The 71,230-nt window shown below is 40.3% G+C and overlaps 4 protein-coding genes across 10 annotated transcripts; 1 reads left to right on the forward strand and 3 right to left on the reverse strand.

Moving 5' to 3' along the window:
* Window positions 1–548: 548 nt before the first annotated feature.
* fem1c (fem-1 homolog c) lies at window positions 549–14,550 on the reverse strand. Its single transcript, XM_047381898.1, has 6 exons — window positions 13,205–14,550; window positions 6,466–6,635; window positions 6,178–6,366; window positions 5,428–5,939; window positions 5,161–5,337; window positions 549–2,483 (listed from the first exon to the last, which is right to left on the reverse strand). The coding sequence occupies exons 1-6, from the start codon at window positions 13,746–13,748 to the stop codon at window positions 2,219–2,221; spliced, it is 1,857 nt and encodes a 618-aa protein (XP_047237854.1). The 5' UTR covers window positions 13,749–14,550; the 3' UTR covers window positions 549–2,218.
* Window positions 14,551–15,449: 899 nt separating this feature from the next.
* On the reverse strand, window positions 15,450–20,943 carry tmed7 (transmembrane p24 trafficking protein 7). The gene is made up of 4 exons (XM_047381899.1): window positions 20,840–20,943; window positions 20,338–20,533; window positions 18,252–18,497; window positions 15,450–17,283 (listed from the first exon to the last, which is right to left on the reverse strand). The coding sequence occupies exons 2-4, from the start codon at window positions 20,494–20,496 to the stop codon at window positions 17,047–17,049; spliced, it is 642 nt and encodes a 213-aa protein (XP_047237855.1). The 5' UTR covers window positions 20,497–20,533; window positions 20,840–20,943; the 3' UTR covers window positions 15,450–17,046.
* A 3,014-nt stretch (window positions 20,944–23,957) lies between these two features.
* On the forward strand, window positions 23,958–35,101 carry LOC124878101 (RNA-binding protein MEX3B-like). Of its 3 annotated transcripts, none has more exons than XM_047381896.1 (6): window positions 23,958–25,079; window positions 26,809–27,047; window positions 27,157–27,202; window positions 29,605–30,335; window positions 30,428–30,697; window positions 32,080–35,101. In XM_047381896.1, the coding sequence occupies exons 1-6, from the start codon at window positions 24,476–24,478 to the stop codon at window positions 32,164–32,166; spliced, it is 1,977 nt and encodes a 658-aa protein (XP_047237852.1). In that variant the 5' UTR covers window positions 23,958–24,475; the 3' UTR covers window positions 32,167–35,101. The 3 variants fall into 3 exon arrangements, with proteins under 3 accessions (XP_047237852.1, XP_047237851.1, XP_047237853.1); XM_047381897.1 differs by having other exon boundaries at window positions 23,964–25,079; window positions 34,555–35,101; XM_047381895.1 differs by having other exon boundaries at window positions 23,959–25,079; window positions 30,428–35,101.
* A 4,598-nt stretch (window positions 35,102–39,699) lies between these two features.
* Window positions 39,700–50,746, reverse strand: LOC124878113 (mothers against decapentaplegic homolog 4). Of its 5 annotated transcripts, none has more exons than XM_047381922.1 (11): window positions 50,494–50,746; window positions 49,046–49,079; window positions 48,069–48,496; window positions 47,734–47,908; window positions 46,513–46,767; window positions 46,315–46,422; window positions 46,171–46,221; window positions 45,797–45,980; window positions 45,037–45,205; window positions 44,801–44,939; window positions 39,700–43,387 (listed from the first exon to the last, which is right to left on the reverse strand). In XM_047381922.1, exons 3-11 carry the CDS (start codon window positions 48,306–48,308, stop codon window positions 43,176–43,178), a joined length of 1,533 nt encoding a protein of 510 aa, XP_047237878.1. In that variant the 5' UTR covers window positions 48,309–48,496; window positions 49,046–49,079; window positions 50,494–50,746; the 3' UTR covers window positions 39,700–43,175. The 5 variants fall into 5 exon arrangements, with proteins under 5 accessions (XP_047237878.1, XP_047237877.1, XP_047237874.1 ...); XM_047381921.1 differs by having other exon boundaries at window positions 46,144–46,221; XM_047381918.1 differs by having other exon boundaries at window positions 46,315–46,767.
* Between the last annotated feature and the right edge of the window lie 20,484 nt (window positions 50,747–71,230).

Raw genomic sequence — 71,230 nt, forward strand, 5'->3', positions numbered from 1 at the left:
CTTGTCATCTGCTTTTGGTGAAAGCAGTTTTAGAGGTTTTATTTTAGGTGACAAGTACACACTTAAATGTAATTTTTTAGACCAATTTTCAGATATTTACCACCTTTTTCTGGGTTTCATTGTCTTCACAACAGCAAAAGAAGCTTGGTGCAGAGCGCATCATCCTTACTGCCTTAAAGAACGAATTGTTTAACATTTTTCCTTGGGGCAGTACTTAGAAATGCATTTTTTGATAAGGAACTCATTGGCCTTCGACTCTGAAGCAAAAGCAGCAGAAATGTGAACTAAACAAACCAAAGACATCCCATAGAAGCATGTGCAAAACGTTCTGCCAATCGATAATCTTTCAAATATTTGAATTTATGTGAAGTGACACTGCTGAAGTTGTTTGATTAATGCAAGCAAATTCTGCAGATGAAGATAAAAGCAGAACATTTAAAACAAGAAAAAGGAAAAATAAACTCCTGTAATCATGCCTCACCATTTTCTAAAACTCCCCAGGGACAACAACAACAAACACTGGGAAATGAAGAGATTCGATCAAGAAGACAAGTGCAACATGGTTTTATTGTCAAACTGGTAATTAAGACATGAACTTGATTAATGCCATATCACATCTTAATCTCCGCTGTAGTAAAGTGCAGATCAAATCAAGTTGCCCTGGTACATCTTCTGTCTGGTTTTGAACTGCAATATGAAATCCTACAAATTATGAAAAGCCCTTTTTTTCCTTCCTCTCAACCCACACGTCTACAGCTAAATGTGCAAACATGATGATCACAAAGCTTTACTACTGTGTGTATCGAGGCATCTTCTTTACTCCCTTGGTTTTCAGTTCTACCGCTTGTAAAAGATGAACTTGTTGCAGTTTGAAGTCTGGTGGGAGTCATCATGATAGGTCACCTGCAGTGATGAGCTGATAATGCTGCTGAACATGCACAGCGGGCCAAACATTACCTGGCTACCCTGGACTTTTCTGCTTTTCGGTTTTAATTTTAAAAAAATAAAATTAACCTAAAAATAACGCTCCTGTCGAAAAGGTCAGCCACACATAAACGTCGAGAGGTCACTTTTGTGTACGAGCCAGCACTCTGTAGAGAAATTGGCCTCTGCGGTTTCTCAGTGGCAGGCGTGTGTGCAATATGGACTCTTTATGAGCTCCACTAAATTAAAACTCCTGTTCTCAGTTTGTGTGAGCTCACTGAAACACTGCATACAAGAAACAACGCATGGAAAACACAAAGCTGCGCATCAGTCGCTCAGAAATCATTCACTCTTCTCACAGAGTCAGCATTATGGTTTCACCTCCACCAGAGCAAGGTGGATGACGAATGGAAGCAACGAAGTAAACAAACAAACCCAAAAAAAAAACCTCATGAGATATTGCACAGACAAGTGCCGACACAGAATACAACAGTCTCTTCCCAACAGCCCAGCCTGTGCATAGGAAAAAATAAAGCACTTACGGTGTTTGCACACTCTAACCCCCCCCCCCCCCCCCTCCTTCTTTTAAAGCTTTGTTACACATCAAACTGGGAAAGACAAATGACTGTAAAATCTACTCCGTTCAGCAGATATCCAGATTTCTACGAGAAGCAGAAAAAGAGCAAAAACCCTAAGTGTGTCGTTATTCTAGTACAAAAAACAGAAACCTGATGATGGCCGAGGAAGAGTCCAAGTCTGTTGGCAACAGTGAGGGGATAAGCAAAAACCTAAAACAAGATAGTAATAACAACCTGAAGTCCCAGCGTTTGCAGAAAAGCCTTGAGACGAGAGAGAAGAGAAGAATGTGATGTTGAGACTGGGTTGGAGCCAGCATGGAGAAAAATCTCTCAAGTTTCATTCAATAAATAGTAGCGTGGAATATGAAAAAAACAAAAAAAACCTCCAGCAAAAATATGTGAATCCCTCTGTTCAGTTCATTAACAGAAACAAAAGTTTATAATCCATGTTGCAACGTGTTTTTAATACATCCCGCAAACCAATTAACGGTCAGAGTTGCGGCTCTATCGGCGAATTCAGTCCATCCTGGTTAAATTGGGTATTTAGTGCGAGTTTCTTCTTGCAAACCAAACCCAGATAACAGTCTTGGTTTTTTTTTTTTCAACACCCAGTGGGTAAAGAGTCCTTAAAGCTCCTCAGCATGTTCGGTCGAGTCGATGGTGGTCACAATCCCGGCTCCTCTTTTCGTCTGTAGGACCCCATTTCTGTACAATCATTATCTGTGGAGCAAGACGAAGGCCTCCAGCTTCTCGGGAATGTTTCCCTGGTAGTCGAGGCCGTGCTTGATGATGGCCCTGGCAGCGAGGCACTGCAGCGTGGTGTGGTTGATGGGTTGGATGACGTTCCTGGCCAGCTCCTTCTCGTCCAGGAGGTCGCAGGCAGTTTGTTGGAAGGCGTTAGTGCTGTCGAAGTGAGTCCCGCAGGAAATCAAAAGGTTCATGATGTCGGGGTGACCGTTGGATGCGGCTATGTGGAGGGGGCTGGAGGAAACAAATAAATAGGATGGTTAGATTGTACCACAAATGTATCACTGTTGAATCAGGGTCTACAAGTCCCTTGCAAATGTATTGGCACCCAAAACCTCAAATTTCAGTGCATTTTATGGTGATTGTACAGGTCCTTCTAAAAAAATTAGCATATTGTGATAAAGTTCATTATTTTCCATAATGTAATGATGAAAATTTAACATTCATATATTTTAGATTCATTGCACACTAACTGAAATATTTCAGGTCTTTTATTGTCTTAATACGGATGATTTTGGCATACAGCTCATGAAAACCCAAAATTCCTATCTCACAAAATTAGCATATCATTAAAAGGGTCTCTAAACGAGCTATGAACCTAATCATCTGAATCAACGAGTTAACTCTAAACACCTGCAAAAGATTCCTGAGGCCTTTAAAACTCCCAGCCTGGTTCATCACTCAAAACCCCAATAATGGGTAAGACTGCCGACCTGACTGCTGTCCAGAAGGCCACTATTGACACCCTCAAGCAAGAGGGTAAGACACAGAAAGAAATTTCTGAACGAATAGGCTGTTCCCAGAGTGCTGTATCAAGGCACCTCAGTGGGAAGTCTGTGGGAAGGAAAAAGTGTGGCAGAAAACGCTGCACAACGAGAAGAGGTGACCGGACCCTGAGGAAGATTGTGGAGAAGAGCCGATTCCAGACCTTGGGGGACCTGAGGAAGCAGTGGACTGAGTCTGGAGTAGAAACATCCAGAGCCACCGTGCACAGGCGTGTGCAGGAAATGGGCTACAGGTGCCGCATTCCCCAGGTCAAGCCACTTTTGAACCAGAAACAGCGGCAGAAGCGCCTGACCTGGGCTACAGAGAAGCAGCACTGGGCTGTTGCTCAGTGGTCCAAAGTACGTTTTTCGGATGAAAGCAAATTCTGCATGTCATTCGGAAATCAAGGTGCCAGAGTCTGGAGGAAGACTGGGGAGAAGGAAATGCCAAAATGCCAGAAGTCCAGTGTCAAGTACCCACAGTCAGTGATGGTCTGGGGTGCCGTGTCAGCTGCTGGTGTTGGTCCACTGTGTTTTATCAAGGGCAGGGTCAATGCAGCTAGCTATCAGGAGATTTTGGAGCACTTCATGCTTCCATCTGCTGAAAAGCTTTATGGAGATGAAGATTTCATTTTTCAGCACGACCTGGCACCTGCTCACAGTGCCAAAACCACTGGTAAATGGTTTACTGACCATGGTATCACTGTGCTCAATTGGCCTGCCAACTCTCCTGACCTGAACCCCATAGAGAATCTGTGGGATATTGTGAAGAGAACGTTGAGAGACTCAAGACCCAACACTCTGGATGAGCTAAAGGCCGCTATCGAAGCATCCTGGGCCTCCATAAGACCTCAGCAGTGCCACAGGCTGATTGCCTCCATGCCACGCCGCATTGAAGCAGTCATTTCTGCCAAAGGATTCCCGACCAAGTATTGAGTGCATAACTGTACATGATTATTTGAAGGTTGACGTTTTTATTATTAAAAACACTTTTCTTTTATTGGTCGGATGAAATATGCTAATTTTGTGAGATAGGAATTTTGGGTTTTCATGAGCTGTATGCCAAAATCATCCGTATTAAGACAATAAAAGACCTGAAATATTTCAGTTAGTGTGCAATGAATCTAAAATATATGAATTTTAAATTTTCATCATGACATTATGGAAAATAATGAACTTTATCACAATATGCTAATATTTTGAGATGGACCTGTATATGATGACCACACAAAGTAGTGCACATCTGTTAAGTTAAGGGTAAAAGATATATTGTTCTCAACACTTGGTTTTTTTTTACAAATAAAATGGATAGAGAACAGACTGGATAGAGGACATCTGAACATGTACTTTCAAGCCTTGCCAAAACGTCTTAGGATCAGGATTTAGGTCTTGTCCCCGACTGGGACATCTTGACACATGAATATGTTTTGACCTGCTGTACGTTTAGGGTCGTTGTCCTGGTGGAAGGTGGACCTCCTCCCTGTAGCTAAATACGGGGATTTTAAAGACAACTCTGTTCTTGTTGCAGAAGAGAATCCCCACAGCATGATGCTGCCACCACTATGTTTCACAGAGGGGATGGTGGGTTTAGGACGATATGCATTGTTAACCTTCTACTGCACACAACTTAAACTTTGGTCTCATCTGACCCGAGCACCTTCTTCCTGTGTTACATAGCTTGTGGCAAACTTTAAAAAGGGCTTTTTTTTTTTTTGCTTTCAGTCAACAAAGGATTTCTTTAGGCCCCTCTTCTATAGAGACCTCTTATACCGGGGAGCAGCAGCTTCTGCAACCATTTGAGCTGTGCAGCTCCTCCAGAGATACAATACGTTTATTGCTGCTTCTCCGATTAATACTAAATACAGTTTAAAAAAATAAAAGAGAGCTAGAAATAAAGGAATGTATGCCACCTAAGAGGCTTTAAAGCCATGCATCAGTGCCCTTCCACTTCACAATATGCACTCCCTAATGTTGGTCTACCTCATAACACTCAAGCAGTATACATTAATACTGTGGTTATATCGTAACAAAATGAAAATCATCAAGAGGCGTGGATACTTTTACAAGGCACAGCATCAGACATTTTTAATTGTAAGTCCTGAAACGTTAGAGGATCCGATTAGGAGTGTTTTGTGTGAAAAGTAGACCTGTTGTCGTCTTCATCCCGGCTGTTAACATCTGCCCCACACTCGAGGAGGATTGACGCCACTGTGAGGGAGGGAAACTTGCACACGGGATAGCGGCCGACACAGGTGGTGTTTCGGTCGACTGCCAGGTGTAAGGGGGTGAAGCCCTTCTTCCCGCACGGCTGGAGTTTCAGGAACCTAGAAGGGCAAAAAATGCGAAACACTCAATTAATATCGTTTAAAAATGAATTTTCTTTTGACCTCATATCTTCCGTTTTTGCCACATACCTATAGATGGTTTCCTTCTTGGAATGATCCTGCTCAGCAGTACACGGTACCTTCTCCAGGAGACAAATGAGGTGCAAGATAATAGATAGTGCTTTGCTGAGCTGAGCCGGGTCGGGTGGCATTGGGCCGATCTGTTTGACCGCTCGCTCAATCTCCAACACGCTCTTGGACAATATCCCCATCAAGTCTTCGAAGGACACCGACGTCCCCAAAAGCCCTTTGGCCCTGTCCTGCAGCATGAAGGAGAAGAGCTCGGCGAACGACAGCAGGCTTGAGGTCGTCATGGGGCTCAGGGGGTCCAGGTTGTTCTGCTGCATTTCCAGTGCGTATTTCCACAGGTTGATGCAGCGCTCAAAGTTTCCGGAGTCGGCGTAGACGGCGCCACGGTAACGGATGTAGTAGGAGGTGTCTGGATGCTGGGGCCCGAGGATTCTCTCGCGGATGAGCAGCGCCTGCATCCGCATCTCATCCGGGTCGGATATCAACCCATCCAGCTCCTCCCCATTTGTGACCTGAAGGGAAGATTTAAAACATTCGAATAAGTGCGGGAATATCGTCAATATGGCAATGCTCCAAGATCAGTTTTCCGTTTCTGGAAGAGCCAAAGAACATTTCTCATATAAAATGTAAAAGGTTATCTCCATCCAAGAAAATTTAAAGCATTCTCTTTCGTTCAGCATGTACTTCCTCTTTAAAAACTGACCATCAGCAACAGTGAACAAAAACCTGCTTTGAAAGAAATTAACTCACCTCCTTGGCATAGTCGTAAGCCATGATCAGCTGCTTGGGTTCTGGTTTGTGGACAATGTTGTTACTGTCCGTGTATCTGAGGTCCATGGCTCTCTTCCAATACTTTAAAGCTCCAAGAAGATCTCTCTTCTTGTCAACAAACGTCGCTCCCAAAAGCTCCAAGGCATCAATGCGCTCCGTGTGACTCGTCTGCAGAGAAAACAACGTGGCTTTTCCAGTAAGTGATTCAAAAGACAAACATTTTCATGCCTACAAGCCCTGGCACGGTTGTTGATGTGGAAGACTCACCTGCTGGTGCGTTGTCAGGTAGTCTACAATGTTAGTGTGACCAGTAACGCTGGCAGAGAGAAGAGGGGTCATGCCGTAGCCGTCCCGCTCCATGGTTGCTCCATACTGCAGCAACATTCGCATAATCTCCAGGCTGCCTGACTCTGCACAGTCATGGAGAGCCGTGTTGCCTGAGAGCAGAAACAGCACATGCCTTACGAGTCAGATTGCAGACTGTTATTTATATCCGATCAGAATGTAACCAAAAAAAAAAACAATCTTGCATCACTACAGCCTGGAAGGAATGCAGGGTTTTGTTATCAGGCACATGCACATCCATTTATAATGTAAAAAGCCCTTAGTCTGTTAACTATGTTTCACTTACAAATTTGTCACCTTGTACTCTGCCATGTGAAAGTATTCATCTTGAACTTTTCCACAGTTTCACAAGCTTCAATGTATTTTATGGGGATTTTACACGATTCACCAACACAAAATAAATATTGTGAAGACATTGTGCAGCTTGGATAAAATCCAGTAGAAACCATTACCTTGATAAGTCACCCAATAAGTAAACAGAGGCCAACTATGCGTAATTTAATCTGGGTATAAACCCAGCTAATCTGTTAAGGCCATAGAGGGTTGTTAGAGAACAATGGTGAACAAACAGCATCATGAGGACCAAGAAACACGGCAGACAGGTCAGGGAGAATGTTTTGGAGAGGTGTCAAGAAGGTTTAGGTTTTAAAACATTATCCCTAGCTTTGAACAGTTATCCATGAGATGTTCAATCTTTATTCGAAAATAGAAACAGTATGGCACAACCTACCAAAGGTAGGTACCAAGGAGAGCATTAATCAGAAGCAGCGAAGAGGTTCGTGGTAACTCTGGAGGAGGTGCAGAGAATCACAGCACCGGTTTACAGGACAAGCCCTAGCTGTATACGCCACAAATCAGGCCTTAATGGAAAAGTGGCTAGAATAAAGCCAAAATGTCCTGTTTGGAGTTCCCTGCAAGCTACTGTAGAGGAAGTAGGCAGTCAAATTCAAAGGAGACCAAAATTGAACTAAACAAATTATCCATTGTTGGAAACTAATGTTGCATATCACCCTAAAAACAGGAAACAAAACAGCATTCCTATTGTGAATGTTGGAAGCATCATGCTGTGAATATCTTTTCCTCACTTTTGCATTAGTCGATCACATAAAATCCCCATAAAACAAATTTTAATTAAAAAGAAATGCAAAAAACAAAAACAAAAACAGGGGGAATGAATGCTTCTGCAAGACATTTTAGCTTTCAAATCATCTTAAGAATATGTTTTAGAACACTTATTTGTAGTCTGGTCCTTTCTTTTGAACATTATCGGAGCATAATGTGGATGTAATGTAGAGTTTTCGTTTACTAACCCACTGAGCTACAAATGATTTAAACACAATAAAAAGGCCCAAAAACCTAAAGGAATAAACAATTGTCGTGTCCACACACACACCAGACAAAAGTACCTATTTTAATTGAATCTCTGTTGTCGGAAAAGCAAAGAAATATCTGATATAAATTTACACAAAAATAAATACAAACAAAAGAAACGACTGACAAAGATCTGATTGGCTCCTACTGTCCCTATGGTGTATAATATAATTCCTGCCAAACTGGGATAGGGAAGCTTATTAAACCCGTTAAAGATAAAGAAATTAAACAAATTCTGTCTTAGTGAAGGGCTGAGTGTCCCAAAGATCCTAAAGCTCCAATATGAACCTCGGTCAACCCTTGGATTGAGTGCTTTTTCTTGATTTATTGGTCTAAAGGTCAGTGTCCAGCAGCTTAAAGAAACCCACTTTCCACAGAAAATTGTCATGTATCAAAATGAAAAGCAGACACTTCATAGAAAATGGCTTTAAACTGTTGGAGGCTTTAAGAGTGCCAGAAAAAAACACAAGAAGGTCGGACTCCTTTAACACAAAATATTAAGAACTAAGAAGTTGACACAGCATTTGCACCATAGAGCAGTGTTGCATTATTTTTAAACATTCAAGTCCTCAAAATGACTCCCAGTTCTACTAAGATCTACCATGTTTGCAGAGTAACTTCTAAACAGCAGATTAGACCTCAGGTTGCACCATCTCATTAGAAAAGGACAGATCTTTGAGAAGAAAGAGGATCTTTTGACCGGCACAAAATAAAACTTCAGCTCCATTTCCAGAAAATAAAACCGCTCCAATTCCTGCCTTTGATGCATGCATGTTTTACAGTTATTACAGGTCCTTCTCAAAATATTAGCATATTGTGATAAAGTTCATTATTTTCCATAATGTAATGATGAAAATTTTACATTCATATATTTTAGATTCATTGCACACTAACTGAAATATTTCAGGTCTTTTATTGTCTTAATACGGATGATTTTGGCATACAGCTCATGAAAACCCACAATTCCTATCTCACAAAATTAGCATATCATTAAAAGGGTCTCTAAACGATCTATGAACCTAATCATCTGAATCAACGAGTTAACTCTAAACACCTGCAAAAGATTCCTGAGGCCTTTAAAACTCCCAGCCTGGTTCATCACTCAAAACCCCAATCATGGGTAAGACTGCCGACCTGACTGCTGTCCAGAAGGCCACTATTGACACCCTCAAGCAAGAGGGTAAGACACAGAAAGAAATTTCTGAACGAATAGGCTGTTCCCAGAGTGCTGTATCAAGGCACCTCAGTGGGAAGTCTGTGGGAAGGAAAAAGTGTGTCAGAAAACGCTGCACAACGAGAAGAGGTGACCGGACCCTGAGGAAGATTGTGGAGAAGGGCCGATTCCAGATCTTGGGGGACCTGCGGAAGCAGTGGACTGAGTCTGGAGTAGAAACATCCAGAGCCACAGTGCACAGGCGTGTGCAGGAAATGGGCTACAGGTGCCGCATTCCCCAGGTCAAGCCACTTTTGAACCAGAAACAGCGGCAGAAGCGCCTGACCTGGGCTACAGAGAAGCAGCACTGGACTGTTGCTCAGTGGTCCAAAGTACTTTTTTCGGATGAAAGCAAATTCTGCATGTCATTCGGAAATCAAGGTGCCAGAGTCTGGAGGAAGACTGGGGAGAAGGAAATGCCAAAATGCCAGAAGTCCAGTGTCAAGTACCCACAGTCAGTGATGGTCTGGGGTGCCGTGTCAGTTGCTGGTGTTGGTCCACTGTGTTTTATCAAGGGCAGGGTCAATGCAGCTAGCTATCAGGAGATTTTGGAGCACTTCATGCTTCCATCTGCTGAAAAGCTTTATGGAGATGAAGATTTCATTTTTCAGCACGACCTGGCACCTGCTCACAGTGACAAAACCACTGGTAAATGGTTTACTGACCATGGTATCACTGTGCTCAATTGGCCTGCCAACTCTCCTGACCTGAACCCCATAGAGAATCTGTGGGATATTGTGAAGAGAACGTTGAGAGACTCAAGACCCAACACTCTGGATGAGCTAAAGGCCGTTATCGAAGCATCCTGGGCCTCCATAAGACCTCAGCAGTGCCACAGGCTGATTGCCTCCATGCCACGCCGCATTGAAGCAGTCATTTCTGCAAAAGGATTCCCGACCAAGTATTGAGTGCATAACTGTACATGATTATTTGAAGGTTGACGTTTTTTGTATTAAAAACACTTTTCTTTTGTTGGTCGGATGAAATATGCTAATTTTGTGAGATAGGAATTTTGGGTTTTCATGAGCTGTATGCCACAATCATCCGTATTAAGACAATAAAAGACCTGAAATATTTCAGTTAGTGTGCAATGAATCTAAAATATATGAATGTTAAATTTTCATCATGACATTATGGAAAATAATGAACTTTATCACAATATGCTAATATTTTGAGAAGGACCTGTATATACCATGTCACAAACTGCATAGTTGAGAGGTTGTGTTGAGCCTCACTTCCCTCTATTTGAAATATACTTAATAGCCAAGCTGTATTTGTTTACTAGGGCTGCAACTAACGATTCTTTTGCCAAACGATTAATCTGCTGACTATTTTTTGGATGATAATAATCAGATTGCAAAGGTGCTTAATATGAGATTTTGAACCAGGTGAAACTATGCTACTTGAGTTCTGGATGGACCATATTTACAAAAAGAAGGTTTTTCATCTTAAATGATACATATGTATATATTTTTTGTACAGTTTTGGCCTAATTACTGCTCTCAGTGGATTGTTCTTTCAGAAATGGCATATTTTAGAGTCCGTCTACTCCAGTTAACGATTATTCGATTACTAAATGAGTTGACATTTATTTCAACAAGCGATCAATCACGATTAATTGTTTCTGCCTTACCGTTAGTCCTTTTTCAAGCATACAAAAACAAATATGCTTGCTTTAGAAGTTTAAACATACATTTGTACAATTAAGCTGTGGCTAAAGAACACTTTAAAGATTTTAATATTTAACACACTTTTCACAAAAACTTTGAAAGTGGTTTAAAACTGGCCAGGCTACAGTAGGTTAAGATGCTTAGGTTTCGAGTTTCATAATTTGATTCCAAAACTAATGTTTTAACATGTTTCATGTATTAAGGATCACACATTCCAAAGGAATACCGTCACATTTTTTTGCCTCTTTTGGGCCTTTCTCAAAGCATGCAGCCACCAAACTGTACGCAGCATAAACAGTGAAAACTAGGATGAGATTTCCTTCTCCGAGTTTCACAAACAAAATCTTGGAAAATCTTTTAAAAAACAGCTGGATTGTTACAAAACGTTTCATATAAGACAGAAAATGTTCATTATGAATGTGATTGTCTGACGGATGGGTTGAAAAAATAAACACCATAATACACATGTACTGGTGCACTATACAGAAATGAACTGTTCAAAGTCCACACGCTTTGAGTTAATCGGTCGAGCTAAACGCAAGACGTATGGGAAGTGGTTTTTTTTTTTTTTTTTTAAATCAATGAAGTGTAGGAGGTGGGAACTAATTTATGCCAACCAAATACATATGCCTGCTTGCAGGTTTGTCAGTGTTGCGCAGAAGGATTTACATGAAGATTACACGATAAAGAAATATTCTGGGAAGGCAGCTGCCCCGTCAACTCTTCACTGATCCACGCCAGCCGGACGTTGGGTGCACAAACTTATTGAAAGCTGCAGACCACTTAAAAGGCTTTCTTTTATTGCAAGGCTGTAGGTTGTAGTCTCTATAAACAAAGGGATACCAGTCTTCCTGAAACTCCATCTGAAAAGGAAAATAAGTTAGATCTTTTTGACACACCCAGGCTGACATGGGAGCTGACGTTACCAGCATGCAGCTTTCCACTGTGAAACCAGATGTTCGTGTAGGTATGCTGACTCATTTCAGTCAGAAATATGCAAATGAGTCACCCATTGTGTGTCATATGACATTGTTTTTGGCAATGTATTATAGTCACCAGTAACTTTGTGTTAATGATCTGGCTTTTTGTAGCCGACACTAATTTCTGGTGTTTTTTAGAGGTCTGACCTGCCGAGTCACAACACATGAAAGGGGATGGATGTGCAGCTGGTTTTTTGATAAAGGTAGCAGTTTGATGTAGTGTTTATAGGCCGAAAATTTGGTGAGTACTTGGTTTTGATTAATTTAGTGAATAGAAAAATAAAAGTTAGAATTTCGGTATTTGACCTGCTGATAAATGCTCGGAGCTGGTCATGGTATTTATGGATTATTTCTGCATTTTTATCTTTTAGCCCATGTTGGAACCTGCATACCAAAAAAAAAAAAAAAAAAAATCAATCAATCAACTGATTTAATGCACACATGCTTCTTTAGCCCTCGCAAAATTTTAAGCTTAATGATTTTAAAGATACTGCAGTTCTCTTCATTTCCATCCAAAATAAATGAGCTGTGTATCATTTTGAAAGTTTTATCTGAAAATATTTAAAATTAAATGATGTATCTTCACCTAAATGATCCGTTAAATATGATGAATGCTGACTCGAGCCTGCTGGGGGTTACTTCATGTTTCAAGGGAGAAGGTCCTTTCTACTATTGCCACATGCTCGCTGAGGAGGAGGGATTGCTGCAGATTAAATTTGATGCAACTGGCTGGGCCTCCTTTAGCTGAGAGCACACTACAAGATTTTTTGCCTGATTTTACTCATGATATCAAAGTCAGTACTCGTTGGGAAGAGCCAGAATAGCTAGTTAGCCCAAAAATGTTTTGGTGTATTTGAGGTAAAGACATGAACCTGTGAGACTGTGATGGGAAAGGACCGAATTTGGACAAAATCAGATCAGCTAAAGACTAAAAGAAGAAGAGGGGAAACAGTAAGCTATACAGACAACAGCAGCAGCTAGTCGACTGGCGATGTTGGTTTACTACTTCTTCTTCTGGTTTTATGAGCTGACAAATTGGCACATCGCTGCCACCAGCTGTGTGCTACTGGACCTTACAAATTCTGTAGTCTGTAGTGTCACCAGCCTGGCATAACTGTTTACTAATCGCTTTCATAAGCTGGGTTGACTGTGTTGTTAGAACTGAAGGATCGAGATAGATGTATACAACTAAATATAAATATGTCAAAAGATTGTATTGGATCGATTTTATTGTATGTCTCTACCTATATGAACTGAAACGCTTTGTCTTGTAAAGTGAGTTGATGTGGCATTGGTTGGAAATGGTGCTACATAAACAAACGGAAATGAAAATGAACACATTATGTCACACTTAACTAAAGAAAGAGAGTCATTTCAAAGCTAACAAAAGAGGTTTAGCAGTGTCATCCAAGTGCTTTTGAACTTACCTTTAACACTTTTCCTGTTGACATCCGCACCTTTCTCCAGGAGGTACTGCGCTATCTCTTTGTGGCCCTTGTAACAAGAAATCATTAGACACGTGTGGCCGTGTCTGTTGGCCACCTCCAGGTCAGCTTTGTGCTCCACCAGGTATCTGACTATGTCCAGGTGCCCGTCAAAGCAGGCTGCCCTAAGGGGCGTAGAGTTGGTCAGAGTCGTACTGTTGACAGAAGCCCCGTGCCCCAGCAGGGACTGGACCACCTTCAGGTGACCCGCCGCCGAGGCAGCCCAGAGAGGGGGTGCCCCCTCTATTGTCTCCCCATCAAAGTTCACCGAGCCCCCAACCTCGACTGGAGCGCAGCAGCACTCCAGCAGGTACTCCACCAGGTCCAGATGGCCGTACCGGGCGGCCATCAACAACGGGGTGGCCCCGTTCGTCTTCTCGCCCATCAGCTTCGTAACTTCATGTCCATCTTTGTTCTCCAACAGTTTCTGAAGCAAGCGGAGCTTTCCGTCCCTGGCCGCGTTGTACACCGCAGTCTTTAAATCCATGTCTGACGGCGAGCTTCGCGATTAGATTCAAAGGGCAATGATGTCAGAAACACAAAGGGACAACGGTCACTTGAAGCTGGGGTCCCTTTGTTTACAACCGTCCACTTTGTAGCTAACGCTAAGCTAGTCGGTTTGCTTCCGTTCTGTTTTACAGCACGGAGAAGTACGAGGCTTCAACAGATCGGCTTTAACACTTTGGCATCGGTATGGTCGGTTATGTGAAACTTTACGTCTATTAATAACCGAGTCGTTTCAAACGACCCTTGATGATCAGGCGATACATTTGAACCCGAGCTAGCGAGTTAGCTAATCAACTTCCTTGATCGATGAAGCTCGAAAACTGCTCTACTTTCCCCCTCTTTACTGACCGTCTGAGCGACACTCTCCCGCTGGCGTATCTTCCTCTCCTTCATCAGCTCTGTTCCCTTCGCTCGTCATATTCCCACGGCATTTCACGGGGTTTATATTCTGCTTCTGAGGGCCGAAGAGAAGAAATTCACCCCGCCCGTGACGCCGACCTACTGCTGCGGCTGTTAGCCTAGCCTGGAAAAACGACGTTGGACCGAACGGGCAGGGGATATCCCCCAGTGTCAGAGCGGAGAGTTTCCTGTCACACAGGTCGGAAAAAAAAAACTAAAATCTAGAGAAAATGGTTTCTACCCCGAAAAACGGGGGATAATAATCGTCCGGTGAAGCCACTCAGCGAACTGACACGGCGGAATATTTCCCAGAGAGGTAAAGGGTAAATTAGGGAGTCTTAGCCGCCCACGAACAGACCGGGTGATCACGACTCAGTTTCTATCAAATCACAAACTCGACGCAGTATTTTCTCGCCTTACAGGTGAATGATTGACGGGTCACTGTCCAATCACAGATCGGATAGCCTGTTACGTAGACGATCAGAGGAAACTAAAGTTGGGAGGAATCCTGAGGCAGGTTAAAAATGTATTTATCAAACTCGTTTGGGAAATCAGAGGCTCACTAAATGATATGAGTTTGAGGTAGTGGAAATTTGTCATGAAATTACACACCATAAAGAAAATCTAGTAGACCTCCAGTGCCCTGCAAAAGTATTCATACTCACCGCATTTCACAATGTTTCGACAAGAATGCTGTTGGTGGTGGATTATTATAATAATAATAATACTAATAATACATTTAGTTGTACAAATATATGAATTGTGGGACTCTGTGTACTTTACTATTTACATATTGTGGGAACTATGTTACAATAGAGGGTCACATAATTCAAATGTTATGGTTTGTTATGTATGGGTAATCCCTGCAGGTTCCATTTGACGAATATAGTCTGTTTTTTAAGGTATAAAGCTGTAAATATCCAGCCTTGGTTTGTTGAAAAGTTGTGAATTTGCTAATAAAAAATAAGAATACTTTTCTATAGACGAAAACAACCAATTAAAAGTTTAACACACCCAGATGCATTGATCGATTGTACGATTTAATCTGTATTTATTACTTTTTTAAAGATAATTGTTACAAACTAACCTCGGTGGAAAGTATAAACGTTTAAATTTGTATCTACGGTCTTAGGCAATATTCTAAGGAATGCTACATTAACGCTGATAGTTCTTTTCTGCAGCCTTGGTAATAGCGCCCCCTACAGGTTGAAAGGGATATGACCAGGAGATGCGTCTAGAATTTAATCTCGTTTACAAAATGTAAAAAAAATATTTGATCGCATACATCTCAACCAGAAATTTATTGAAGCATCCCAGCAACTCAAAAACGGCACAGATATAGTGACCCATCAGTGCACAAGGTTAAAAAAAAAATACCAACATTGCACCACACATCAAGATTTAAAACAAGGTAACTGTAAAAGATGCAAAAACCAAAACAAAACCATATATTTTATATATTGCAATAAACCATTCAATGTTGTCAATCACTTATCTGTTCTGTCTGATTAACACAAATAGAAAAGCTGAGGAATAAAAAAAAGTTGGAAAAGCAGGATGGTAAATAATCAATTGAATTTATAACTACCAAAATTTAGCTGTGAGATCTTATAGCTGATCTCAGATACATCAGTGTATGTTATATGTAGTAAAGACGCTGATGATTCACCCAAATTTTATGTCTCAGTGATGTGTCTGAATTTACAAAAGAAAAATATAGAAATATACAAAAAAACAAATCAGAGCAATTTAACCTGGATCAACATGTTTAATTAATCTGAAGTCAAAATTACATTGAAACTGAAAATATTGAATGACTGTGTCCATTTATTACTGATTATTTTGTAAACGATCCAATCAAACAGCAGGAGAATTAATCTAATTACAATTTTAACCCAGTAGTAATGAAAATATTTTGTTGAAATTACACTTTTTAAACACGTACAACACTGTTGTATACAACTAAAACAACACCATCAGGCTACAGGATAAATATGCTGTTACACTTTAAAACCGGAACGGCAGGACTACATAAACCACTAAATAACAAAAAAAAAAAGAAAATAAGGAAAACAAATATTGCAGAAGCTTGAGTAGTTAAAACTGTTGGCTTTACCACCTCTACACACAAAATGCACAATTCAGATAAAACAACTCTTTAATTTTGCCTTTGTAATAAATCAAGTAACTGCTTTCCTGTTGGAACATGAAGTAACTTGAAATGAAAATCAAACAGCTGTACCAATGAATTATGTTTTACTATTTGGTTACTTAGATGTGACAAATGGCCTAATCCACTCAAATAACGTATTTAAAATAAAAAGCTAACAAAAACCCAACCAATAATGTTCTTGATCTCATTTAATACAACATGTGTTGAATTTCAAAAGATTTTTCTTTAACAAAATAAAACCTTTGTGGAAAGTACCCCTTTGCATTGAGTGTGATTTCAGAGATACAGATATGGAGAAACATCCATAAAATCCTAACATGGGTAGATTTGATGAAACGTCTACCATTTTGCTTTCTACAATGTGCACCCTGAAAATGCAGCGGACAGGAAGGGTAAAAGACGGAGGACAACCAAAACACAAATAAAAAAAAGAACTAAACAACCACAGGACCAGCTTGACCTGTTTTAAATAACCACACCATTAAGCAATTTTCCTCAACACATTTCCCCCCGCCCCAACAAGACTTATTTACATAAAATGTCTAAGAACTGCAGTGCGAACCTAGGAGGTAATATCAGATTATTTGATATGATTAAACCTTCACATCAGCACTGCTGCTCTTTTTCACTTCATGCTATAGACACCCTTTCATGTACAAACAAAATAAGGTGATGAACCGAACCAGATCCTGCAGCTCAAAGGCTGTTACGATCCAACTCGTGTCATGGTGGTCTTCTTGTCGGAGAAGAAACTTCTAAGCAGGACCACCTGGCTGATGCTGACCACAAGCAGGATAATGGCCTCACCAATGGACCAGAAGGCAACGCGGGTGTTTAGGTCCTCAGCCCGACTGCGTCCCTGGGCCTCACGGAGGCGGAAGTGCGTCTGGTAGTCTATGACGGACTTCAGGGCCTCGTGGATAGACACGCAGGCTGATTCCATCTGGAGCAAGTCGAAAAATTGAAGACATATGCATATAAGAGCTTTGATTTTAAGAGAAATGCTTTGCAATATTCAAAAGAAAACTGGGAATGAAACAGAACTACTTAAACTCTGGCATAGCTTCTGCTCTGGGTCTTTTTGCACTACTTTGGCGGCAAAACACTTTCTATCAGGTTCCAGCTGATGCACTGGTAGAAAAAAGTGTGCAAGCCACATCTTCCTGATGCTGGGCGACAAAAGGAAAAATTCCAACTGTTTTAGCCCCTCTTCTGTAAAAATTTATTTGACGTCCTCATTGTCAGTCAGTCAGTCAGTCAGTCTGACTGACTGACTGACGTCCTCATTGTTAGCATAAAAATGGGTAAATTTATCACCCATCTTATCGTTTTAACACTTAGTATATCCACAGAATAAGAAACAGAATGGCATGGTACATGTATCGATATGCACATAATCACATTACATTTAAACATTCTTGGGAAGGAAATTAAGTCATGTTGGACTGATGCTGGATGAAGGAATCATGGGAGTTGCACCTCATACACTCCATGTCTTAGACACACGGACACATTGGTTTGATTACAAATCTCAATATGATGAAAGGTCAAATATTTCCATAAAAAACTTTTTTTTAAAGTTGTTTTTAATGTTGAATAACATACTTCACCAGCACTGGCTAACAAAAAATCTGTCCCATTCAGCTTTGCCTTCTTGTCAAAGCTGCTCTTTACTCTCCTCCTACTGATCCAAACAGAATTCTTGCTGTTCTTATGATGGCTAACGTTAAAATCAGCATAATATGGTGTATAAAAAAACATTCCTAATTGTTCTGATCACAACTGTATTTCCTTCCAAATCTGGAGAAAGGCTTGTACCAGTCTCTCTAACTCAAAGCACTGAAGTGTGATTGCTCAGTGCGGTCAAGTTCCAGTCTGTCCTGCACATCAACACACAAACCAAGCGCTCACCTGAGTGAGAGCGGTGACTCTGTTCTCATTGGGGAAGAGGGGAGGGTCATCGCCGACTTGGAAATCAAAGTAAACGGTCTTGTGTGTGAAGGTGGAGAACTCGTTGCTGAAGCAGAACTTGTGTGTGCCATTCTTGGCCGCTGTGAAGGTAAAACTGTCATATTGCTTTTTCGTCTCCTTGTAGAGTGTAGTGCTGTCTGGGTCCTCCAGGCGGCAGTCTACATCGTAGTGGCCACCGGTTACAACCTGGGAGAGCAAAGAGAATAATCAGAATCATCGTTATTTGCCACGTTCTTGAGCACAAACAAGGAATATGACTTCAGTTTCCAGTGCTCAAATATGTGCTCAAATATGCTTATTATGTTTCACAGCAGAGTAGGTGACTCCTATGGCTTTAAGCAGTTCGTTGTGGATCGACGGCCATCATCTCATTTACACAAAGACAACATTCTGGTGCATTATAGGGATTTGATTATTCATTGCATTAGATAGGAAACAGCACAAGAAAAACAGATTAAAATAGACTGGCTGGTGGCTGTCTGACACAAATCTGTTAGATTTATAAAAACTTTCAGGGTTTTACATATGATAAGTGATAAATCAACTGTTGACTTCATTACGCTACTAAACGATCTTCGAATAGAGTAGAAGTGTATCTGAATTCAATAATCCACCACACTTAAGGTGTTAATACTTTGTCACTCAGGAGTGGGCCAAATCTGAAAACAATCGAAACAATTTTTAAGAAAGTAGTAAACGTCTTAGATCTTCATTATTAAAGCCTTTTTAGGTGGCGAACATAAAAATGGATTCAGTTTTAAATTGCATAAACAGAACTTAGAGCTAGTTCTGTTTAAACAGTTAACTTGTACAACACCATATCATAACCAAGAATGGTTAACCAAACCACCTGAAGTGGCACTGCTATAGGGGATCACCACCAGAGGTCATTGAGACACAAAGAGAACACCTGGACAAGATGTTGTAAATATTTGAATTTTTACAACTTATGTTTCTAGTTGGTCTTTATTGTTTATCTTAAACAATATCTGAAGGAAGACCAGACTTGTCATCTATACTAATTACTGTCAGTATGCATCATTTATTTTTTCATCTGTCCATTGCCTTCCTCAACTTGATCGGGGGCAACAGGGCCAGGAAGTAGATTTAGAAGAGGCTCACTCCAGTAACAATCTCCAGCGGCTTTCTTCAGCGTATTCTGGGTGTGCTGTGATGTCTCCGTCCTGGAAAAGCTTCAAAGGATGGCGCCCAGGAGGCAACCCGATACCTGAACGAAATTTACTCCATTTCATGCGGAGGAGCAGTATCTATACACCAAATTATCTGGGATCTCATTCTATTGATTATGAACTACATCTCATGACTACAGGTGAGAGTTAGAACATAGACTAACCAGTGAACCGAGAGTTTTGCTTTTTGGCTCAGCCCTTACTTTGCCACAACAGACAGACAATGGTCTGTAACCCAGGCTCCAATCCATCCATCCATCATGAACAACAGACCAATATACTTCACCTTTTTCCTCGAGACAAAGACTGACACCTGACCCTGTGGGAGTACTTCACCTTGTCTAGTTGAAAAACTGGTAATGGTATAATTTGCGTTATTATTATTTGCGTTAATTTTTTGTATGTTTTGTCTTAATCATTTGCTTGTTCATTCTTGTGAGTTTCAATTTTTATTTATATGTTGGTGTAGGTTTTTTGTTGTACACCTAGCCCATTTATAGGGTGTTCCCACGTTCATCAATGTGTATTGTTCCTTAACAGTTAAATGAACATTATAAATATCACATAATTATGTTTATCTGTGCTACCTTCCAGGAGAGGCCCATCGGCTAAAGTATTGCTGCCACTAACTTCATGACATTTGTTGTGAATTGACGTTACATAAATAAAATAAATTGAACCATGGGGAGAAAAAAAATAGAACAACACAACCACACCACAATGAGAGTTTTATATCTATTTGGTTCAATAATTCACCTGAATAGTAATAAATACCTTGCTGGTGAAATTAATTATAAGCCACCCATTGACCAGCACTATTATATTTGAAACAATACCTGAAACTCCAGCGTACACTTGGTGCCGACGATGATGTCCTCGTAGAAACACTGTTTGGCGTTGTCAGGAAGCTCGAAGGTTAGCTCGGAGCCCAGTACCCACTTACAGAGCAGCTGGGCCCATAGCACCTGCAGCAGCAACCGAAGCGACCTGAACATCCTGAACACCAACAACCAACAGCTACCACGTAAACACCTAAGAAACAACCAGCCGCAAAAGTTAAAACAAAACCTGAACAAACGCTGGCAAATAAAGGACTTTAACAGCGATTAAAACAGACCCGGACATTGATACTAGCGGTGAGCGGTTAGCCTAAAGCTAACTAGCCAACTAACTGAGCTATGTATTTCACAGGCACAGGGCAGCTTGTGATTTATAACGTTTTTCTACGGTAGAAAAGGTCTTAGTTTTATACATATAAATGTATAATCAGTCAAGTTATTTTTAATAACCACAGTTTTTAAATTCTGTATCGTTTCTCAGACTGAATTACCGACTCACCTAAAGTCTTCAGCCGGATGTAACTTGTGCTACAAAAACGTATCACAAACGTGACAAGAGATTGGCTGTCATTGGTAAAAAGCCCGCATCTCTATCATTCTCATTGGTCAAAAAAGAATAAGGGGCGGGTTGGTGATATGACGCGGCCGCAACCACCGACAGGAGAGGAGAACCCATCTTTCTCAACGCTTTCCAACGTGGCTCTAACTGAGTTGGTGGTTATTACACCATTTCCTCAAGTTGTTTCAAAAAGGTTTAGATAATGAAAAAAATACTTATAAAAACTTTAAAATTAGTCATGTACATACTGACCTCAATAGCGTTGACTTGTTTATGTTTATTATTGCTCCTTTGTTCGCCTTAGTTTTGTTTCATGAAATGCTACAGTAATTAGATGATATACATATTCTCATAGAAAATACGTATTTATCAGCTAAAATTGTTCAGTAAAACATGAGGGCAAATAAATACTTAGGCAGCCGATACATACATTTTTTTTTTTTACATGTAATCGGTACTTCAGACTCCAGCATAAGCTGTTAAATTTAGCAACATGTGACCACAGTAAAATAACGGCATGAATAAGGTTGTTTTCCAGGAACAAGTTTTTTGAGAAATTAAAAAAAATCTTGGTATGCAAATTTATTTTGCTAAAAGACGTTTAACTATTAGAATGTCAATTTCTAATGGATTACAGAATGTTTTTATGTTTTCCTCTATTATAATAAATTAATATAAACAATCTGATTCTATTTGGTAGCAAAAAAATATCCATTACATTCTCTTAAGGCTAACAAAACAGAGGTGATAGAGGTGCAAAATTGAATGCTGATTGCCAGCATTTGTTTCTCATCAGTGGAGTCTAGACGTCTAGAGTTGAGTCAAGTCAAGTTTATTTATATAGCGCTTTTTAGCAACAAAGCACTCGAGGCGCTGTACATAAGGAAAAACATTACAATGATACAGAAAATCAAACAACAGAGGTATTTAGAAAAAATAAAGAATATAGAATGATGGATAAGAAAACAAAAAGAAAATTGGACTGAAAACTTAACTAATAATGTTTAGATAACACTTTCAAAGGCCACTCGAAACAAATAAGTTTTTAATCTTGATTTAAAGCAACTTAGGGTTTTGGGGTTTATACAGTTTTCTGGGAGTTTATTCCAGATTAGTGGAGCATAAGAACTAAAAGCTGCTTCTCCATGTTTAGTTCTGGTTCTGGTTCTGCAGAGTAGATTTGAGCCAGATGACCTGAGAGGTCTGGGTGGTTGATACACTGACAACAAGTCTGTAATGTATTTTGGTGCTAAGCCATTCAGTGATTTATAGACTAACAGAAGTATTTTAAAGTCTATTCTCTGAGCTACAGGGATCCAGTGTACGGACTTTAGAACCGGGGTGATGTGCTCCACTTTCTTAGTTCTAGTGAGGACGTGGGCAGCAGCGTTCTGGATCAACTGCAGCTGTCTGATCGAGTTTTTAGGCAGACCTGTGAAAACACCGTTGCAGTAATCAATTCTACTAAAGATGAACGCATGAATTAGTTTTTCAAGGTCCTGCTGAGACATTAGTCCTTTAATCCTGGAGATGTTCTTTAGGTGATAGAAGACCGACCTTGTTACTATCTTTATGTGCCTCTGAAGGTTCAGGTCTGAGTCCATCACTACACCCAGGTTTCAAGCCTGACTGGTGGTTTCTAGCTGTATTAACTGAAGCTGTGTGCTAACTTTTAAACGCTCTACCTTTGGTCCAAAGATTTTTACTTCAGTTTTGTTTTGATTCAGCTGAAGAAAATTTTGGCCTGTAGTTCTGTAGTAGCAGCTTGTCCAAGTTGCTCTTTTTCAATAGAGGTTTGATAATTGCTGTTTTCAGGGCCTGGGGGAAAACACCTGACAAAAGGGACGTGTTTAGTATTTGTGTTAAATCAGATGTTATTACAGGCAAAGCTTTCTTAAGGAAAGCTGTGGGTAAAATATCGAGACAGCAGGAAGAAGAGCTTAGTTGCTGTATGATTTCTTCTAAGTTTTTGTAGTTTATTTGGTGAAATTGGGAAATTTGTCAAAATCAGTTCTAGTTGGAGACAACATTGGTACTGGAGTTGATGTGGATGTGCTGACTGCCCCTCTGATCTTTTGGGTTTTTTCAGTGAAGAATTTAGCAAATTCATTGCAGGCCCTGGTAGAGAGGAGTTCAGATGCCACAGTTACAGGAGGGTTTGTTAGCCTGTCAACTGTGGCAAATAATGTACGAGCATTGTTAATGTTTTTGCTGATGATCTCAGAAAAAAAGGATTCCCTTGCATTTTTCAGTTGTAGGTTATATCTGTATAGTCTCTCTTTATTGATGTTATAGTGAACCCGGAGTCCAGTCTTTTGCCACCTGCGTTCAGCTTTTTGACACTTTTTTTCCACTTCTGACTGGTGGAGCACTTCTCCACGGAGAGATTTTCTTCCAAGAAACGATTTTCACTTTAATTGGAGAAATTGAATCAATGATGTCCGAGATTTTATAATGAAAGTTATCTACCAGCACATCTACAGTGTTACAGGGCAAAGTGGAGGTAGAAGAGTAAATCTGGTTAAAGGTTTCAGCAGCACTGTCCTTAAAGATGCGTTTTCTTATCATGTCTCTTTGGCAAACTGAGTCATTGCAGATGATGCTTTCAAAAATAACAGAAAAGTGGTCAGATAGAGCAACATCAGTTACAGATACCTTGGAAATGTTTAGACCCTTAGTGATGATCAAGTCCAAAATATGTCCCTGTTTGTGCGTTTGTTGTTTAGCATGTTGAGTCAAACCAACATTTCTAAGAGTGTCACATAGATCTATTGCACTTCTGTCTTCAGGATTGTCCATGTGAATGTTGAAGTCTCCCACAATAATTAAACAGTCATAATCAACCGATATCACAGATAAAAGCTCATTAAAAGCACTGAAAAAGTTTGTTTTGGACTTAGGAGGCCTATAAATATTCAAGAACATGGTTCGGACCGGGCTCTTTACTAGGAGAGCCAAATATTCAAAAGAGTCAAATCTGCCCAGAAATAGAGGAGGAGAAAACATGAAATATTCTGACCACCCTGTTTAATAATAATTTCTATAGACCATTTTGTATGAATAAATCAAATAAAAAAATATTTCCACTTTACAACAATGTGCTACTTTGTGTTGGTGTATCACATAAAATAGGTTGAATATGGGTTGAGATTGTATTGAAAAAAAAATTGAAGATGTCAAGGGGTTTGAAGGTTTTTAAAAACAGATTTATACTGTATGCAATTTATGAAACAGAAAAAGGGAAATTTACATTTAATTCAGGATGGTAGCGGTGCAGTAGATGGTTGAATTACATAAGTAGTACAATAACGTAGGCTTAATGTGAAATATAAAGTGATATAACAATCATAACACACCACCCCTGCACTGGCAGTTGACCCTAAAACGAAATCTCGCGATATCTAGTACGAGATTACAGCGAAGGGAGGGCTGCTTGGAGAGCTAAAAAGACAAAACAAAAGCCCCACATTTCAAGTAACAGGCGCTGGTCGCTTTTTTATTTTATTATTTTTTTCTTAACTAAAAACAGTATCTCGTATCATTTTCAATTTAAAGGCAATATTAAGAAGGTTTTGCATGATGCCAAGTAGCACGTCTTTGTTGGAGGCCGATGAGGGAGAGTCCGAGGTCCCACCGCCGCTGGTGCACGCTTTCGCCGGTATGGGCCTCGACGAGCACCAAGGCAGCCAGAGCCAGACTCCTGAACAGTCAGACGAGAGTGTTTCTTTTCATCATCAGCTCCCAGCAGTAACCCATTTCAGCATCCTCGGTACGGTCCTTGACTTGAAGCCTCTTCCGCTGTATCGGCCGCCCTCGGGGGATGAAGCGAACAAAACGGCAGAGGACGAAGAGCTCGAAGGGATAGCGGCCAGTTCTTCTGGCTCGTTGCTGGCAAAGGCCCATCGCCATCAGCACCTCCCATCGGGGCAGAGCGGTACCGTGATGGAACCGCCGCATGTCGAGACGGTATTGTTGTACAACGGAGACGAGCGGGATGATAGCGGCGGCAGCAGCTCTCTACCCCCGGCCGGGAGCATGGTGATGCTCCCACACGGTGTGTACGGGGACTCGGGGTACGAGGCCGAACATTCGCTCCTGACCCGGAGAAAGAGCGTCAACACGACCGAGTGTGTGGCAGTGCCTAGCTCCGAGCATGTCGCCGAGATTGTTGGCAGGCAGGGTAAGGGTTTTCCCGGGGTGTTTGGTCTGTTTAACATTGAGCTCATAAGTATGTTTATTCAAAATGATGCCAGAAAGGAGAATTATTTTGGTAATAAGCAACATGGACCGGGTTAAAATGAGTTGTTGACCGCTGTATTGTTCAGCACTTTTCGCTACATCGACGCTGAAGTTAGTATCCGATTTGGAGCATATGACACTCCGCTTTAATAAAGGGCTTAAATAACTGCATTTAACGACTCTAGATCGGGTTTGATCTATAGTTCAAATCTATAAGATAGTCACATTTGAAGTACAGGTTACTAAATTATTTAAATATTCTTTGGGGCGGGATTTAGTATTTTTAATGTCTAAAAAAACTCACAATATGGCCATTTTAAGGCTCTTTTGCCTGCTTTAAGAATTCCAGCTTGAAATGTAAACTATCTAGATTAGTAAAACATGGACAGAATTATTTTTAATATCATTTTACCTATTTGTCAAGCCTTTCTCCAGTTTATAAGAACTCATAGGGTGACTTTAAGACTGAGTTTAGGACATGGAAATTTACAAACTGTATATACCTTATTATTAGTTTAAAATAATTTAGTCTAGCTATAACCTTACTATGTAATGTGGGGTTTTTGTTGGACCTGTTTTATGTCACAAAGAAGCATGAAAAATGTTGAAATTGACTCTTTGTCTACAGAACATAAAGGATTTTGCAGTCTCTGTTTTAATATGAAATGTTATGTTTCCGAGTTTTGAACTAGAGCGGATTAAAGGTGGTTCTGATTCGTTGAATTTAGCGGATTGGCCCCTTTAGTCAAGGGCCAAGTCGGAAGCTTCAAATCACACGCCAACTTCAGTGTTGTTCGACTACAGCGGTCGATGTTAGCTTGAGCTAGCTTAGCTCTTCCCGTTAACTGGGTCAACACCACCCTGACCCAACATCCTTAAAAAAGTTTACATATTAACTTTTTCCGTTCACCAGTTTGCTCCAGCATTTCGCCTTTTTGAATTCATTATTAATATGAGGGGTTTTGTTGGCTTTGGGGACAATAAAAACATTCCCAGCTGAATCTTGTCGTGCTTCAACCCGGCTTTGCTTTGTCTCGGAGCAGAAAAGAAAACGGAGCTGGTCACCATTGCTATGCCACATCAGCTGTAGTAGCTTTAGCTTGCTCCTTCTAGAGGATTTGGGTCTTACAATGTCAGCCTAAAATGATCAGTTTTGATATAACAATTGCCTCCTCCTTTATGCAGCAATTAACATAAGCTTGATATAGATCGAACTGGTTGGGTGAGTGTTGTTATGTAGCGTTTTAGATCAGGTGGGGGAGGGTGCATGCATGGTGTTGACAACAACAGGAAATGGCTCTGGTAACAATGTTGGACTCTCAACCACTGCTAAAAGGAATATTGAACTCATAAGCTCAGCTACTTGGAAGTGAAATTAATGGCTGGGAATGGGACTGGGTACTGCTAGAGTTTAGCCTGATACAATTTACTATTAAAATACTTTATCTGTGGCTAAAACTATGCAGCCTGGAAAAGTATGGGATTTAATTTCAGTATTTTACAGGTCTTCACATTGCGTTATTATTTTTTTGCAGAGAATTGTATGAATACAACTGTCTATGGGAGAATAAAGTAATTTTACAACTTTGCATCACTATTGTAGTAAGTTTTCAGACTGAATCAGGTGTTTCTTCACTTTGTCTCCTTTTGCTCTTATGATGGTCCTCCAGGCTGTAAGATCAAGGCACTTCGAGCCAAGACGAACACCTACATAAAGACACCAGTGAGGGGAGAGCAGCCCGTCTTCGTCGTGACGGGACGCAAAGAAGATGTGGCCATGGCTAAGAGGGAGATTCTGTCTGCGGCCGAGCACTTCTCCCTGATCAGAGCCTCCCGGAATAAGACGGGCCCTTTGGCTGCTGTGACTGGTTTAGGGACCCCGGCTCTACCTGGGCAGACAACCATTCAGGTCAGCATCCGCGTGCCTTTTGGTGGAGTTGTTCTCCACCACGATCTTTTGTAAAACTTGGTTACATTAAAGAGGTGATAATATATTTGTATTTATTTTGTCCCATCAGGTGCGGGTTCCATATCGTGTCGTTGGACTGGTTGTGGGTCCCAAAGGTGAGCCTTTAGTTTATAGCTGCTCCCATGAATGCTGGTGTGCTCCATTTACTTGAGATCATGTTGTAAAAAGAAATAAAAGTACAACCAACTGCATCCATTTTGATACTTTTTTTTTCTTTTTTCGCTGGAGTCTTGAAGAACAAGCACTTTAGATTTTTTTTTTTTTATGACCGCTTGTCTCACTTCCCTTTTTTTCCTGAAAAAGACCATTTTTATATGTGGTATGAAACAGCATAAGATGAGCAGTATTATGATATTCTTTTTTTATTCTGAGGTTTCCAGGTATTAACAAAAACAGCCACCTGTTCCCATGCCCATAGCTATCCTACCTTTTAAAGATCTTTAGTTTCACTGTGCTCTTAGACTCTGGGGTTGATCAGTAAAATCAATTTAACAATTCTCAGTAAACCAAACTTGTGAGATGATGGGAGTAAGAAGTCAAAATGTAGCTTTTTTTATGGATATTGGTGACTTGATGAATGACAGACAAGGTTCTGACTCTATTTCAAGACATCTGTTCATACTCTCTTATTTTTGTTGCCATTTAAAAGGTTTCTTTCCCCAGACAGGGTTTTAGTGTATGGCGCTTTAGCCAGGTGAGTCATCAGAGCAGCCTACAGTTAAAAGCTGTAATTATTGCACATCTGGGTTTCTTTAAAGTCGGGGTTTGTTGTAATCGTCGCCTCCATTTGAAGGATTGTAATTACTGAATGCATCAGGCTTTGTGCAGAGTTTTTGTGTTACTTTGCTTGTGGTTTTGTCAGCTTCTCCAGCTGCAGTTTGACAGCTCTGTTTTTCACACAGACGTCTCTACATCATTAGTACTTTACACTTCTAGTTCTTCTGGGCAGTTTGTGCAGTTTTGGTAATTCTGGGAGAAAGGAATTGTTTTACCTTTTAGTTTTAAAACATTTTTATTTTGCCTTTTGTTTAATGTAGATTTTTGTTAATGGTACATTCAGTGGCAAACGGATAAACCAAACGTCTATCCCCCAGCTTGAAAAATGAATAACTTGGGTTAAACATACACTCACCAGCCACACAGTTACACGTCTTTTTAATTGCTTGTTAATATAAATGGCAAACCATTCAGTCACATGGCAGTTACTCTGAAGTTCAAACAGAAGAAACAGTGTTGTTGTTGGTGCCCCACGGGTTGGTCTCAGTATTGTAGAAACTGCTGATTTGCTTAGATTGTCGAGCATCTCTGGGGTTTACAGAGAATGGTCAGGAAAAGATAAAATATCCAGTGAGCAGCAGGATGAAAATGCCCTGTTGGTGTCAGAGGTCAGAAGGAAATGAGCACACTGGTTTGAGATGATAGAAAGGGAACACGCACTCAAATAACCGCTCGTTACAACTGAAGTATGTGTAGTGCCTTCACAGCACATTGAACCTTGGAGCAGATGGGCTACAGCAGCAGATGACCACACCGGTTGCCAAACCCGTTGGCTAAGGGCAGGAAACTGAAGCTACGGTTTACACAGTCTCACCAGAATTGCACAATAATAGATTGGAATAATTTTCCTGGCCCAATAAGACCATATTTCAGCTCCTATATTGTGATGGTAGGGTCAGAATTTGGTCTAAACATGAAAGCTTGGATCCACCCTGCCTTGACCAGCGGTTCCCGCCGCTGGTGGTAGTATGATAATGTGGGGGATATTTTCCTGGCTTGATTGGGCCCCTGAATACCAGCTTAGCATTGTTTAAACAACACAGGCTACCTGAGGGTTGTTGCTGACTATGTCCACCCCTTTATGACCACAGTGTAACCGTCTTATGATGGCTACTTCTAGCAGGATTATGCACCATGTGACAAATCTCTGATCATCTGAGTTAACTGCATTCCAGTGGCCCCCACAGTCACCACATTTCACTGTAGCAGAAAACCTGTGGAATGTGTTGAAACAGGAGATTCACATCATGGATGTTCAGCTGGCTAATATGCACAAAGTGTGAGGTGCTGTCGTGTCAGTTTGAACCAAAATCTTTCAGGAATGTTTCAGAGGCCTTTTTGAATCAATACCACGAAGAATTAAGGAAAAATACGAATTTAGAGCCAAGGCAGATTTTTAAGGCTAAAGGAGGTCCAACCTGGCTGCAGCAAGGTGTACCTAATAAATAGACGGGTAAGAGATTGAGTAAAGAAGCAGTGAGATGTAGATGGTTCTAATTTAGACAGAAATGCACGACTTTTACAGAAATTTGCATCTAAGGTCCTTCAAAATATAATATTTTTAGGTTCTGATCAAAGACATTTTCTAAACCCAAAAAATCCAAAATTTGGCTGAGTTTTCCATTGTTTTTTGAGTTGTGGGAGACTTCATGGAATCAAGTCTATACCATCAAGCACGTAAAGAGTGGCTTTTTCTAATCTGTCCTCTATTGTCCTCCAGGAGCAACCATCAAACGCATTCAGCAGCAGACCCATACCTACATCGTAACTCCAAGTCGGGACAAAGAGCCGGTGTTTGAGGTCACGGGGATGCCAGAGAACGTCGACCGGGCGAGGGAGGAGATAGAGGCACACATTGCCCTTCGAACCGGCAGCTGCGGGGGGGTCGAGGCTCCGGGCGTGGACAACAGTGATTTCCAGTTCAACGGGACAGACGTCAGCTTTGAAACCTCTGCGCACCCCATTGGTCTGGGGGAGGCCGGATGGCTCCATGCAGGTGCATCATCGCCAGGGGGTGGAAGCTTGTTGCCAGTCAGCATCAGTGGTACTCAGCGGGTCAATAGCAATATCAGCAGCGCTGTCAGGATGTCTTCCACCTACCGCAACGACAGCTCCAGCTCTCTGGGCAGCGGCTCCAGCTCGGCCGATTCTTTCTACGGCGGTGGGAACGGGAATCGGATGGCCGATTTCAGCCCTACCTTCCCCTTCAATGCCAACGCTAACAACAATAACAACAGTACAAGCAGCAGCACAAGTTTCTGGTTTGGCGATAGCCTTCTTGGTGTGGGGTCTGAAGAGCTCTTCAGCCTGGGAGGCGAATTGTCCTCCTCAGGAATTGAGCCGTTAACCATTTCCACTGCCCATACCTCGCAGTCCACTGCACCACAGCACATCTGGAGTCCCTTTGTGGACCAGCAGTCACTTCAGGCCATTGATTCGCTGCAGTCCCAGGTAAGTGCTTCTGCAGACGTCGGACAAGACTTCAAACCGAATTAGATTTTTAGCTGTGGTTGTTTACAGACTGCTGCTATTAATTTCTGCAGACCAGCCAACCCGGCACCCCCCGTCTCTCTCCAACTTTTTCCGGGACCGAAGCCTTGGAGCACCCTCAGGCCCAGCGTGTTCACCAAAGGCCTTTCGGGTCAGCCGGCACCCTCGACGTCCACAGGATCCCCTCTTACAGCTCGGCCTTCTCCTCCTCTAGTGAAAGCACCACCTCCTCCTCACCTCCCGAATCCTCCTTCTCTTATCGCCCGGCGCTTGGTTTGTCCGGGAGGGGGCAGGAGATATGCATCCAGTGTATGGATAACCAGGTGATCGCTGCATTGGTTCCTTGCGGCCATAACCTGTTCTGTCTCGATTGTGCCACACAAATCTGCCGGGGCCCAGAGGCCGTGTGCCCTGTGTGCCTGTCCCCAGCTACGCAGGCCATTCAGCTGCGCAATATGTGATTATTTTTAATCCATTTTTCCTTGACGGTTGATTCAGGGGACAGCCTCTCCTGACATTCCTGGCTCATAGAGAATGTGTGGGACTTACAAAAAGAGACCCTGAATCAGCGCCTAGGTATTTCCTCGCCCCAGCTTTTTCCAGGCTGGTGTTAATTTGACAAAGGTGCAGAGAGTAGGTGAAGTGGGATAGAAATGGGGTTTATTTAGGGTATGGGTTAGGGTGCTGAGCCCGTTCTTGTGCCTGCTAGTGTGAAGTCTTCTTGATTGAATAACAGGAGGGTTGGAAGCTCTCTATGTAGCATTGGGAGGGTTGGGACTTTTTTTTAATTATTATTATTTCTCTCATCTTAAATTTAGTTTTTGCTTATCTTGAAGAAAAAAAATACATTTCCTCCTTCCTATAATTTTATTTTTTTACATCAAAGTATATTAGAAAGATTTTTGGCTTTAGGGTCAACACTTTATTTTTTCATTTTTAACATCTCAGACGTTTTATCCCACAAGAAACTCCGAAAGAACAAGAATCGAGCATGTTTACTTACGACTTCATATCAACTACCAGTATAATACAAAGTGTGAGTGCAGCAGGAAGGGAGGCAAATTCTCCCGCTCCTTTAAAAGGGTATACGGCTTTCATCGTTCCAAATTATAAATCAGATTTTAGCATAAGTATGAAGACACTCCCAAGGAGGGTTTTTAAAACCAAGTGGGTCAAAGAATAACTGGAAAGTTTTCACACTCCATAAGCAATCTTTTATTTTTGTTTTCTTAGACCACTTGGATGTTCCGCGTCTTCAGCATCGCCGCGTTGCTTTCCGATTATACTTTTACCAGTTTACGGTAAACTCGTGCCTAATTCCCAACTGTCAAGGAAGGATATGAGTGGTTTTAGCTGACATGGTGTCGCTCTCTTTTCAAATGGACATGTGGCCTTTTTTTTGGGGGGGGGGCTCTAATTACCATCACAACACTACCTACAAAAAAATAATCCTAATCTCTGGGTCGAAAGAACACAAGGTGACAGGCGGAAGTAGTAACGTATTTGTTTTTGGTTTCATAACTACATCTCAATAAAACAAAGGTTGAGTCGACTAATTTATACTTTTTCTGTCCTCTTGTCATTGTTTGTTTACATCGTCGTATGAGGAAACCACTTCCTGGTTTTTACCTTGAAGGGTAGGCACGTCTTTTGTAACATTCCTCCTCCCTGGTATCGTATTAACTTTTTTTTTTTTTTCATGTAGGCGAGGCTCGTCATTCTTGATGGATATATCACTTGGGAGCAAAACTGGCAGATGTTTCCAGCTGTGATCTTGAACAAATCCCAATGAAGTACAAAACTGGCTGCTTTTGTTGTACTTGTTTTTTAAAGCCATCTCGAGAATCGTCTCTTTAACTTGAATGTTGATCTACTTGGACCGCTCCATCCCACGGCTGTCCGGTTAATTCCACTGAGATGTGAAACGGAGATGAAGGCCATCCATTGCTTTTTTTTTTTTTGCCCGGCCTATGCAAAAATCATCTCAGTATTTGAACCAGTCTAGGAGGAAGTAGGTAGATAAAACTCTACAAAAACAGTATAAGCGCCGATCCTAAAAACAGTTGCCATGCAAAAGCATTCCTGCCCCAGAAACCTTTACATTTAATACTATAAGATCCACATATTTTCAGTTCCGATTATTGGGATTTTTGGTGATCGACCACAGGCAAGTAGCACATAATTGTGAGGATGTTACACTGTCGTATTTGTATTCAGCCCTCAAATCCACTTTTCAGCAGCTGCAAGTCTTCACACATCTGCAGAGTAGGATTTGTGCTCTTCCTTTGAAAAATAGCTCAAGCTGGGTTAATAATCATTTATTACTACAGTTTCTCAGTTGGATTTATGACTGGGCCATTCTAACACATAAGGTTAATATGATCTAAACCATTCCACTGTAGCTCCAGCTCTATGTTTAGTGTCACTGCCCAGTTTTTCGTTCAGGTTTTCCCGTTTTTTTTTTTTTTTTTTTTTGCTCCATATATTTCCGACCAGCTTCTCTGTCCCCTTTGAAGAAAAGCATCCCCACCCATGATGCTGCCACCACCATGTTTCATGGTGGGTATGGTGTGTTGAAGGTGTTTTGCATGTGGGCCAAAAACTTTAATTTTGTTTGACCAGATCACCTTGGTCCACCTGCTTTCTGTGTCCTGCTTATGGTCTGTAGCAAACTGCGGAGGGGGCTCGGTTCTTATGGTTGGTCCTTAAAGGTCAGATTCGTGGTGTGTGCAATAATTGGTTTTCCTGTTGACAGATTCTTTGCATCTCTGTATCTTCTCCAAAGTTACCATTTGGCTGCTTCCTTGAAAAATTCTCTCCTCAGTCAGCCTGTATGTTTGCAGTAGTCTTTACATTTTAGATAATGAACTTAAATTGTGATTTGTGAGCTGTTGACGGCTTGGCATATTGTTTTATAATGTAACCCAGCTTTTGACTTCTCCACAACTTCACCCCTGACCTGTCTGCCGTGTTTCCGGGTCGTCGTGATGCTGCCTGTTCTCCGACAGCAGCTGTATTTAGACTGAGATTGAATTGCACGGATGTGGACCCTGCAGCTAATTAATTGCCTTCTAAAAGCAGTTGATTACACTGGGTTTTATTTAGGGGTATTTGAAAAAGGGGGCTGAATATAAACTCCACACAACACTTCACCTTTTTAAATGTTCAGAAAACCATTCATTTGTTTCCTTCCCCTTCTTTATTCTGCATGGCCTTCTGTTGGTCTTTCGCTGAAAATCCCAATAAAATAGGTTGTGGTTTTAACGCAACAAAATGTGAAAACTTTAAGGAGGTGTTAATACTTTCGCAGGGCACTAAAAGTATGTTTTCTGCTCGGTTCCAGCTGAAGTTCACCTAATTTCCCGCTTCTCGTACGTAAAGATGTTCTGTTTTGTCAGCTCATTTTTCTTACAATTTTGTGCACTACTAAGCACATAGTTGTCACACTATCGGGCAGTTAGGACAAACACATTCTCTCGTTTCTTCCATGCATGGATTTTAGTTCTTATTTGTCCATCATTTTCACAAAGGTACATACATGTGGAAAACATCTCAAGTATTAGCTTTAAACACCAGTGTCTGTAGACTCTTATAGGAATCAGTTCAGACATTTTGAAGTAAGGGGGAAGCAGCTGGAACGGTTTCACTACATAAAGGTCAATCCTGTAGCTTGCTTTCTTTTTGTGGACCGCAGTCCTTCTGGCATTCCAGCTGTGAACAGTATTCCAGACCCATCGTGTTGCTTCAACCTTACAACTCTGCTCGTCTTCATGGGTGGGTGAGCTTTCGTTTAAGAAAACGGAACCAAACGAGACCCAAAAGTGCAAAAAAACAAAAGAAATCCCACCTCATCTGCATATGTCTCCTCTCTTCTATCCGTCCCAGTAATTTTAATTCTGTCGGCGCTACAAAGGATTGATCTTTTTATTAATTATCTTCTTCTGTACGAGGGAATGCAATACCCGATCGGCCCTCGGATGATCCACATGAACCCCTTGACATTTTTTTTCTTTTGTGTACTATATAAAAATTACTGTTAATGACTGAGAAATATACAGATTTTTTTATTTTGTTACATTTCGTATATACATAAATATATATATCAAAAATGTTTACAATTATATTTTAAGTTTTTCTATTTTTACCTTTTTTTTTTTTTTTTTTTTTTTGAGTGATTTAGGCGGATGAAGAGCTGGAAATCCAGAGGAGAGTCTCAGTGCTATCTGCTTGTAGTCTAGTTAGTAATTTACAGTATTGATGATGATTAATAGTATTGATAGCTGCTGTTAAACCTAGTTGAAAGTGGAATGTGCATCACAAGCATGTCTTCATCATTTACCGCCATTGTGGATCTTCACTGCAACTGTAAAAAGGCCAAGGATTCAAGCTGCCTGTCATGTCTGTACACCACCAAAAATAAGAGCGGTATACTATTAAGATGCATCTTCGATTATCTATCTCTAAATACATATTGTTCAAAGCTGTACCAACGGTTCAAAGTATTTGGTAATTTTACTAAACTTTTATGTATATGTGTAGGAGGAGTCTTAAGGCATATAAATTCTTCAAATTAAGTCAGGCGTTTAAAGCAGACTATATTTTATAATGGCCTTTTAAGTTATTGCGGCCAAAGCACTGATATTATATATTTGCTGTAAAGAGAATTTTAAGAGTTTTATTTTTCTGATATTAAAGTTACGTAATAAAGATGGTTTCATTTTAAGCCACTCCAGATTTCTGTCGTTCTTTTTGTACGTTTTATTTGAACAGTCATTGTTGAACCACTGGGCTGTTTCTATGGTTTCTGCTGTCCCAAGTGATTGGAGATCCGAGTTGAGGCTGCGGATTTGTTTGGATTATCTGGGATTAAACCAGGAGTAAACCTAAGGCAAACTGTTTAATGGAGGTGCAGAAATGTTGAGCTTCAGTCAGGTTTGAGTCTCTGCAGGGTTCCTACGCTCTTAAAAACTGTTTCCTAAGTGTTTTACAGACTTTATTCTCTATCTGAGCTCCAAGCCGAGCACTGGTTTTATTAAAATATGCAAAGTCGTCCATTTTTTTTTTTTCTCTATCAAACCAAGCTTTAATTTGGTAGGTTTACACGGGTTTCTTGGTTTTACGAGTTACTGACATCTATTAATTTGTTCATTTGTCTGTCCATCAATCAGCCTGTTATCCATCTGTCCATTGATCCATCCATTCTTCCTGTCTTCTCACTTTTTAAATTATTTCATCATGTCCCTGCATTCATCCATCTATCTATCCATTCATCTTCCTGTTCCCTAAGTTCTGCTCATTCATGCTTGTTTATCTGAACTTGCATCCATTATGCATTTCTCCATCTATGTAGCCAAATGTCCATTTATCCATCCTTCCAACTGTGTTGATTTGTTATCGATCCATTTCTGTCCTGCCATCTCCGAACATCTGTACCTGTTTTTGTGTTCCCTCTCTTTTGCAGGTCCGACATTTTAAGCCTAACCTAATAGAAATGTCTGCCTTAAATTCACAGCGAATTTTTGTGTTTACACTTAAAAACAACTAAAATTGAAAGAGAAATGAAGAAAGGTCGATTCCAGAAAAGTATAGGAAGCTCGAAAAGAAAAACAACCCCCGACTGTGTCGACCTAAGTAAAAGAAAGAAAAACCTTTCGTCTGAAATCTGTATTTTCAGAAAATTCTGCCATAGTGTCACAAAATGTGTTTATAATTGTGAAATGTAAGGGTTTTATTTGCACACAGTGGTATATTTTAAGCTTCTCTTTCTGTTCATTCTGATGGTCGTGGCTAATATAAAGCAAAAACCCAGGTTCCTACACATTTTCACAACAACGTTCCAGACATTTCCAGGCTCAAATGTCTAGATTTGTTTTCCTGCATTGTTTTTCTAGCATTGGCATATAAATACAAACTAACTCTGAACCTGCTTGAATAGTAGTGTCATCTGTAGGTTGCTAGAGGGATGAAAGAAGTCGATGCTAAATTTGGCCTCAGTTTTTTGAGGTGGATAGTTATTCTTCTGCTTTTATGACATCTGGACAAATTCAGATGAGCTGTTTCCAAATCTACAGGTCCTTCTCAAAAAATTAGCATATTGTGATAAAGTTAATTATTTTCCATAATGTCATGATGAAAATTTAACATTCATATATTTTAGATTCATTGCACACTAACTGAAATATTTCAGGTCTTTTATTGTCTTAATACGGATGATTTTGGCATACAGCTCATGAAAACCCAAAATTCCTATCTCACAAAATTAGCATATCATTAAAAGGGTCTCTAAACGAGCTATGAATCTAATCATCTGAATCAAAGAGTTAACTCTAAACACCTGCAAAAGATTCCTGAGGCCTTTAAAACTCCCAGCCTGGTTCATTTCTCAAAACCCCAATCATGGGTAAGACTGCCGACCTGACTGCTGTCCAGAAGGCCACTATTGACACCCTCAAGCAAGAGGGTAAGACACAGAAAGAAATTTCTGAACGAATAGGCTGTTCCCAGAGTGCTGTATCAAGGCACCTCAGTGGGAAGTCTGTGGGAAGGAAAACGTGTGGCAGAAAACGCTGCACAACGAGAAGAGGTGACCGGACCCTGAGGAAGATTGTGGAGAAGGGCCGATTCCAGACCTTGGGGGACCTGTGGAAGCAGTGGACTGAGTCTGGAGTAGAAACATCCAGAGCCACCGTGCACAGGCGTGTGCAGGAAATGGGTTACAGGTGCCGCATTCCCCAGGTCAAGCCACTTTTGAACCAGAAACAGTGGCAGAAGCGCCTGACCTGGGCTACAGAGAAGCAGCACTGGACTGTTGCTCAGTGGTCCAAAGTACTTTTTTCGGATGAAAGCAAATTCTGCATGTCATTCGGAAATCAAGGTGCCAGAGTCTGGAGGAAGACTGGGGAGAAGGAAATGCCAAAATGCCAGAAGTCCAGTGTCAAGTACCCACAGTCAGTGATGGTCTAGGGTGTCGTGTCAGCTGCTGGTGTTGGTCCACTGTGTTTTATCAAGGGCAGGGTCAATGCAGCTAGCTATCAGGAGATTTTGGAGCACTTCATGCTTCCATCTGCTGAAAAGCTTTATGGAGATGAAGATTTCATTTTTCAGCACGACCTGGCACCTGCTCACAGTGCCAAAACCACTGGTAAATGGTTTACTGACCATGGTATCACTGTGCTCAATTGGCCTGCCAACTCTCCTGACCTGAACCCCATAGAGAATCTGTGGGATATTGTGAAGAGAACGTTGAGAGACTCAAGACCCAACACTCTGGATGAGCTAAAGGCCGCTATCGAAGCATCCTGGGCCTCCATAAGACCTCAGCAGTGCCACAGGCTGATTGCCTCCATGCCACGCCGCATTGAAGCAGTCATTTCTGCAAAAGGATTCCCGACCAAGTATTGAGTGCATAACTGTACATGATTATTTGAAGGTTGACGTTTTTTGTATTAAAAACACTTTTCTTTTATTGGTCGGATGAAATATGCTAATTTTGTGAGATAGGAATTTTGGGTTTTCATGAGCTGTATGCCAAAATCATCCATATTAAGACAATAAAAGACCTGAAATATTTCAGTTAGTGTGCAATGAATCTAAAATATATGAATGTTAAATTTTCATCATTACATTATAGAAAATAATGAACTTTATCACAATATGCAAATTTTTTGAGAAGGACCTGTATAACCCCCTGGACTTGGACGGGCAGTGAAATAACCAATTTTTTATTTTGCAGTGAATGTGCGTTCAGTCAACCAGTCTGAAAATCACAATACTGTTTGTTAAAGCTAACGTGTGATTTGGCAAGAGAAAGAAGTTCAGATAATTATAAATTATCAATCACTGTATTTTCAAACAGACTTTTGGCATTTAGAAAACATCAATTTATTGGAAAATTTGCAAATGGCATAAGAATAATAGTAATAATGGTAATTTTCTACACTCATTATTCAGTCTGTACTGTGTTCTTCCATTTCTGTGTGGTTTGGCTCAGCCATGAAAAACAGGACCGGTCCAAACTGCAACAAACAGGACTGAGGAGCGGATCCATCCAGGACTTGTACAAGGTCAGGAAACAGGCAGCTAACATCTCAGCAGACCCCACACATCCTGGACACAAACTGTTTAGACTTTTAACTTCAGGCCTGCATTTCGAGAGTCCTATTAGCAAAAACTAGTCTCCACGGAGACAGTTTCGCTCCCCCAGGCTCTCTCTGATGAACACAATAGACATCTTCCAGCCTAACTAGTCAGCTACTCCACTGTGAAACAAACCCTACATACAAGCATAAAACTACATAAAAGCAATAGCAGGTGTATATACACAAAGTTTATGTACACCTGCTAAAGTTTAAATATTTAAATTGAAATGCCTGTAATCTGTGTGGGCGTGAAACCAAAGTCAAATACTTTGCGTGTGTGCATAAACTTGGCCGATAAAATTGAGTTATTCTTCTGATTCTGAAAAGGGGGATTTTTAGAACAGGGAGGTTATGTTATTGGTCATATTATGGACTACATAATCATGAGGAAGAGCACTGGAAGGCTTACCCTCCTTGTGAAGTTATAGTTAACAAATAAATGTTTCAAATGTATACAGTAATTCTGTGTGTAATGAATCTATAGAAGTTCTGCCTTTTGGATTAATGTACTGAAACAGATTAACTTGTCAGTGCTACTCTTAGTTTGCTGAGATGCAACTGTAAAAAAAAATAATAATTAGGTTTTATTGAGACAAAATAAGCCATGATAAACAGTGGATGCTCTCAGGAAACTGAATTCTGCCCTCTGCGTTAAATTTAATAAATACCCCTCGAGAACAAAGACATTTTTATTTTATCTGAGGCAACAACAACGACGTTCTTTCTGACCAAGACATTTCATACTCCACCAGAACTAAACAGCTGAGCTCCTAGGAAGTCTTAAAAGATCTCGGCCTCTGCAGCACATCCAGGTCTGCAACACAACAACGATGACATTTTGTTACATCTGCGACATTTTTGAAAAACTGGGGGCCGGTTTAAATCTGCAGATCTCTCCAACTGAACACATGATGTTCAGATGAGTGTTTGTCTGGACGTTCTGCTTTTAGTGACATTTCTCCCACTCTCCACCGGTTGGCATGGCAACCCTTCAGTTCCCCTTCTTCTCATATAATTATAAGGAGCATCAGCAAACACACGAACCATCACGATGCTCACTCAGGGGGGATGTTATGAAATACAGACTGATGCATTATTTTTAATGGGTGTCACAATATAAACATCCACATGTGGTGGAAGAATTAGTTTTCAAGCACAGGCTTCACGACGAAACAAACAGGACACCATTTGGAGACGAGCAGTCCATATTTAATTGTAGTCTCACATGGGAAATACAGGTAAAATTAGATCCGTAATAGTAGTCAACATCTACATCTTTCTGCTGCTACAATAACTGCAAGTCATATACTGTATATATATATATATATATATATGAACAATTTTCCACCTTAAAAGCACAGTTTTGAATTAAATTCGGCATAAATTGTCAGCGGAACGCACGCCGTTTCCTGCTGTTCCGCCCGATTAAAAAAAAAAAAAAAATCAGGACATAAAAATCGACTGAAACTGACTGAACGACACGTCTACACATCACGGCGACTTCATCACAGCTGAGATGACGAACAGAGCGAGCTTTTGTTTCCATTCAACAAACCGTTAAAAAGGTCAACCGGAGCACAGCAAATGACGGAAAACATCAAGGACCCAAAGAGCCACTGCCCAATAAATAATTTATATGTGATCATTTAAACGAAACTTTAAGAAAAATTGAATCAGTTAAACAAAATCAAATTGAAATCTAGTGGAAGTCATTTAAAACTCACATTCAATAAATGTTAAGAATGTTAGTTCACATCTAATTATCATGGGACATATATTTAAATGAAATATTTCCACATTAAATTGTAAATGTATTAAATGACTGGATTAAAATAGTTTTTTACCTTAAATGATCACATTTATATAAATGTACATTATTTTTGAATTGTGGTATTTTTGGCCTGAGACAAAGAAAAATAAACTGATATTTCAGCTTTAACATAAGAGACTAAAATATGCAATCTAAAATCTTCATTAATCTTTCATCAAAAAAGAAAATAGGCCAAAAACGGTGGTTAAATCAAATCATTTATCATCCTTAAAAAAAAAAAAAAAAAAGATCCTGCTTGTTTTCAGATTATTTTCAGATAATTTAACATTAATCTAGCTTGGGTATAAACAGCACTTACTCCAAGTTTGGATGCTTTAATGTTCAATTTAAATTCAAAAAAGGTTTGGATGTCGCTTTAAGTGCCTTTGCTGCTTTGCTTCTAGTCAGCAGGCTTCAACTGTTAGATGGGAAACTGTTTCTGACGGATACATTAAAACATCTGCATGCATTTCATAACCAAAGGTATTTACATGGATTTATGAACAGAACACAAATGTTACAAAGCCAAAATTGAGAAGGTATGAATGCTTAAGGTGAAAAGGGTTATAAAAAAAAAAAAGGTTTCTTAGTGTTATGTATTGTATGACCTGAATACAATGTTCCATCCATTTGTAATCTTTAACTTGCTCTGACCTGACCTACTCGCTCCTTTAGTCAAAGGTAAAGTGCCACAAATAAACCAATCAAAAAATAAAAACAATATGGTACTATTCCTGGGCACAGGCTCAAGATTCACTTCTCAATTTTCCATGAACGTTACAGAATAACCCTGGAAAAATGTATAAAAGATGGGTACAGATCACACTTTTGAGTAAGATATGACTGGAAACAAATTAAAATGAGTTCTTACTGGACTTTCCTCTCTTTTATGTTTACACAAGACCTTTTTTCTCAGAAATTGTCACTTCTGGTCACCAAAACCACAGATAACCCTTAATCTTTGTACTGAGTGACTAACATCAGCCTCTTGCTTGATTACATCACTTCTATTGAACAGAGCAGAGTTTCTCTGCTTTTACGAGGCTGTATAACTAATTCTCTGGGGTGGCATAAAGCAGAAGCACTTTTTAAAATTGGTATTCATGACTAAACCAGACCTGTGGTCAGAAGTTCTTATGAGAGAATTTGATACAGTAAAATCAGCAGGGACAGTTTGCTGTAAAATTGCAGCGTCTTGCAAAAGTATTTACACCCACTGGACTTTTCCACATTTTAATTGAAGTATATATCTAAAAGTGCATGTTTTGTAAATAAATACAAATCTGGAGAGTAAGTGCATTTGCATTCAGCCCCTTTTACTCTGAATACCATACATACAATCCAGTGAAACCTACTGCCTTCAGAAGTCACCTCATTACTAAATGGAGTCTCCCTGTTTGTAATGTAACCTTGGTAGAACTGATGCTGTTCTACGAAGACCTTAGAGGCTTGTTGGTGAACAAACATAATCATGAAGACCAAGGAACACAGCAAACAGGTCAGACACGAATATGTGGAGAAGTTTAAAGCAGGGTTAGGTTAGAAAACGATATCCCAAGATTCTAACAGCGTTCGATCCGTTTTTTAAAAACTAGAACGATTATAGCACAACTGTAAACCTATGAAGACATGCCAGTCAATCCTATAGTGACAAGCCCCTGCAAGAAGAGAAATAATCAGAGAAGCTCATGGTAACTTTGGATAAGCTTCAGAGATCCACAGCTCAGGTTGTTAATCTGGCCTTTATGGAAGAGCAGCCAGGAGAAACCAATTACTGAAAGAAGCCGCAGCAAGCCATGCAGGGGACACAGCAAACGTGAAGTTGCTCTGCTCCGATGAGACCAACACTGAACTGGGCCAACATGCTAAAGACTGTGTGGTGGAGATCTCTTACCCTTCCCGAACATAACATAGTGGTGGCAACATCATGTAGGGGGGATGCTTTTCTTTGGCAGGGACAGCAAAACTGGTCAAGGTAGATGGGAATCAAAGCGTATTCATGTTTTAAAATGGCCCAGCCAAAGTACTTACTAAGAGGGGCTGAATACATATGCATGGCAAATGATTTGTAAAGAAAACTTAATGTAGAAAACACTGTATCCTCTTTTAAAACCAGACAAAAGTTTAAAAAATATATCAATGACTAAGTATGAATACTTTTGCAAAAAACTGTGATTTTTTGTATCAAAAATACTCCTGGTCTATTAAACACCCAAAGTTTAGCTCCTTGTCACTTATCTTGTTCAATGGAGAAGACGAAAACAATCGTCAGCACAGACCTGAAGTTGATCTTAAAACACACACACAAAAAAAAAAAAAAAAACAGCTGACATGGACATGTCCGGACATGTCTCGGCTCCAGAGGCTGAGACGCTGCATCAGATATGGTGTGTTCCTTTTATTGTTTTGGATATCTACAAGGTCCTGTTCCAGTGGCCCTGATTTTTCTGTGACCAGGAGGCAGTGATGGGTGTGATTTCCATGTTTGTAGCTCCAGGTTTAAAGCCATCTTCAGTAAAACTGACACTAGAGGAAACCCATGTAACTCCTCTATAGTTCAGTGAGGTTACAGACGGTCAGTAGCTGGTGTTCCACTTTAAAACAATATGTGCATGTTGATATATAGGTTTAGTTACCTCTTTTCTACAAAGTCCTAAAATGAGAGCCATGCATTAAATGTATAACCAGTGCTAATAGACGGCTTTTGCTCCTGTTAGTGCCATGAGCAACAGCTGGAGCTACAGTGCACAAAGATGCCTCAAATACACCTGAAAACATTTATTTTTTTTACAGTCGAGGAAGACTTCTCACTGGCCCTGTGTTTTCAAGTGAGAAACTGCTGTTAGAAAGCTCTCAGTCCAGTGGTTGGGGGTCTGCTATAGGCATAGTATGAAGAACCTCGTCCAGTAACTGTAGAGCTCTGTGCAGGTGGATTTCGATCCAGCAAGGGGTCTCCTTGATGCTCTGCCGGGGGTAGTCGGGCCCCCAGCCTTTAACAAAACTCATCCTGAGAATGCACAGCCGTCGGAGGTCATCGACCCCAATGCCAGCAGCTGCAGAGAGACCTGAGAGAAGAGGAAGCCGGGAGGGTTATGGATGTTTCGTCTCAGCTGGAACATACAGAACTATTGATAACAAGTCAAAACAACTGCCTCCATCAAGCAACCTGCAGCTCATACTTTTCATTTGTCACATTTAGTTGTTATAATAAACAGAGCTTGCACATATTAGTCCGTAAGTGTTGTATTTCTCAGATAACTGGAATCAGACCCCAAAGAAAACTGAAAATAAGTTTCGGTCCATTAAAGCCCAACCAGTGCATCTATATACAGACCTGTGAGCAACAGAGGCACATATTAGTTCCTTTTATATTTACTTCTCAATAACTTACAGTATCATCAAAAAGTTTCTTTGTTTCACAAATTCAACTCAAAAAGGGAAACACACTTCTTATTGTGATTATTTAGAGACAGGGTGGTATATTTTAAGTATTAATCTCTCTCCACCTTTACTCTTTCACTCCATCCATAAATCCATTTGGCATATTTCAACATCAGATTCCTGAACATTTTTCACCCGGACGTTCATTTTCCAGAACTTTTTTTAAATCACAGAGGGACTGTTAAGAAGAAGATGGGAGACACCAGAGCCAACAATGCAGAAATACAGAAAGGCCCTATTGAAGCAAGTGGGGCTGAAAAGATTCCTCGGATGATTCGAGAAGCTTGATTACAAAATTTCCTCGAGGCTTCGTTAAATTTAACTGTTCAGCTCACTGCGTTCGAGCTGGGTGGTTACTCGTGTTGATGTTAAAACATCTCTTTAAAAAATCCAGAATGCAATATGCCAGAGACACTTTGTGCACTTGTTTGTGACCATTTTCACTACAAAAGATGCATCCTTTGCTACAAATGTTTAAGTGCACACTAAAGACATTTCTGCATTTTAAGTAATAAAATGTTGATTTATTTAAATGATTTTATTATTAAATGAATTTGTGTATTGAATTTCTATTACTCATAAAATAAACTGAAGTAGTTAAATGAAAAATCAGCAGAACATGCCAATTTTTTTTAAATCCGATTACTCGATTAATCATCGGATTAATAGACAGAATACTCTTACTAAAATAAATGTTAGCTGCAACCCTAAAACCTAAGCTTCTTGAACACCTCAGCAGAGCCAAAGGTTGATCGCCTCCACAACAGTCAGCTCACATTTTTGCTTCAAACCCCACTTTAAAAAATTGGTCTTATTAAGACATAATTACCTAATGATAAATAAAAACTAGGGATATAAGGCTCTGTGTGTAATAAACCTATATAACTCATGAATTTCCCTTTTTGAAATAAATACACTTAATCATATTCCAATTCACTGTAATTCTTGTAATTCAATAAAACTGACATCCATGCTCATCTGGGAACCCACTAACAGAGTGCGAATGAAAGGTTAAGTTTGCAGCTGCTGTATCTTACTGATAGCTGGAGCTATTCCTCCGACTGATCCGGGACCAGGTATGTTCCCCGCCACAGCAGCAGCTTGTGCGGCCGCCGCTGCCTGAGCTGTGGCGGCCTGCTGCTGCATCTGCCTGTGGCACTGACGGAGGTCAAACACCTGGAGGGACAAAGACCTCTCTCATTACTGATTTAAAAAGTGAGCTAAAATGAGTTAAAAAATAAGCATGTGGCATGAGTGAAGCTTGTGACCTCACCTTGATGTAAGCACTGGGGTAGATTTTGTGAACAGCATCTCCTGGGGCTCGGCCCGCTTCTCTGTCCAGGTAGTAACTCTGAACAAACACTGCGTGGTCACTGAGGCATCGTACCCACACGTCTCCTTCACCTTTACACTCCAGCTGGACTCCTTTACCGATGTGAAGCCTGAGGGGGAAAAAAGGCATAAAAGAAACTAAATAAACATGAGTGAGAGCAACACGGTTTAAGAGGCCTCCTAGCCATTATTCATATAAAAAATTAAATAAAATCCACACGTTTCCACAAAAAATCTTCCAAAGTTCTCAGTTCCTTAGATGTTCATTTTAAAATCTAAAATAGAAAACGTTCACTAAGAACTTATGGCAGCGTGAAGGTTGTAAATATAGAACCTTCAAAGAGAGGAAGGTCACAAGTAAAGAAGGACGGACGGACTCAAGAAAAGAGGGACAGAAAGGAAGGTAGGAACAATGGAGAGCGGGGATGAAGAACAGGCAAGGATGGAAAGAAGGGCACAAGGAAGAAAGGAAAGAATGAATGCGTGAGGGAAAAATAAAGTACACAAGCAAGAAATAAAATAAGCTAATTGAACATATGGGAAGAAGGGAGAAAAGGACAGAAGGACACAAAGAAGGATGGAAGGAAGGACACAACACTTGGACAATAGGAGATCAAGTTTACAAAAATATTTTGCCATACTCTTATTTTGATTTTCTATACTCATAAACATCTCAGTTCATCCCTAATGGTGTAACTCACCTTGCTCTCTCAATAGCTTCAGTACGATGGACGTTACTGAGCTGGCCCAAACAAAACCGGTCTCCTCCTGAGGGATCCACATAGCCATCCACCGTCACAATAGGGCAAGAGGACGGCACTTTAAATGTTTCCCCGACTTGAACATCCATCTCGAAATAAGCAATGGAACACCAGTAGTCCGGAGCTGAAGGAGAACACAGAACATGTCTGTAGGTTAAATGAGTTTCAACAAAAATATAAACCTGGATTCTCTTTCTTCTAACATTATTACATTAAACAAAAGAAATTATGCCAGTAAAGCCTATCAAAACACACATAAAAACATGATTTAACAAGATATGTCTTACACTGGACCTGGTGGGTTTTATTTGTACCTGGATGATTGGATATAGGAGGCTGAAAGGCGAGCTCATTGTGTACCGGCCCTGAAAGCAAAAACAGTCATGCCCAGTTTTACAAAGTAAAGGCATATTATGACACTCAGCGACTAATAATCCAAAGCTTCACTTTAAACTTACAGTAGTGTGTTGGGTGTGGCATTGGAGGATGGTGCTGTAGATGACCGTTGGTGTGGTGAGGTATGCTAGGGGGAAAGCCGCTACTCCTGGGCCAGCTGGAGCTGATACCTGAGGAGTAAATATTAATGGAAACATAAGAAAATATTATAAATCCAGATTTGCAAGCAGACCTGAGAGAATAGTTTGCAACTGTCTTACTGCCTGATCCTGCAGGGATCGCAGGGAAGGACTGTGTTGAGGCAGATGTGGACGCCTCGGCAGGCGGGAGCAGACTCGGGGTCGGATACGACTCTGTCTGAGGCGGGCGGCTGCTGGATGGTGGGTGCTGGATGGTCTGGAGAGAGTGTCCACCATCAACAGTGGGGAGACTGGGAGGCCCATCAAAATCATACTCGTCTTTTACGATCAGCGATGAGCTGGGTCCAGAGCCAGTTAGGGTGAGTCCTGAAAGGTCTATGCAACGGGAGCAAAGTTATTGGACTGAAAACATTTCTTAAGGCTGGAAATTGAACTAGAGTCAAGAATCCAAACTGGCTTGAAATGATTGTTCTGCACCTACATTACAGCAAATGTTACTAAATACGCATGATTTCCTCCTTTTAAACACTTTTTTTCCTTGGTTCTCAACAGAACATGGAAAGTAACTGAACCGGAAGTTTAACACCACCACAGATCTAATCAGAGGTTCATCCATTGTTATGGCATGTAGGCTTTTATTAATCCATTTCAACTGTTCTTTTTAATGATTCTGAAGTTATAGACCTCGGAGGTAGCCCATTGTTTTTGTTCCCACCCAATTTGTGCAATGCACTAGTGCATACTTCCTCAGCATGATGCTACCACCACCATGCTTGAAGGGTTAGTTCAGTGTTCTTAGGTTTAGAAGTCTCACCCACATTCTTTCAAACATTCATCTTGTCATTGTGGCAAAATAGCTCACCTTTTGTCTCGTCCGACCACAAAACTTTTCTCCAAAAGGCGTTTAGCTTGTCTAGGTGGGTACCTGCAGCTTCCAGTCTGTTTTAGAGCAGGTGTTACTTTCAGCTTCTGGTTTTTTGAAAGGCTTGAGCCTCAGTTAGTCCTGAACATCCCAACCCATTCCCTTTCCTTTGAGGGTGACAGATGGTTAAAAGTGGACATAACTGGGTGTTACAAGAGAAAAATGACCCCAAACACACCAAAATGTGTGATTTTAGAAGGTAGTCCCCAGAGCTCTGACTTTAAAACCTGGATCTGTGGCAGGAAACAAACCCGTTTAAATGAGATCTACCAATTCTCCTTGGAAGGGTCAACATTATGCCAGAAGCTAATTTGACATTCATGCTCAAAATAAGTTCATTAAACGGACGTGTATTTTGGACTCTTTGTGATCTTTTGCTTCAGTACATTAAACTAAATCTTAAAGCTGCCGTTACTCACCAATTCCAGGAGACACCACTCGTTCATAGTGGTAGGGATTCACACACACGCTGTCACACTTCAAATCAAAGGCAAACTGGCAGTATTTCACATGCTTCAATTCGTTCTTGTGGAGGTCGGGCCATCGCCACAGCCGGGCATAGATTACATGAGGGAACCCTTTGCGCCCCGCAACCTGGAAACAACGCAGCAGGATGAAATGATTTCGACCTTTAGAGAAGTTTGGAATCAAATCGTTTTAACTAATCAAACATGCAATGAATGATCCCCCACGCCATGCAACACTTGTAGAAAACTAGATATTACTTAGGCACTTGACAGATTCAGTCTCCTACCTGCAGTCGTCCATCCAGAGTCCTCTGAATGGTCACACACTTGCTCGGGTGGGCGCCGTTTGTGGTGATCGCTGTGATGAGGGAGTCCAGTTCGTCTTTCTTCTCCTTCAGCTTCTTCACCAGGCTCTCTATAGCCCGTTTGGCAAACGTTTCACTCTCCCCACCCTGCCGGTGACACATCAGGCTGTGCACGATGCTCAGACAGGCATCGTTGCTGGTGGGTGTGTTGGTGATGGACATTTCAGTTGGTGTTTCTGTCGCACTTCCTGGGGAAAAAAGACTGGACCTTGCGTCGACAGCTTCACGTCATTCCCTGAACTTTTCACCACGGGGAAGAAGTTATTCCAGCAGTTGTAATTGTAATTTTGGGGGGGTGGGCGTTGTGTGACCTCAACCCTCTCAAGCTGCAAGGACAGATAGGACAGAATCTACAAAAAGAGAAGATTGTGAAACTAAATATGGATTATTTATTAGGCTGCTTGTTACTATAATTGTAGGACATGGCTGTTTACATTTTTTACAGTCAAGTTATGTGTTGCTGTATTCTTCACATGCAACATATCTGTCTATATTCTTATAGTCATGTTTGCATCATAATATACTTTCCAATTAATGGCACTACTGAAGTATGCCATTAATTTTGTTTTCAAGTATGTTTTTAAGCTTTTAATGTCTTCTGCCTAACTCTTTCCTGCTGAAACGTTGAATTTCCCACCTGTGGGACAAATAAGAAATTATTCTATCATGTAATCAGCCTGAAAACGTCTACCCCTTTTTATATTAGTGCAGATTGTGTCTAGAAATCCGGATTTCTATGGTCGGGAAAGCAGAACACATCGTTGAGTCTGGAAACACAAATCCTTTTCCATACTTGGAAAAATGCTAAAAGCAAACTGACTACTTTCCAGGCTGTGTAGAAACTGTGGCGCAAACTGAGTTTCTATTTAAAACATCATTCCAACATCGAAGCGGTTTACCTGGGGTCAAAAGTCTTTCAGTTCCGATTCAACACTAAGAAAATGAAAAGGACACATTAGTCGTCTATAGGGAACACAGCAAAGGATAATAACGATGACATAAATAAACAGAGTTTAAGTTGAGTGCAGAAGGCATGAGCGCTTTTCTGTAACAATTTAATTCTCATTTATAAGATAAACTAGGACAACAGTGGCTCACCGTGGAGGAAACGAGGACGACGAGGAAATCTACAGCTAAGGCCGCCTGTTTAAAAAAACTCAAAATGCTTTTTTTTCTCTCTCAGTGAACCAAAAGTTCAGGCTGTCGTGCTAGTTTGCTTACTAACGGCGCCAGTCTGGCTGGCGTTTGTTAGTGGGAAGGAGAAGAAAGTTACTGCAAACAGCAACTCCTTACAGGAAATAACGATATGTTTCCTTCAAAATAAAAGGTTCAACTCAGACGTCCGCTTGCGCTTTTAGGGGTGATAGAAAGACCCACCGAAAAAACCCAACCTAAAGTCTATAGTTTGTTTAACCTCATTTATAAGGTTGTGTTTAAAACAAAAAAAAAAAAAGAAGTTATTCTGGACATCAGTGGCAGTGTTTGATGTGGATAAGATGGTTTTCTGCACAGGGTGCCAGCGGACAGGGAATTTTTCTTTAATAAAAAAAACTGTTGAGGTAAATATTTTTAGTCATTATTTTTGATAAGCTAAATAATACGTATGGGATTTGTCAGGGAAGTGCGTTTGGTTGTGCCTGGGGCATATCCCAGGAGTTCACTCATAAAGCAGTTCATTGGTTACATTTTTGATTGTGTCCTTATATGTGAAACCTCTACAACAAACATAGGCTTACACAAACTTTATAAAGATGTTTGTTTCCTTTTTTGTTATGCAAGTGTGAGGTACAATATGGTGAAAAATCTACATGACATCTGTTTAAAAAAAAAAAAAAACATGAGGTATATATAAATTCAAGTTTCTATGAGGTTCACAATACTTTGAAGTTTATAATAAAGAACATGTATTATTTAAAAATTACATGGCCACAGGCAGTTGAATGGGGAAAAATGTAAATATATATATATATATATATATATATATATATATATATTAGAATATTATTCATGCTTATGCATCATTGACCCAGCTATGGGCTTGATTGACGTTTGTAACTTTAATGTCGTTTTAATTTGAAAGGTATTACCGGAAAAAGCCGCATTAAAACTACCGGCTTAACAGCGCAACTACCTGCTACGAAAACATCAGCTAGCACATCTGATTGTTGGTAGCAGACTAGCTAAGGGTTAGCAGACATGTTGTTTAATAAGTCCAACCCCAGTGTACCTATCTTCAAAAACCAACTACCTGTTGCGACCCATCCGCTAAATAATTTATCGCAACTATCAGGCATATTGCTGGCAAGATGTTTTAAATAATAAATAACGAATAAACTGATAAAAGTACCTGAATGTCGCTGCTGCGGTGGCTAGCAGGTGAAAACTGCCTCTGTCCCAAAATGCCCCCAGCGGTGAAACTACGCCAATCCAGTGCACACCCTGGATTATCCCCTTAAATTCCTTCAATACCTTACAAAAACAAGTGGTAGAACTCCGTTTAGAGCAAGTCTTTTAACATCCCGTGAAGCAAAGAAGCAGAATCAAATCTCAGATTTTTATTTTGTCAACTCCCACTTCAATTCTCGTATCGTTTCCTTCAATGGCGCGTTGCGCATGCGTGAAGCGAGCCACAGGTTTGTGAAGCAGTTCATTAGAATGGTGGGAGAAACGAGTCCGTTCTGGGATTCGAATCTTTTAATTTAACTAGCCAAGTGAAAACCGATTCTTTCAGCTCCCGAATGATTCTTAACTTTAGTTGTTAACTGTTAAGACGTTATTCTTGTACTTTTGCTTTTCTAATCATTGTGTACACATAAATGCCTTAACACCAATACTACTAGTCATGTTTAAATGCATTCAGCATGATTGAAATGTAAAATAAATGATATCTGTTGCTTCCTTCTGCCTACGACTCCACTGTAGTGTTCATCTGTTTATTTAAACTGATGGTTTGATCATAGCAGTTATTTTCTTTTTTGTTCATTTGTAATTAATCCTTACTGAACACCTTCCTGTAAGGACAGCTCAAGCTTTGTTTCCCTTCAGTTCAGGAAGTAATCTTACATTTAAAAAGTATTAAAGTCCTATCTCATAGCATGGTAATTTGGCTACAGACATCAAGGGGGAGGGGCTTTTATAATTGTTGAAAAATGGAAATGAAAAGAAGAGTGAACAGATAAAAAAAAATTAAACAAATAAGCAAATGATTTTGGGTTTTATCTGACCAGAGCACTTTCCTCCACATGTGTCCCCTATTAGCTTGTGACAAACTATAAAGATGACTTCTTAAAACTTTTTTTTTTTACCTTTCTTCCACAAAGCATCTCCGGAGTTATTAACGTTCTCCTAATTCAGCAGTCAGTTTAGTTGGCGGTCAGTTACTTGGTAGATTTGCTGGGGTCATTCTCCGGATTCAACAATGCTTTGTGAGATATCCAAAGGTTGGGATATTTTTTTTTTATCACCAAACTCTGCTTTAAACTTCTCTACAACTTGTCCTTTAATTGTCTACTGTGTTCCTTAATCTTCATGTTGCTGTTTGTTCTCTAATGTTCTCTAACAAGCCTCTGACGCCTTCATAGGAGACCTGTACTAAGATTAAATTACACACGGATGGGCTCTATTTCTTATTGAGGGGACTTCAGAGGGTCCTTTTTTACACTGGAATTTATTTAGGGATATCAGACTAAAGGGGTTTTGTAGTTCTGGTCAATTTCAAATTCTGAAAGCGCACACATGAATACAGTGAAAAATGTTTCATTTGAGCTCCTCCTGCACACCTGACATGGTGGAACATGACAGTTTTATTAAAGATGCTCCAACACACATGCTAATTTCACAGATTATTTCCCCGCTGTGGATAATGAGGAGCTAATTACAGAGTTCAAATCAGATGCTGCAATGTTTGCTCTGGAAGAAAAGGAGGCATGTGTTTATCCTTTATTTCATCCTCTCCACATTAATGAGAACACTAGAAGCCTGTTTAAGCACATGTATGCACACACAGACACACACACACACACACACTGAAGTTTAAATGCCCCACTGATTACCAATTTGTACCAATTACAGATGTGCCGATTGCCCACTGACAAGGCACAGAGTGATGATTTATTATCAGCTTCAGCAGCTAATACTGATGCCGTGCCTCCATAATTTGACTTTAATTGTCTATAATTTTTGTCTTTGTTTCTATTTCCCATTGTTCCCTCCTTCAGCTCACTCTTCTTGGTTTTTTCTATAATAAATACCCTTCGCAAAGGAATATAAAAGAATTGAAAACAGATTACTTGTCTTCTTTCCCTTCTTCGTTCACTTGCAAATAAAAATGTCCCTTATTCATGTTTAACATTCCCAGGTTTATTGCATACCTTTTCCCTGCCTTCATTTATAATAATAAAGTCCTTTCCAAGGCTTTGCTCTATTTGTTTTTATTTTAGATTAACTTTGGATCATCAGATGTTGACAAAAAGTACAAGCAGAACTTGAATTGAATTGAATCAGAATATTTGAGTTTGTCTCATTTTATAAATTGTGATACTAATACAATACAGAGTGTAATGAAATAGAAATATGAATTGTATGGAAAATAATGCAGATATTTCCATACTGACCACCAGAGAGCAGTAAGAACTAGGACTAAAGAGCTTGTTTTGAACTGTCTGACTCTAACTTCAGTATATAATATTAATCCAAACATACTTGTAAAATCTGACATAAACATCAAGGCAGTATTTTCTGTTTAATGGAGGAAAATAGCTCACCTAAAGATATTAATGGAACGACATGACTCCAGATAAACAGGATTAAATTTATAAAACTTTCCTGCAATACCAGAGTGTTGGCATATTAAATTATTTTATTATTTTAAAACTAGCTTCATTTAAACCAATTTGGCTTACACACAAAAAAAAAAATTATAATAATAAAAGTGTTAAAAACAAGATCAAACAGCAACAGAATGAAATAGAAGGAATGGCTTCTTTTCCTCAAAAATTTCAGTATTTACATTTTGTCTCCTTAATCTCACATGGTGGCAAAATGGATTTTAAGGTAGGAAGGTAATTTTTAGACCAACACTAAACTTTGTTTGGCAATAACTCAATAACAGATAAAAATCATGTGATTTACATGGAATCAAATTATAGCTTAATGGGCTTAACATAATGCACCACCCACCCTTGCAGGGTTTTGAATTAGTGTCACTTGTAGTAAACACATTTGTGTATTTTACATACGTTTTGAGCTCCAGTAATAAGTGAATAAAAGGGACTGAAGCAAAAATTGGTAGAACCCTACCAGGTCTCCCTTACACTCTAGGTGTTGTTGAAGGAAAGTCATATCTCATGTAGTCCTGTTTGCACTTTGCCATCATCAATGTTGGAGACACAGCAAAACACATGGAAGACGGTCCTCCATTCAGATTGAGCTTTTTTGCCTACATGCAAAACCACCAAACACATCATCCCCACTGTGAAAGTGGTGGTGGCAGCAAAATGCTGTGGAGATGCTTTTCTCCAGCAGGGAAATCTGTTTAAAACATCTGTTGTGAGTTGATGGGAAGACCAATGGCTGTAAATACTGAGCAATACTGGAAGAAAACCTATTTGACTGCAGCCTCAAGACTGAAGCAGGAGTTCACCTTCCAACAGGACAAGAAGCCAGAGCTACAATGGAATAGTTTAGATTAAGTCTGTCTGCTAGGAAGGCCTAGACCGAAATGTAGCAGAGGCTTTTTTGTAAGACTTGAAAATTGATGTTCAGAGGCATTTTCCATGAAACACTGACTGAGCCCAAGCTATTTTACGAAGGAGAATGGGCAAAATCAATCAGTCTGTTGATGTGCAAAGCTGGTAGAGACACAGCCCAAAGGACTTGCTGTTGTAATTCCAGTGATAGGTGGCTATGTAAACGTATTGACTCAGTGGGCCAAAAAAAAATTTGGGCCACACTTTTCAGATTTACTTTTTAAAAACCATAATTTTTCTTCTACGTTTTTGTTTTATCAGACAAACTCCCAATAAAATAGAGTTTTGTAGTTGAAATGTGAAAAAGTTCAGTGGGTATAAATCATTTTGTAATGCTGTGTATTGCTGAATATAATTAAAATATGACCCCTGTGGGAATTTCCAAACTATTGTGACTGTGACAAAGTTCTACACATATAAATAACCGGTTTGAAGATGTAGACAGAGGTTTTGTGGTGGGCATCTTTTAAACAGTTCACTGACCATCCAGATGTCCTCCTAATGCTGGCTGCTTACTTTACTGATTAGATTCATATTCTGATGGAATTTTTGATGAGAAATGTTCAGCATAAATGAATGCGCCGTTTCTGAAAATATAAAACAGCGGTGGTCTACTCTGGCGACTGGATCGTGTTTTCCATCCACCCCCCTATTCATCCTGAAATAGTGCCCATACTTTCTGCTTCACCTCGTTTCCTTGCCACCTTTACACTCCCCACTCCTTCCTTTGAATCCTGAACACATCACATAAATGGATGATAGATTAAATAAAAAATCTTTCCACCCTGCTGGTATTCAGGAAATTGACCTCCCCGTGGGAAGTGGATGCAGATGGAGGGATGAATTGATGTAAATGGAGAGATAAAAATCGGAGGCAGGAAAGGCTGGCCTGAAAGGTGGAAGGTGTTTAGAAGATGGATGGATTGCTGGTGAACATGAGAGGCAGAGAAGGGAAGAGATGGAAAACAGGACGGTGCAGGAGAGGAGATGAGTGAGCTGTCGGTTTGGAGATAAATCAGGGAGGCAGTACGCTGAGGGGGTATATGTCCACCAATGCACGTACAAACAGATGTGTGTTTTGCGATCACGCTTGAACTGACACAAGTGCAAACACAAACACGCACACTTACTCACGCCAGCACTCTGCACCACAGCAAAGTGGTAAAAGGCCACGGCTGATTGGATGCTGCAGGCCAATTTTGCCCCGAGTGGCAGTGTTGGGATACGAATGCAGTTATCCATGAAGCCATGAGGTAGGTCACCTCTTTTCGCTCGGTCCGTCTCATCCTTCTCGTCCTTCTCAACCTTTTCTTCCCAACATCCTGCACTTTATTTTCTCTCCATTCTTATTTAGGTATTTATTTTTTTGCCTGCAGGGCTTTTTACCTGTGCACCTCCAAACCTAACTTTACCTCCATTCCTATCAATCCACCTTTCATACAGAGAGCATTTTCTCCCTGGATAATAACAGCAGCTCTTAGCTCTCCTCTCTTTCTGGCTCAGTTCATTTCCATCTGCCATCCATTCCTCTAAAATCTCTCTTTTCCAGCTTTACTTGCCCCGAGTCTTTTCCCTGACAAGCCCTCTTTGTGCTAACACACACAAATGCCCAACGCAACCACACAGACGGACACACTTTGGATCCCTGCAGCGTGGTGTGCTAACAGAATAATTAGTCCCGCTTGATGTCTCTGACAGCTCTAATCCTTCTAAATGGCCACCACATGCCTCCCCTCATCAGCCTATGGCTAGACACAAACTGCACACATTCAAACTCGACAATGCCAACAATATTTGCAAAGCTGGTTATAAATATGATGGATGTATGTGTTTGCAATAGTTTTAAATGCTTGTATGAACTGGTGCTAAATAAATTAATTGATTGAATTGAAATGTTTAATGCCAACTATCAGATGATATATAGTAAATACACTACCAGCACAATTTTTAAGTGTATTTTTATGTTCTTTGTCTGAAATACTGTGAGTTTTTCTCCAGCTGTAATTGGACATACACCTTCCAAAAACATCTGTCAGTCCAGGAATATTTTTCAAAATATCTTGGGGATCATCGAGCTGTTTTCTGGTAAATGTGAGACAGGCCTTTGTATTTTTTGGTCAGTAGTGGTTTTGGCCTTGGATCTCTTCTCATTTTTCCACAGTCTCTCTGTCGCATTGTGGAATAACGAACACTAAAGCAAGGGAGGCCTGTAGTGCTCTAGAAGTTGTTATAGTTTTTTTAAACCTCCTGGATGGCTAATCAATGCACACTTAGAGTAAATATGGTATGCCAGCCATTCTTGAAAGGTTCACCATTGTTCCATGTTTTCTCTATTTGTGCATAGTGATTTTCACTGTGGTTTGCTGGAATCCCAGATCTTAGAAATTGCTTTGTAACCCTTTCCAGACTAAGATTTCAATGATTTTGTTTTTTAGGTTGTATCGATGTTTAATGTGTTGCTTTTTGAGACCCTTTACCCTACTTTATGTTGTAAAACATTTACTGTTCAAGTCATTTCATGGTCTAGCTGTTAGAAGGCCTGGAAGCAGCTTGTAAAATTGAAAAACAAAAAATTGGTTTATTGGCTTACAGTTAATTCATGATTTAACAAAGGGGCAATTGCTTCTTTTTCACATAGAGCCAGGTTGATTTGGATAGCTTTTTTACCTGTAATGAATGAAATCATCATTGGATAATACTTTTTGTATTTAATGAGGTTATCTTTTTCTGGTCTTCGACTTTTTTGATAAACGAAAAAGTTAAAATAGCAAGTGAAAAAAACTTTTCAAGGCACTGAAATAATGGGGGCTACATTCTCCTTAGAACATATTCATTTGTGTAGAGGCTGGACTGTGTTATTTTAAACTATATTCCTACACCATACCATACAGTTCTATTTCTAAAGCATTTCAGCAACAACGGCAGCTGACCAAAGAGCTGTCTAAAAAAACATATTGCCTGGGGCACCAATATAAAGAGTGCCACACAAGCACCAGATAAAACTATATATTTATCACTTTTGGCTTGAATGATATTGTATTGCTATTATGCATGAGTTGTAAATGGGGAGTTGGCATCCCTCTGTGTTTCTGTTGAGAATGGAGAGACCTGCGTGTGTGGGACCTAGATGCATTTTATTCTACCCCAGAATCTCAGATAATTTCCTGCATTCTTATTGGCGGGGTGGGTAGAAGAAGGGGCTCACCCCGGGCACCTCTCATGCAAACTGTTTATTTAGGCTTGTGTATATCAATTGGTTTGTCTCTGTGAGCCTGAATACGGTGTATGCCTGTGTGAGTACGCTTATTTGTCCCATGGGGACATGACAGCATCACAGCATCATTACAGCCCTGAAGAGAATTCACATTAAAATGAATACAAATTGAGAGCCGAGCTTGTTTATTTTCTATTACACGTGTACACTAAAGTGCGTGTTGTCTTTACACCACTGGATGTTTGCATGGCTGTTCAGCTGTTTAGTGTGCCTTTTCATTATACAGTAATTCCTGGATGCCTGTGATAGCAAACAGAGACAGAGCCTTGGGAGGTGTGCAGCTTTGTGCTGCACCTCTAGAAGGTTCCCCTCGAGAAATGGCTATCAGCACAAGAGAAACACCATGAGAACCAAGAAGGGATGAAAGAGAGACCAGAGCTAAGCAATGTCTCAGGAGACAGTCAGGAAGGAAGAGAATGGTTGCAACAAGGGGCACACCAAGCAGCTTGTAGGAGAGCGAAAAAGAGAAAAAGAAATGGAGGATGAATTAATTGAGGATAAAGTTGTAGACAGCTTTGAAAAGTCAACACAACCCCCTGCCAAGTTTTTTGTTAAAAAGAAAAACAGCCAAAAGTAATTTCCAAAACTTTTTCCATCATTAATGTGACTGGCAACCTGTACTTTTAGGGGAAAAAAGAAAAAGAAAAAATGAGACTCGATAAGTGTGACCATCCTCTTATAAGTGAGGATTTGGCTATGTTCAGAATTATCCCCCAGATTCAAATTCTTGTTAAATAAGGATCAGAACGTACCCACCATCATCTATAATCAATGTGATCAAACTATGAATAAAGTTCAGCTTTTCCAGCTGGCTGTTCCAGGAATTTTCTTTGTTGGACCTCAGAGAAAACGCTATGGTCCACAGAAAGCATCCAAAGAGTATCCGTCAGGACAACAGAACAAAATAATTTCCATGGCATTAGATACATCATGGAACAGAGCAAGACAGCAATCATCAATTGGGGAAAATATGGAACAACAATGACATTACAGAGAACTTGACATCCCTCCAGAACCGATGAAAAATGACAAGGAAACTAGTCAGGGAGACTTTAGGGGACATTAAAGGAGTTGCAGGAATTTCTGGCGAGTACTGGCAGTGTATTATGTGTGATAACATTGTGTACTCTTTATGCAACTGTGGAGTGATGTAAGCCCAGCTGTATTTGCAAAACCAGATTTGCAGTCTCCCAAAGGCATTTGAGAAAAGTTGTAATGGTGTGCTGAACCAAGGTTTAACTTTTCAGCCATAATTCCAAAAGGCATGTTTTGCACTAAAACAACAGTGCACAACACCAAAAAACTCTAAGTTAACAGTGAAGCACGGCGATAGCAGCATCATGCTTTGGGCCTGATGTTTTCAGATAGAATTGGGGCCTTAGTCAAGTTGGAGGGAAAATATACCAATTCCAAATACCATTTAATGCTGACACAAACCCTTCTGGCTTCTCCTAGAAAGCTGAAGATGTAGAGAAACTTTATCTTTCAGCATGACCCAACATGCACACCCAAATGAACAAAAGAAAGGCTTCACCACAAAAAAAATCTGAAGAAGAGTTGCCTTAACAACCTGATAGATTTGTAAACTTTTTGCAATGAAATGTGGGGAAATATTGCCAAGAAACATTGTGCCTACCATGTTATTTCGATTTTGCAATTCCCCACTGAAAGATGGCATGTTTTTCAACTGAGTTGTACAGGGCAGGATGAAAACGGGTCCTCATACAGTCTAGTGGCCGACACAGAGAGACACGGGCCTCTGTGTGTCGTGTCTTATTTATAACCCAGGAAAACAGAACGGTTTTTTTTATAATTAGAAGTTCTTAGAATGTCAGATCAATTAAAAAAAGTAAAGCATAAATAAAAAAGGTTTTAGTTACCTTTACTATAGGGATCGTTAGGGGTGCTAAAAAGTGTGACACAGGTGATTTAGTTAAAATAAATGATTTCTTAACAGGTAACTTTACCCCACTGTTCAAAGGAATTTATAATAAAGGTTAGATTAAAAAAAGGCCACTGTGAGACTAGGCTAGTGTGATAAAACATGAAATTATTTAAAGGATTTTTACAGGAGATGCCACTAAACAAAAAGTACACTATTGTATGTGATAGAACATACATATTACCATGTTTGTGCCTCTCTTTGACTTGAAGCCCTTTTGGCCATTAATTTTCTACTTTAATATGGCAATGTGGAGGGATTTACTCTGAGTAAATCAGTGTTTTCATGTGACCAACAAAGCTGCAGGCTAGCTGTAACTTGACTGGAAGTACTTTGCTCGAACATGCGTCTTCACTTTGTAGTGGCCCCTTGTTTTCCACCATCTCCTGTGCGTGGGTGACCGTTAACCCGTCACATGTGGGAAGTGAATGTGTGACCACACACACCGCGAGTCCGTCTGAGTCTCAGAGATCTCGCAGAGATCAAACGCTGGTGTTGTCATATGGTCTGAATTAGGTACAGGCTTCGTGTTTCGTCATAAAACTTCAATGGGGAACAACTCGTGCAACTCACAGAAACACAAAGACGCAGACTCCCACTACCTTGGGGTGTTTGGTTTATGGGAATAATGTTTATTATGATATGTGTCACACTTTCAGTGTGTTTTTCTATTTTTGGGGTGTGTTTTTGGTGTATGTGGTTTTGATAAGATTTTGTGGTGGTGTGTGTTGTGGTTAGTGTATCTGTGTATGGATGTGATTTAGAACTTTTTTTCCTGAACCACTGACCCGTAAACTATGAAAGGTTGAAGGCTAATTGGCCCACCCACAATCAAGAAACATACAAACACAGACTTGCATTAACACGCACATCTGAACATGGTTTAAAAGATAGATTTTGTTAGTTTTATGCCAATGATTGGATCTCAGTTTGAATATTCTTCATTTGCAGCTTCTTTAAAAGGTATACATTGACTCCTTCAACATATGAAACTGATCTTTATTCGGATTAACAATCTAGAGCAAGAAAAACAACCATTCAAAATGTCTTGCCAAAGTTTTCAAATTCTTTGAACTTTTCTAGATTTTGTTTCATTAGAATCACAAACTTTAATGTAACATATTCAGATTTTATGTTGGTAGATCAACACAGACTGTAAAGTGGGAGAAAATGTTTTAAAAATGTTCCACAAATAAAAACCTGAATACTGTGGCGTGTGTTTGCTTTCAGCCATCTTTACTCGGATACCACTAAGTCCATCCGTAATATGACCCCTGTATGAATAAAGCTGTGAAGGGGTCAGACGTTTGTTAGAGAACACTGATGAACAAATGGTACCATGAAGACCATGGAACCCACCAGACAGGCAATGGAGAAGTGGGGAATTTGTGGAGAAGTGAAAAGTGTGGTTGGAAAAGCAGGGTAAGATTATTAAACAACAGTAACTCTGAATGGGCTTCAGAGAGACACAGCTCAGGTGTGATAATCTGTTGAAAGGACAAACATTAGTCTCTAGCTCCGGAAATATGACCTTCATGGAAAAGTGGCAAAAAAAGCCATTGTTAAAAGAAAGAGGCAAGAAGTCACCTTTGCAGTTTGCTACAAGCCATGTAGGGGATATAGTAAACAGCAGAAAGTACTCTGGTCAGATAAGATTAAATTTGCACTTTCTGGCCTACATGCAAATTGCTATTTGTGAGAAAAAACAAAAAATGAACATCACCCTGAACATGCCATCTCCGCTGTGAAACATGGTGGTGGGAGAATTGTGTTGTGGGGATGGTTCTCTTCGTAGCGATAGAGTCAAAGTCAATGGCAAGACTTGAAACTTAAACTTTAGAGTCACTCTGCATCCATTTTGACTGAGCTTGAGTTATTTTGCGAAAAAGAATGGACAAAGCCTTCTGGATGTCTAAAGCTGGTAGAAACATACCCCTAAGGACTGGCAGCTGTGATTACAGTAAAATAATTAAATTATACTGTATGTCTGTGTTTTCTGATTTTTGTTTGAAAAAACAATTAAAAACCATGGGTCCTTTTCCTTCCCCTTCACAACACAATCATAACAAGACAAAATGTGAAAACTGTAAATGGTTTGAATACTTTTGCGAGGAACTATACATCGGAAAACTTCATGACAGATATTTTTTTAAGTACTACAAGGAATTCAGGTAGAAAAAGATAAGTGCTATACAGTCAAAAACAAATTTTCAATTGTTTTGAATGCAGAGGGATTTCATCGAGTAAATCTCTATGATCCTGATAAATTCCCTTTGCTATAAGAAGTTTTGCACTTTTACTGTTGGAGAAACAACTTTATTCCTAATAGGTGTTTAAGTGCAAAAAAATAAATTTCACTAATATAGTTCAAGCTAGGGCTGCACGGTGGCACACATGGTAGCACCATTGCCTTGGGGCATGAAGGTCCTTGGTTTGACTCCTGGCCGGGGGTCTTTTTGCATGGAGTTTGCATGTTCTCCCCATGCATGCGTGGGTTCTCTCTGGGTACTTCATCCCATAGTCCAAAACATAAAGGTTAGGTTAATTGGTCTCTCTAAATTGCCCTTAGGTGTCAATGAGTGTGTGTGCATGGTTTTTTGTCCTGTATTTTGCCCTGCGATGGACTGGCGACCTGTCCAGGGAGTACCCAGCCTCTCACCCATAGACTTCTGGAGATAGGTACCAGCTCCCCTGCGACCCTGTATGGAAGAAGCAGGTATAGAAAATGGATGGATAGTTCAAGCTCATCCCTACTGCTGTCACATGCATAATCTCCATCCTTTTGACCCTCTAATATTAAAGAGCTCAGATTGAGGTTTTTTCACATTTTAACTTAAAAATAAAGTCTTTCTTTCCAGTCTTGTGTATAGGAGCTGCATTCATATAAGTCAGTGAAAATGTAAAAAACAAAAAATGGCCATTAGCATGTTGCTTAGCTAGCCCAGAACCTTGAACTACAGCCCCTATGGATTTTATTGGTTCCTTTAACGCATCCACAAAGTTTAATGCCACACTTCCTGGCACTCATCTGCTTGGTTCCAAACATGGAAAATCTGCTTTTAACTAACCACATAAGTGTTTACACTCACACACAGAAGTAGCAGCACTCTACCAGAAATGAGACAATATGAACCATTTTCTTGTCCTTTTTGTTTGTTTATGTTTGCTCACTGGTCGTCCACTTGGACCTTCACAGTGAAGGAACATATTGTGATCATACCAGGGACCCCACCCAGATCTCTGCATGAAGTGCTGGAATAAAAATGTCCAGAAGAAACTTTTATATTTTTCTCTCCTTTACCTTTGTAAATGAGAGTAGAGCCAAAATAGGAACACAGAGATTTTCTTTGCTTTTCTGAGTAAAGGTTTTGTCAGATGATGTGTCACGTTGATAAGGATATAAACAGACACTTGATGGAGTGTGGAAGTGAAGGATTTAACAACAAAAAAACTTACTAGGGAAACCACACAGGAACCAGAACAAGAACAGTACAAACCAGCAAGGAAACATTTAGAGCAGTTAAGATATGGAAACCAGGTCAGTACAACCAATGGAATAAATAGCCTCAGAGTGGGGAGCAAAATTAGGGAAATGAGGAGACTAGACTAATGACAATACAGAAACACTGAATAATTCAGATCTTGTTAGTCTGTAACAATCAACATGAATGAATGCAGTTGTGATCTGTGTAAGCCTGAGTTTGTTTTTCAGAGGTGTGAACTTGCACAACGCTGCTTCTGAATTTCCTGGTCTTTAGATGAATTCCTGCACTTCTTACTGCATCTGATCTTTCAAATTGCTGTATCCAGTGAAGTTTGGTCACACTCAATGACTCGTGTTATTATCAGGCTGTGCTGACTGCTTCAGCTGGTCAATATGCAGTGTAACAGCTTTACAAATTGGGCCTGGTAACCTCATGCTTCGTGGAGTTTTAAAGTACATACAAAAATTAGATTTAATACATTTAGAAGAACTGTTGAAGTATTTCAACTCTATCTCTCTGGTTATGCAGCAGCTAAGTGCAGATGGTGAACTGCAATCTAAATGCACATCAGCATAAAACAATGGCCACTGGTGGTTTTCCTTTCCAATAACTGTGCAGTTATGATAAAGGAACAACAGGATAATGTCACACTGAGTCATAGAACCTGAAGCAGCACAACCAAAATAGCTGCAACCAGACAGAATAAACACAAAGAAGCAAGTTTAAGGAGGATTTGTTGGCTTGATAAACACTTTACTGGACGAGCGACTTTTGACAAATTCCAACATGGACTCTGAAGCCTTTTCATAGAGCCTGAGTAGTATTTCTCAACAGATACTCCCCAAATAGAAAAGAATAAGACACAGAGAGATCAGACTGAGGAGGTAGGGTCAGCGTTATATGTTTCAGCCATAAACAGTTTTGCTGAGTTAATACAAAATGTAATTTTCAAATCATGATTTCATTTACAAAGAGAATAAGCTTTCCAAACCAAACTTCACAGACATTTTTAACACCTCACTGGAGACATGTCATGTGCCAGCCTGCTTCAAGTCCTCCACCATCGTCCCTGTTCCCAAGAAGCCAAGGACCACAGGGCTTAATGACTTCCGACCCGTCGCCCTGACCTCTGTGGTGATGAAGTCCTTTGAGCGCCTTGTGCTCTCACATCTAAAAGACATCACCGACCCCCTCCTGGACCCCCTGCAGTTTGCCTACAGAGCCAACAGGTCTGTAGATGATGCAGTCAACCTAGCCCTTCACTTCATCCTCCGGCACCTGGACTCCACAGGAATCTATGCCAGGATCCTGTTTGTGGATTTCAGCTCTGCCTTCAACACCATCGTCCCAGTTCTGCTACAGGAGAAGCTCTCCCAGCTGAGTGTGCCCGACTCCACCTGCAGGTGGATCACTGACTTCCTGTCTGACAGGAAGCAGCGCGTGAGGCTGGGGAAGCACGTCTCTGACTCCCTGACCATCAGCACCGGTTCCCCCCAAGGCTGTGTTCTCTCTCCTCTGCTCTTCTCCCTGTACACCAACAGCTGCACCTCCAGTCACCAGTCAGTCAAGCTTCTGAAGTTTGCGGACGACACCACCCTGATCGGACTCATCTCTGATGGTGACGAGTCCGCGTACAGATGGGAGGTGGACCATCTGTTGGACTGGTGCAGCCAGAACAACCTTGAGCTCAACGCTCTAAAGACAGTGGAGATGATTGTGGACTTCAGGCAGAACCCAGCACCACCTGCCCCCATCACCCTCTGTTACTCCACAATTGACACTGTGGAATCTTTCCACTTCCTGGGAACCATCATCTCCCAGGATCTCAAGTGGGAGCCAAACATCAGCTCCCTCATCAAGAAAGCCCAGCAGAGGATGTTCTTCCTGCGGCAGCTGAAGAAATTCAACCTGCCAAAGACTATGATGGTGCACTTCTACACAGCCATCATTGAGTCCATCGTCACCTCCTCCATCACCATCTGGTACGCCGCTGCTACAGCCAAGGATAAGGGCAGGCTGCAGCGTGTCATTCGGTCTGCTGAGAAGGTGATTGGCTGCAGTCTACTGTCGCTCCAGGAACTGTACACCTCCAGGACCCTGAAGCGGGCAGGGAAGATTCTGGCTGATCCCTCCCACCCTGGTCACAGACTCTTTGAAACTCTCCCCTCTGGCAGGAGGCTGCGGTCCATCCGGACCAAAACCTCACGCCACAAGAACTGTTTTTTCCCATCTGCCACCAGCCTGGTTAACAAAGCCCGGAAACCACCCTGACACTCTCCCCCCCCCCCCTTTTTTTTTGCTGACAGGACACTTGTAACTGTAACTCTATGCGTTACATTAACGCTCATCTTGGACTCCTGCTTTACTTGCACTGCCATACTTGCATAATGATCACCTGCACTGTTGTATTGCTCTTGCATCTTATACTGCTCTATATTTACTCTCACTCACTTAAAACTGTGCACATGTATTTATATTATATTGTAGATATGTTTATACTGTTTAATTTGTATTGTATTGCACTGACTACGCCAAAACAAATTCCTTGTATGTCCAAAAACATACTTGGCAATAAAGCTTTTCTGATTTCTGATTTCTGATTCTGATTTCTGATAATATGACTCACACAATCCACAAGCTCTGATGCATGATATGGATAGCGAGACAGAAGCAAATTGTGACATGGATAATATTCACTTCGGAAGCCTGTCACACTATTGCATATCTCAGAATCAAAAATACAAATCCACTTTATTTATAAAGCATATTTACAAACAGCAAGTTTGCCCAAAGCGCTGTACAAAAGGAAGATAAAAAGAAGACATAAAACCAAGACATCAAACAGAAATTTAAAACACTCAAAAATAGAACAGAGATAATAGAAAGAGCATGTCAACTCACACCTGACCAAACGCCATTGAAAAAAGAGTTGTGTTTCTAAAAAAAGACTTAAACACAGGAAGTGATGACGCCTGTCTAATATTTAAGAGCAATGTATTTCAACAGAAAAAGTTCAACCTTCTCCAAGTTTCTGCCCAGTTCTGGGACAACTAAAAGCAGCTGGTGGACTGAGCTAAGGGCCTGCGAAGGAAAATAAGGCTGGAGTAAATCAGAGAGGTAGAGACAAGACCATGAGGCATTTATAGGCCAACATTAGGATTTTAAAATTTATGGTCCACCATATCAAATGCTGCAGTAAGATCTAAAAGTACAAGAATCACAGAGATTCCAGTCATTTGCTAAAAGGATGTCATTTAGAACCCTTAACAGTGATGTGTCAGTTCAATGTCAATGTTTAAAATCAGACTGGAAAACCTCCTAAATGTCATTAGTGCTCATCTGTACAGAATATAAGTAAACACCACGGAAAAGCAAATGTGAATAAACACACAGAAAAAACACAGATAGTTTTACTTTACACGAATCCAACAAATATACATACAGGTCCTTCTCAAAATATTAGCATATTGTGATAAAGTTCATTATTTTCTATAATGTAATGATGAAAATTTAACATTCATATATTTTAGATTCATTGCACACTAACTGAAATATTTCAGGTCTTTTATTGTCTTAATACGGATGATTTTGGCATACAGCTCATGAAAACCCAAAATTTCTATCTCACAAAATTAGCATATTTCTTCCGACCAATAAAAGAAAAGTGTTTTTAATACAAAAAACGTCAACCTTCAAATAATCATGTACAGTTATGCACTCAATACTTGGTCGGGAATCCTTTGGCAGAAATGACTGCTTCAATGCGGCGTGGCATGGAGGCAATCAGCCTGTGGCACTGCTGAGGTCTTATGGAGGCCCAGGATGCTTCGATAGCGGCCTTTAGCTCATCCAGAGTGTTGGGTCTTGAGTCTCTCAACGTTCTCTTCACAATATCCCACAGATTCTCTATGGGGTTCAGGTCAGGAGAGTTGGCAGGCCAATTGAGCACAGTGATACCATGGTCAGTAAACCATTTACCAGTGGTTTTGGCACTGTGAGCAGGTGCCAGGTCGTGCTGAAAAATGAAATCTTCATCTCCATAAAGCTTTTCACTTCATGCTTCCATCTGCTGATGGAAGCATGAAGTGCTCCAAAATCTCCTGATAGCTAGCTGCATTGACCCTGCCCTTGATAAAACACAGTGGACCAACACCAGCAACTGACACGGCACCCCAGACCATCACTGACTGTGGGTACTTGACACTGGACTTCTGGCATTTTGGCATTTCCTTCTCCCCAGTCTTCCTCCAGACTCTGGCACCTTGATTTCCGAATGACATGCAGAATTTGCTTTCATCCGAAAAAAGTACTTTGGACCACTGAGCAACAGTCCAGTGCTGCTTCTCTGTAGCCCAGGTCTGGGGAATGCGGCACCTGTAGCCCATTTCCTGCACACACCTGTGCACGGTGGCTCTGGATGTTTCTACTCCAGACTCAGTCCACTGCTTCCGCAGGTTCCCCAAAGTCTGGAATCGGCCCTTCTCCACAATCTTCCTCAGGGTCCGGTCACCTCTTCTCGTTGTGCAGCGTTTTCTGCCACACTTTTTCCTTCCCACAGACTTCCCACTGAGGTGCTTTGATACAGCACTCTGGGAACAGCCTATTCATTCAGAAATTTCTTTCTGTGTCTTACCCTCTTGCTTGAGGGTGTCAATAGTGGCCTCCTGGACAGCAGTCAGGTCGGCAGTCTTACCCATGATTGGGGTTTTGAGTGATGAACCAGGCTGGGAGTTTTAAAGGCCTCAGGAATCTTTTGCAGGTGTTTAGAGTTAACTCTTTGATTCAGATGATTAGGTTCATAGCTCGTTTAGAGACCCTTTTAATGATATGCTAATTTTGTGAGATAGGAATTTTGGGTTTTCATGAGCTGTATGCCAAAATCATCCGTATTAAGACAATAAAAGACCTGAAATATTTCAGTTAGTGTGCAATGAATCTAAAATATATGAATGTTAAATTTTCATCATGACATTATGGAAAATAATGAACTTTATCACAATATGCTAATTTTTTGAGAAGGACCTGTATGTTGTTTCGAGCAGACATGTGATGCTATGTCAGCTTGTTAAAACACACAGTCAGAATCTAGCACATCCAGACGGCCATTGTCTTAAAATTCCCCCTCAGTCGTCAGCGTGACAGCAGATTAACATTTGCCAGCTGATGGGTATGTCATTAGTTTTGCAATTCATTTAATGCTGAACAAATTGTCATTTTTTGATGATGGAGCTGAAAAGGTTAGACTGTATCCTGAGGAAGACATAATGTTGTTGCTGAATGTCACAGCCATTAAGCTAATATAATGGACCGTGAATATAATGGACCGTGATTATGGCGAGGAGGCGCGATAACATTAAATGAAGGAAGAGCACACCTAGGACACCCTCACAAGTTAGCCAGGAGGTGTCTTGGTTGTTTGCTAATTAGAGTGTCTCAAATATTGGAGTTTTAATCCAGACCCATGGCCTCACAAAATATTGCCAGGGTACCTGTTAGTTTCATATTTACCAGATAAACACACTGAGAATGTCAACTTTTCTTAAATCCTTTTCTGAGATGGGGCTTTAATGTTGTTAAACAGCACTCTAACCTGGCCGTAAACCTTTACAGAATTTAGCCAAGTATGTTGGATTTTAAAGCATATTAAAGTAGTTTTCATGCATTTCATGGTCAGGCTCGTGATTGTATCTACCAACTGTAGTCCGAATGAGGGCATTAAGAAAAATATGCCTAGGCTGCAACATTCTCGTGTTACTTCAATAGCTTCAGTTTTTCATGTACACACAGAAATGCTGAAAAGATTTAAACATCTTGTGTCAAGTGTTTTGATAAGTCTCAGCTTTGATCACCAAAACCTTTTTTGCATAGTAAAAATGTTCTTTTGACTAATGTTCTTAGAAAATGTCAATATTACTTTGGCTATTCTTCTTATGATTATGTATATTTTTATAGATACATGACATGTTTATGCTAAATACATCAGATAAAAATGTAAAGCAATGTGAGTCGTTGTTTTAGAATATCATTTGAAAGATAATAAAGAAATAAATGACAAAAAACAAAACAGAAATGCAAGTTTCAAATTATAGGCTTACGAAACGACTCCCACAATGAAAACGGTATAAACGACCAAACTCATTAAAAAATTTCTTCATTTCTGCTCCCCAAAAAGTTAGTATGCCACAGATGTGCTGTCAGTTACCTAGTTAAATAATGTAGCTCATTGTCTTCCATTAAAAACCACAAAGTCTCTTCTTTCCTAGCATTCTCCTGTGTTCTTCTCATCCCCTTCCATCTCCAAATCATCCACATTAAAGAGAACTAATTCAAAAAAGATGCAATTCCTGCTTTTAAGTCTTAAAGATTGAAGTCTCAATATCCTGTTCTGTGAGGATTACATCTCAATAGTGGGTTTGGATGAGTGTGTCATCAGTCTGAAAGTAAGTTTAAACATATATTTCACAAAAACATATTAAAAAGGCAGTTGACCTCCAACCTTCATGTGGTGTTGCAGTCCATTTGGCGTCAGTTATTCATATTCTTTTGCTGCTTTTGTAATGTGACCTTCTCACAATCGCCCTCCAAGTCTTGACCTTAAAGCAACTTTGGTTTTAAGAACGGCTTTCATTTCTGGTCACAGTTGGTCTAAAGCCAATACTGGCATTGCAGCCGTCTGTATTTACATCTGGGATTCCCTGTTGACACAGGGATAGCCATTACAAACTGCTGCAATGCTAATCTCCTCTAATAGATTAAGTATTGATCTGAAAAGCTGGAAAGCTGTTAGAGAGGTTCATAAAAGGTCAAGCACATGGTAAGAAATTAAGGATACTTCTGGTAACATGTGCTTTCAGTAAAAATGTTTCTGTTTTTGTCCTCTGCTACATCTTCTTGCTTCAGTCCATTTTTGGTTGTAATGTTTTTATGTGTTTTTCAGTTTGTTTTTTGTTTTTTTTTGTTTTTTTGTATAATAGGCTCAATTCCCATCTGTTTATGTGACACCCCCTACTCATATATCTCTGAGTATGTTTTTCAAAACATTGCCGCAGCATGCTAATTCTAAAACACTGCATTTTTTGGTAATGCTACTTCAGATGTGGTCATTTTGTAGTGCTTATTGACAGAAAATGCTGGTGCTGCCATAACAACTGCGGTAACCCACACGCGGTTAATCCTCACAAAATCGCATCAGGTTTTTTGAAAACATCATAATTATATTTGAGAAAATGTGAAATTACATAAAAGTCAACAAAATTCCATCCAGCCTTTCTGGAACATGAAACTGGTTTGATGATATTCACCAATTACACCTTTGTGCCAACTTTCATGACTGTTTGTTGTCTCCTTTCAGACATCTTTGGATTTGAAGATAAAGACAATCGTCATATCTTCTCCTACTTAATTCAATTCAATTCAGTTTTATTTATATAGCGCCAATTCACAACACATGTTGTCTCAAGGCACTTCACAACAGTCAGGTACATACATTCCAATTAATCCTAACAATTGAACAGTGCAGTCGGAGTTAGCTTTTTATTCAAATTGGATAAAAAGTTTTTCTATCTAAGGAAACCCAGCAGATTGCATCCAGTCAGTGACTTGCAGCATTCACTCCTCCTGGATGAGCATGTAGAGACAGTGGGCAGTCACTGGCGTTGACTTTGCAACAATCCCTCATACTGAGCATGCATGTAGCGACAGTGGAGAGGAAAAACTCCCTTTTAACAGGAAGAAACCTCCAGCAGAACTTAACTGCTGTTGTTTTTGATAAAGACCTGATGTAAGCTTGAAACAACACATGTAAACTGAGAGGATAATGTTCTAAATAGCATTATTGTAAATGTAACAGTCTATATGTTATTGCATCTGTCAGTTTTTAAAAGACCCAGATATCCATTACTCCACCCATCTCACTGGTTATCCAAATCAGGTAAATCTAATCTGGAAGAGAGATTAGGAGAAAAGGGGAAAACAATATTAGCTTTCAATGTGACAAACACAAATAAAACTCCGGCAGCATTCTAGAAACTCCCCCACAGGACAAGAAGAAAGGGCCTGTTGGATCCAACATGTGCTGCCATCTTCAGTTCAGGGGACGACAACTGTTTCTCCCCATATGTACTGCCCCCTTACTACAGACTCACTTTGTTAGAGACACATCTTACAGCGGACAGCACTGTTTCTGTCGGTCCACAGAGGTTACCCTTAAACGCGACATCAGCGATTATCTCTTTTCAACAAGACTTGGATATCTTTCACTTTGGATTTGGAACCTGGATTATTCTTGCAGAGAGGCAGTGCTTGAAGAAAGTTACTGAAGGCTACCCGTCTGAGATTTGTTTAAAAAATAATGCCATTTTGCAGAGCTATTCTCAGAAAATAAACAACTTAGTGTTACGTACAATGCTTAACAATTATCATAACCATAGCTCCAAAGGCTGACTAGGTGTTGACGATGCTGCTGGGTCCGTTGCTTGCTTGGCTCTGAGGTTTCAATCTGAAACTCAGAAAACATTCTCATGTGGAGGTAGATCTAAATTGGGAGCCAACCAATCAGGAGCAGATGTTTGATTGACTGTCTGAGATTAACCAATTATAGTTCCACCTTGACAACAGAGAATCTCAAAGATATCGCT

This window comes from Girardinichthys multiradiatus, chromosome 12, assembly GCF_021462225.1.
Source record: "Girardinichthys multiradiatus isolate DD_20200921_A chromosome 12, DD_fGirMul_XY1, whole genome shotgun sequence".
Classification (NCBI taxonomy): Eukaryota; Metazoa; Chordata; class Actinopteri; order Cyprinodontiformes; family Goodeidae; genus Girardinichthys; species Girardinichthys multiradiatus.

Bases quoted from the DNA above. Each gene is read 5' to 3' on its own strand.
- fem1c (XM_047381898.1), bottom strand. From the start codon at position 13,748: ATGGATTTAAAGACTGCGGTGTACAACGCGGCCAGGGACGGAAAGCTC. The intron at 6,636-13,204 runs GTAAGTTCAAAA...TTCTGCTCTCAG, and splicing joins CAACAGGAAAAGTGTTAAAG to GCAACACGGCTCTCCATGAC. The intron at 5,338-5,427 runs GTATGTGGCAAA...TTGCCCTTCTAG, and splicing joins AAGAAGGAAACCATCTATAG to GTTCCTGAAACTCCAGCCGT.
- tmed7 (XM_047381899.1), bottom strand. From the start codon at position 20,496: ATGTTCAGGTCGCTTCGGTTGCTGCTGCAGGTGCTATGGGCCCAGCTG. The intron at 18,498-20,337 runs GTATTGTTTCAA...TTGCTCTCCCAG, and splicing joins AGTGTACGCTGGAGTTTCAG to GTTGTAACCGGTGGCCACTA. The intron at 17,284-18,251 runs GTGAGCGCTTGG...GACTTGCTCCAG, and splicing joins GAGTCACCGCTCTCACTCAG to ATGGAATCAGCCTGCGTGTC.
- LOC124878101 (XM_047381895.1), top strand. From the start codon at position 24,476: ATGATGCCAAGTAGCACGTCTTTGTTGGAGGCCGATGAGGGAGAGTCC. The intron at 25,080-26,808 runs GTAAGGGTTTTC...ATGGTCCTCCAG, and splicing joins CGAGATTGTTGGCAGGCAGG to GCTGTAAGATCAAGGCACTT. The intron at 27,048-27,156 runs GTCAGCATCCGC...TTGTCCCATCAG, and splicing joins CTGGGCAGACAACCATTCAG to GTGCGGGTTCCATATCGTGT.
- LOC124878113 (XM_047381920.1), bottom strand. From the start codon at position 48,308: ATGTCCATCACCAACACACCCACCAGCAACGATGCCTGTCTGAGCATC. The intron at 46,768-47,733 runs GTGAGTAACGGC...CCCGTTGCATAG, and splicing joins AGTGGTGTCTCCTGGAATTG to ACCTTTCAGGACTCACCCTA. The intron at 43,388-44,800 runs GTAAGATACAGC...CTCTTCTCTCAG, and splicing joins AGGAATAGCTCCAGCTATCA to GTCTCTCTGCAGCTGCTGGC.